The sequence below is a fragment of the Electrophorus electricus genome, chromosome 11 (genome assembly GCF_013358815.1).
Source record: "Electrophorus electricus isolate fEleEle1 chromosome 11, fEleEle1.pri, whole genome shotgun sequence".
Classification (NCBI taxonomy): domain Eukaryota; kingdom Metazoa; phylum Chordata; class Actinopteri; order Gymnotiformes; family Gymnotidae; genus Electrophorus; species Electrophorus electricus.
Genome location: NC_049545.1, coordinates 17,569,969 through 17,641,664, shown reverse-complemented (window position 1 = coordinate 17,641,664; position 71,696 = coordinate 17,569,969). Strand labels below are relative to the sequence as shown.

The following is a 71,696-nucleotide window of genomic DNA, read 5'->3' as shown; positions in this document are numbered from 1 at the left end:
CCCTTTGAGACTCTGGACTTAAAATGAAAAGGATCACAAAGATTACTATTATTATTAGAATTGTATTAATAGTAGTAGTAGTGAAAGTATTATTGTTATTATTATTATTATTATTATTATTTATTTTTGTTGTTGTTGTTATACACATACTCACTTGAGCTGGGGTTTGGGGGTACTGAGTACACTGTCGTCATCATCCAGGTCCGGCCCACTGTCACTGGGGTTCTCAAAGTCTACACTCTCCAGATCCAAATCCTCCTCCACTTCTGGAGGAGGCTCAGCTGGATCCTGCTCTGAATCTAACACCTTTAGTGCACACACACACACACACACACACACACACACACACACACACACACACACACACACATGACAGCACAAAATCAAGAGACACGAGGACAAATGATGAAGAGGTTCCCTCCTAAACTCAGGAGGCAGTAAAGAGTCTTACCTCGTCTGAGACGCGAAAGCGTTTGAGCAGAGCGACCACCCTCTGTTTAAAGTTCTGCTGCTAAGGAGGAGAGAGAGATGTCACCTACTAGAACATGCACATACGCGCACACACACACACACACACACACACACACACAAACACACACGCACGCGCGCACACACACGCGCGCGCACACACACGCACGCACACGAAGCTAATGGTTGTAATATAGTGGCGGCGAGTATGTGTGAGTGTATGTATAAGTGCATGCACACACACTTTTGTGAACATGTCTGTATGTGTGTTGCTGTTAATTTTGTGGTCGATGTTTCACTTACCCTTGTGATTGACGCTGTCCTTACGATTGATCTTCGCTGCTTTTTAGGTTTCCTTACATCAAACTCATCATCTTCAAGATCCTGATGAGGGAACACACACACACACAGATATACCCATCATGTGATATGAGCAGGAGCACAGTTGTCCCATTTGATTAGCTGTGTCAATCTGACACGGGGTTGTGAGCCTCACCTGACCATGCACTGCGTCGTCGCTGGCCTCCTGCTCTGATGAGAAGCTCTCATACTCCTCTTCTGAGTAGTTGTCTGCCAACAGACAAATAGGTGTGCTGTGTTTTGACATTTTCATGGTATAACAACCTAGTAAAAAAATAGTAGTTTCCAGGTACCACTGTGTTAATGGTCCAATTTAAAAACACCAAAACCAATGGTGAAAATAAAAGGAAAATTTCTCTTTGGACATCTTTGGATAGATAACAAACAAAACCCAAAGTGAAACTAAAAGATAAAATCCCCTAATTGTTCTCTCCTGAATCTTAAGAAAGGTGGAAAAACATTGAAGATGTTAACATTTTCCATGCTTAATCGGGACATATAGGCAGAGAGAATACAGCCACTTGAGCGAGAAACCCTTCCCAAGAGCACACTAGTGGCTAGAATGATTTAATGATTTAAAGAGTGAAACGGTCTGAAGTGTGCCCAGGTTTAAAGCGAGAAACCCTTCCCAAGAGCACACTAGTGGCTAGTATGCAGTCTTTTGTGTGCCACACTGGCTGGGAGTGACACCAGTAAAAGCGGCATTTGTGTAAGTCCTCCATGTGTAAGACGGATCGCGTCAAGTGTCGCATGCTCACATAACACTTATTCTTGTCACCAGACATGTCCCTGTTGCTCTTCGTAAAAACAAAGGGCATCGGAACAGTTGGCCTTGTAGGAGAAACTTACATTCGTCAGAATGAAGTGCTGAAGGAATGTTTTACCACACTGCTACGCAACATAGAAATGGTCGTTTCAGGGTCTCGGCCAACGTAGAAGAGGGTGTGAGATTTTTAGCAGACTGTTTGCACTGCACTGTTGGTTAAAAAAACTGGTGCAACAGTCACAGTATGGGTTTTATAGATATCCGGGATGATTTTTGGGAAAGATACACATTTTCCAGCAGAGATATACGCAATCCAAGTGGCAGTGGCTTGCTGATTTTTTCCAAGGTGTTTTAAATCAAATATGACACAAAAAGAGGTTGTAAATACTACCAAAAAAGAGTGTTACTCTTCTCTGCCTGCGTGCATTCCGCTTATATAGAACTGTTGCTTTAAACTTTAAAGGTAGAACAATGTCCAACTTGATTAATATTAATGTTGAATCAAAGTGTTCGAGTACAGAAAGAGGACATTATCAGACAGATCCTTTTAATCCTTAGAACTATGACCAAAAAGAACATCCTCCCTAATTGAAACTGCCCTACAGAACTACAACTTATACCACACCATGTGAAAAAGTGGGTGGATTAGCAGCTGTTTTTAATGACTCTTTTAGCTGCAAAACTATACCTGCCAGTATTTTTCCATCTTTCGAATATGTAGCTCTTTAAAGGTCAAGAGCCAGTACTGATGTTGATGGTACACCATCCACCAAAACACACACTCTCCTTCATGCCTGCATTCTTTGAACTATGATCTATTTGTGCTACTTACCAAGAAAAGATTTCTCTTAGTGATCATTTTAATTTCTATATTGATAATGCATTAGACAGAAAATCCTTGGATTTTATACATTCCATTTTAACTTGCATATTATCCCACCCATAACCAAGGACATACACTAGACCTTGTTATGTATATATCTGTATTTTATTTTATATTTTTACGATATTAATTAATACAAATAAAAATAATCTGAATGGTAAAAAGAAACTGTATTTTAATGCATTAACCTCGGATAATTTCATGAATGTTTTAACAATATACATCTTTTCCTTGAAAACGTAACTGTGCATGGCATGGTTGACATGTTGAACTCAAAGATGAGTTCAATTCTAGACTTATTTGCACCAGAAAAGGGAAAAAAAAATACTATGGAACCAAGCAGCTGCAAGAACCCAAAAGGAACTGTCATAAGGCTTAAAGGGTCTGGAGAAAACCAAAATTAATAATATATTGTTATTTATTATCAATAATAATTATTATTTATTATTATTTTTCAAAGATAATAAATGAAAATAGTAACAACCCATATCTTTAATTTTTATCTATAAACCTTCTTTTAAATCCCACTCCAAACAAACACAATTTGAATCTTTTGTACTATTTTTCAATGATATTCAATGATATTCATTGAAGCTTGATATACTCAAGACCTGAAGTTCTGACATTTATTTTAGATCCAATTCCAACCTAATTTTTAAAAAACAAATGTTAGCCATTTTATTTTTAGCTTTATTTTTAGTTTTAGATATTATATACTATTCCTTAGAAACAAGCACTTTTCCGGATGCTCCCAAGTTTGCTGTGGTCAAGTGCCTATCAAAGAAACACAATCTAGAGTTATCAGTTTTTGGTCATTTAGACCAATTTCATTAGTAAGTAAAATACTAGAAAAGTAGTCTTTGCACAGATAAATGAAAAATAGCAGTAAGGCATCAGATGAAACAGCATTGCTAAAGATAAAGATGATCTCAGAGTCAAAAAAAGCATCACTAATGCTTATGATGATATACAATTATATATTTCTGTAGAGGAAGCATGATATACATTTTCTAAATAACTTAACAACTTGTTTGTCCATTATAACAAATTGTTTGTCCAGTGTCATTACCTGGAGCAATACTAATACTTGTAATTAATTAACAAATTTTCTAAATTTTAAATGAAGCAGAAAAAACAAACATTTTTAATAAGTTAGTAAATTTAGCCCCAAAATCAAAACATTTTAAGCCCCACAATTACTTTTAAATCACACTCACACACAATATTACACGAGTTAACACGCACAACAAAAAGAGAACGTATAACACCTTTTAGCTTCATTACAGTGGCTGCCTGTCTGATTTAGAATTGATGTTGAAATTCTTTTACTGGTATATAAATCTCTTAATGGATTAGAACCTACAGTCATCTCAGATATTGTGACAAAAAATCTATCTGTTTATTATTATTAATATTATTATTATTAAACAAACTAGTCTGAATTGTTTTATTTTCCTAATATTTTACATACATTTTTCAAATTATGGCAGGAGTCACTATGAAGTGGCCTATCAGTGACGCATGAAATATTTGGTCTAAGCTTACTTAAAATACCTCACGCTGCCGTAATAACATTACAGTGCGTGCCAGAAGAGGCGCTGACCACACTACAGATTTGCAGATTTGTTTTGCCAAAGAGCTAACCTCACCAACTCTAGGCCAAAAACAGACAGCTAGCTGTTTCATTTAGTTATGGGCATCATTGCTTTTCTGTGCATGTAATAGTCATCATGTATGATAAAGTTATGAACATGCTAGAAGAGGCAGCAAAATGGTAGCAAAGTACCATGTTTACAGCAGTGCTGTATTAACAGCATTAGTACCATGTTTATAGCAGTGGCATTTTTACAGCTGTACTGTATTTTTCTTAACTAGACTACTGAAGTGCGTCACTGGATTACCCAAAGCCACAACTGTGGGTAGTGTATAAAGCACTAGCGCGTTTACAGCTGTACCGGGCTTACAGCAGTAGCAAATTACAGAGCCAGGATTTATTCCAGTGCATTCTGCGCTCCTGGCACGGGAAAACAGAGCTTCCCCGGCATGATTTAGGAGTCCAGAAGCAAACTCCAGCCTACAGTTTGGCGAGTCACATTACACAAAATGAAGGATAATCAATGGTTAAGGAAACTGAATATAGAAAAATGAACAGGTAGGCTGTAATCGGTGGAAGTGCGATCAGCAGTCCGAAAAACACAACTGTGGGGTAACCGTCTAATCATGCAGTTTGATGCATAACCGCGAGGCCGTGACACCGTAACCACCCTACGGACAAGCGTGGGCAATAACGACCCATTACAAAACAACGGCGACATTGCTGACATATTAATGTGTAGAAGCTGACTGGCACATGGGTGTGTGGAAGATTGGAGATGTATGTGCAGGGCTGGTGATCGAGGTCAAAGCTCTTGTTATTGTGTGTGTGTGTGTGTGTGTGGTACCGGAGCATTTGATTTTCTGGCCCAGTATGGCTGCTTCTTCATGGTCAATGGGCTGGCTGGAGAGAGAGTAGATCCAGATCTCAGCAACCTTCCCCAGGAGCTCCTTCTGGTGGCTGCAGAGAGCCAACACTTGCCCTCCTTCTGCTGGGTGTTGCAGAACCTACACACACACACACACACACACACACACATATATGTGCACACACGTGCACACACACATGCAAACACAGACTCAAACACACATACACACGCATACAGACGGCACACGCTCTCACTGCAGCGTACATGCTAACACTGTATTCTATCTGAGCTCTGAGAGTATGGGAAAGAGTGGGAATTCTGGGAAATGTATCGTCGTGGTATGTGGAGCACCTCTGCCATGTCGACTGAGCCAGCTGCAAGGGTCTTGTAGCCCAGAATGGTGCGGTTCTTATAGCGCTTCCTCCTCTGTAAAAGAATCTGTAGCTTATTCCCCTCTCTCTTCAAGAAGTGGGGGTACTACACACACACACACACACACACACACACACACACACACACACACACACACACCTGTTAATTTGAGTCTTGCCTTTATATCCTCATAAGTCTGTACTGGGATCTAAGATAATCAGTGTCGTTTATCTGTGTTTAAAAGAGAGACACCCTCAGGAACTGTTCTGGGCCTCCAGTAATGGGGGACTATTATCATTTGTGTACTAAGATGTGTATGTGTTTCCATATTATTGTGTTGCTGTGTATATGTGATTCTATATTAGTGTGTTGGTGTGTATGTATTTCGACACTGGTGTGTTTGTCAATATCTTTCTATATTTGCATCGTTGTGTATCTGCATTTCTATATTAAAGTATCGGTGTGCATGCATTTCTGTATTTGTGTATTTGCGTATTGGTTTCTTGTGCCCTCTACACTCTCCCCCTCCTGCCGAGCTTACCTGTAGAGAGAAAGTGAGAGCCAAGTCAGTCTCCACCACACCAGAAGGGGGCAGCACGATCTCATGGGATCGCAAGATCCGCTTGGAGCCCTGAGGGCACAGAGGTGGTGTGAGCCACAGGCATGCCTCTTTGTCAGCTCAGACCGAACGCACTGGCCTGGGCTAAACGTCTCATCACAGACAACACCAAAACTGGGTCACAGCGTGGACATGATCATGGACCTTCCACGACCACCCCACCTCCAACAGTGAAGAGCGTTTTCTTTACGGCAAGTGACGTTATTTAACTGGTGTAAAAAGAATTCACCCCTCCTCACTGTCAGGTATGCTAGAACTTTGGATGAATGGATGAATTTCATGGTCTGCCTACCTGGATTTTGACAGCGATGACCACAGAGATGAGCTCTTTGTCCAACTCCCTCAACACCACAAGCTTCTTCAGAGTAAGACTGCAGAGCCTGGGAGGGGAGGGGGTGTGGCTGAGTGAGATCGGTGCCATTACTGATAGACGTATTTATATTTACCACATGTTTATCGTAAACGCTGCTGAAACATAACATGTCATTTGTAAACATTTTGTGTCTCATTGCAGTGGTGTCAGTAATCAAATGAGTCATTTGTTAAGTAAACTGAGCTCATGCTTAGCCAGAGCTCACGGCACTGGAATGCCAGGTCACACCCAGGAGGCTCCTCCTCCTTCCTGTCTGTTTGGAGAGGGGTGGGGCGAGGGGGCGAAGCATCTCACTGACCCAAAGCCTGGTAGCAGCCAGGTGCAGGCTGCGAATGGTACCAGGCAGAAGGCCCAACAGGCCACCATTTGTGAGCTCTTCACATCTGAGCTCTTTTGCCTACAGAAGAATTGCCTAGAGAATTCCACAGAACTGTATAGGAGGAGAGAAACTCCTAAAATAAAAGCTAACAGGACATGCTAAACTGCAGTTAGAGGGCTAAGTGGACTTCATCCAGAGAAGAGAACGTGCTCCCCTAGAAACAAACTGTACATAACAAGCTCCATCAAAAACACTGCGATCCAGCCAATAGAAGCTGAAGTCATATCTCAACAACACACACACACACACACACACACACACACACACACACACACACACACACACACACACACACACACACACACACACACACAGAGTCACTGCCCAATTCATGTCTTGTACACACAGTGAGCTTCTGCCTCAGGGAATCAAAGATGAGAAACAAGGTAAGAGAAGGATCTTGGAGGAGTGATGCTTTTGGTGAGTGGGGGTGGGGTGGGGTACTTTGGGTGAAGCGAGTAAGGTGTTGGAGATGGAGGTGGATATAGCCCAAACTCCTGTTTCCAAACTGGTTGTTAAAGAAGCTGGAAGCTACGAGAGAATGGGAGACATAGACGAGAGAATGGCAGGCACAGACGAGACATGAAAGAGAGAGAAAGAAAAGCGAGAGAAAGGGAGTCATGTAATTTGTGTTTAAGTGGAGAGGTGGATCACTGAATCCCACTTCTCGGCTTCTTCCTGCAGGTTATTGTGTTCGTGGGACGGGACCTGCTCTTGGAACAAGCAGTTCCTCCTGAAGGGCGATTTCAGTGCCATCCTGCTAATTTCAGGCTTGTGCAGCCGGTCTGGCACTCTGACACGACCTCTGCCTTCTTCTTTCCACTGAGCACAGTGTGGCATTTCCGATTTCAGTTACACTTCCAGCAGGATCAGTTCTTGGAAGTGAATGATATGGGCTGAAATCCACCAGAATTGTTATTGTTGTCATTGAGGAATTCCTTCTTCGTGCTCCTCAGCAGAGACACACAGTGCCAGTGGGAAGGTGGGCGAGATTCTTGCTCTGCACATATCTCCACAAAATTGAGTGTGTGCATTTTCTTAATGCATTTATGTGCAACATTTTACCATTTATGTATGACAGAGCTGTTTCGCTGAGGTCAGTAAGGGTTTTACTGGTCGGAGACCTTTTTTGGCTTCTGGAAAGCTAATCCCAAACTCGAGCCAGCACATACAGTGGAAAGATAATCCCAAACTCGAGCCAGCACATACAGTGGAAACAAATACATGGCATAAAATGCATCTGAACGGCAGCAGCTGGCAGGAGAGAGTCCCTGAGAACTTTTGAGGTCAGGGCAGGGGTGGGTCACCTACCAGACCAATGAGGACAGTGCCCAGGGGCCTCTGACTTGCAGGGGCTTCGGGGGGCCTTAGACTAGAGGGCCTGAGGTGGCTCAAAGACTGTGGAAGCACAACTGCAGGTGTAAAAGTTAGATCCTTAGATTCTGTACAAATCACTAAATCAATAAGGCAAGTAAGAAACCTATGTAAGGTAGGAAATACAGGATTCATTTGTTATTGTTGTTTCTGCTTTGGACAAGGCAGAAATGGACTAAGTTGTGCATTTCATTGAGATGTTGAATGGTAGAGTTAATGCATCATTATCATCTATCATTGACTCGTGGAATACTACTGTTGACATTCCAGAAGGATATTCTGGACAGTGTGTGGTCAAGGTGTTAGTGATGACCATGTATGGAGCTACATTTGGGCTTTGTGAATAATATGTCATTATGCATTTTACACATAATGTGTACGTGCATGCATGTGAGTCTGTGTGTGTGTGTCAGGAGGCAGGGAAGGTGCTTATGTGTGTGAGAGAAACAGAGAGACTTAGAGAGGAGGTGAGACAGAGCGAGAGAGAGAGAGAGAGAGAGAGAGAGAGAGAGAGAGAGAGAGAGAGAGATTACTGAAAGGTGGCTATACAATGTAGTCAGAGATTGCCATTGTTCAGACCCCTTCCTCTTTCTCTCTCTCTCTCTCTCTCTCTCTCACTCACACACGCACTCACACACACACACACACACACACACACACACACACACACACACACACACACACACACACACACACACACACACACACACACACACACACACACACACACACACACACTCCATTATCCTCTGTGGGCAGATTAACATTTGGCTAATGCTAACCCTGACCACAGCAATGAAGACTCCAAACCATTTTCAACAGCAGCCTGTACAAAGGCATCCAGCTTCCAAAACTAATATGATCAATCCAAACATTGACTCCTTACTCCACAAATCCACTCCAGCGAACCACGTCAGCGAGTCAAAGCCATTAGTGAACAATCTGCATTATCCGGCCCTGTCAGGTACCTCCTGTCCAGATTCCTGTCCAGAATACTTAGTAGGCTGTCAGCTGGAAATATTGGTATAAATGCTGCTTTTATGTCCAGCTATTGGACCAGAACCACCAACAGAGCAAGAACAGAGGACAATAGGTTACACATGCACGTGTGCGCACACACTCTGTCTCTTCACCCATCAGTACAAAGGGATTATTTCAGCCGGCGTTACTGATGCAGAGAGATCAGCAGCTGGTCTCTCTCCCTCGCTCACACGAGCACAAACAGAGACAAAGGACATGCAATTACAACTGCTGTTTCCTGGCAATCAGTAAACACATGTGTACACGTATGTAGGCACACGTTCATGCAAAAAGAGACACCCTCAGGAACTGTTCTGGGCCTCCAGTAATGGGGGACTATTATCATTTGTGTACTAAGATGAGCAATTGGCAACCCAAACCTGCTCTTTCTATGTCTGTGGATCTGGCAACCTGACCCACTCAGCATCTGGGAGAGGTGAGAGGTTCACACTCATTCCTTTCATCTGATCACACGCCTCACGAGATCTCACATACTCTCCAAATTCAATCATCGCCCATTACCAGCACTCAGAACTAGAGCCTCTTTGTGTATATGAGCATGTGTGTATGTGAGACATGGAGACTTCTGCATACATTTATTTAGTGTTGTTCATGCCCTCCTAGTTGGCTCCCTGCTGCTTCCTCCCAGTGTATTGCACCACACCATTAACACTACTAAAGAAAGTGTGTGTAGTCTCTTATATGTGGTTGTGTAGTCTCTTATATGGGGTTGTGTAGTCTCTTATATGGGGTTGTGTAGTCTCTTATATGGGGTTGTATAATCTCTTATATGTGGTTATGTAGTCTCTTATGTGATTGTATAATCTCTTATATGTGGTTATGTAGTCTCTTATATGTGATTGTATAATCTCTTATATGGGGTTGTGTAGTCTCTTATATGTGGTTGTGTAGTCTCTTATATGGGGTTGTGTAGTCTCTTATATGTGGTTGTGTAGTCTCTTATATGGGGTTGTGTAGTCTCTTATATGGGGTTGTGTAGTCTCTTATATGTGGTTGTGTAGTCTCTTATATGGGGTTGTGTAGTCTCTTATATGGGGTTATGTAGTCTCTTATATGGGGTTATGTAGTCTCTTATATGGGGTTGTGTAGTCTCTTATATGGGGTTGTGTAGTCTCTTATATGGGGTTATGTAGTCTCTTATATGGGGTTATGTAGTCTCTTATATGGGGTTGTGTAGTCTCTTATATGGGGTTGTGTAGTCTCTTATATGGGGTTGTGTAGTCTCTTATATGGGGTTGTGTAGTCTCTTATGTGCGGTTATGTAGATCTTTCTGTAACTGAGGATGACTCCTCTTCTGTCCTTTACTAACTGCGTTCATCATTTCAGTGATTCCTTGACAGTTCTGCAGTTACACAAAGCTATGCCAGTAAAGCTCACTGAACTGAATTAACAGAACTGAATACGAGTCAAAAAGGCCTCATTTCATTTTGTGAACATGTTATTTATTTATTTTTGTACTATCCATGGTAGTCACGTAATGTCCTGAATGGAGCACTGGCAAGCGCGTATAGTTTGTAATTTGATGCTGAGGATGTGCCGAGCTGCTGTGCGTTACAGAGAATGAGCGATGGTTAGTTGCTGGAGTAAAAGATCCGCAACAAAACACACATCATTTATGGCTCCTCCACCTCCCTCCCCAACAACCCCACACAGCAAACCATTAACTCCTGCTGTCACCATAGCAATACACAGCCATGTGTGCGCATGGGACTATTGCTGTGTGTGTGTGTGGGTGCACACGTGTTTGACTAAGAGTGTGTATTTCGGTTTAAATGGATGTAATTACTAAGCAATCAAACCGGTCATTTTTACTTCATGTTTACCGTATGAGCGTGTGTGTTTGTGTGTGTCCTTTTCCAAGTGCCTGAGTCCCTAAGTACCCGTGAGAGCTGACCCACATTTATTTGCACGGGTCTCCGCGGAGCTGCTCGGGTGGGGTAACACTGGTGCCAAGGATCAGCTGGGATCGAACCCAGAAACATTCTTAGTCATGGAGTCATGGAGAACTTAGCTATCTCTCTCCTTTTACACACACACACACACACACACACACACACACACACACGAACATGAAATTCATATTTGGAACTTATTTTAGAAACTGAATTCATTTTCTATTTTGGACATATCCAAGTATGTGAGTGTGTGAGAGAGAGAAAGAGAGAGAACTAGAAAGTGTGTAAAAGAGAAGAAAGAAAGTGTGTGTTGGAGGAAAAAAAGAGAGAGAACGAGAAACAAACGAGAGAGAGAGGGAGGGAGGGAGAGAGAGAGAGAGAGAGAGCGCGCTGAGTCATTCTAGGTCTAGCCTCATTTTTGAGACATCAGTGTCCCTGTAGACCTAAACGCTTCTGGAATAAATGCAAGCCAGTCATTGCCTTCTAATGAATCAAACAAGTCCAAAGACAGGCAGTGTGTGTGTGTGTGAGTGAGGTTCCTGCATCTTGATTGTTTGGATATGATGTGTCTTGCTGTCCTGCAAAGCCACTCAAAGTTGAAGAGAAGGCCATAGCATGTAAGCAGAGTCAAATGAGATGTGAACTAAGGGCTGTGTATGTGTGTGCGTGCCATCATTATTCTGCTTTTCATGTAAATCAGTTAAACACTGCCTTTATGGGTGTGTGTGTATGTATGTGTGTGTGCGCGTGCATGCATGCGTTCTCTTAAAATCTCTGAAGTCTGAAGCCAGTCGACAAACATATTTAAATGAAATTCTAAATACTGCATGTACAGACAGGCTAACATAACAGAAAAAGGCAATGGTGTCTCTGGGGGAAATGTGTGTGTGTGTGTGTGTGTGTGTGTGTGTCTCAAGGGCCTAAAGATTCATGTGAATGTGTGCAAGATTAAGGGAGTCAGAGAAATAAAGAGAGCAAGAGAGAGAGAGAGAGAGAGAGAGAGAGAGAGAGAGGGTGATATGGAAGGAGAGCGAGGTAGTGGGAAAGAGATGTCAGTGTGTCTCCTCAGCCATTCACTGTTTATCATTTATTTATACACATCCATTAAACTCTGCAGGCCCATATGGTCTCATCTGCCTGTGAGTGCGTGTAGAAGAGAAAGACGTCTATCTCACTGTCTCGAATTCAGTCTGCAACTACGAGCTGAGGCCCAATGCAGTCTGGAACTGTGACCAAAGACTCACTGCAGTCTGGAACTGTGACCAAAGACCCACTGCAGTCTGGAACTGTGACCAAAGACCCACTGCAGTCTGGAACTGTGAGCAAAGACCCACTGCAGTCTGGAACTGTGAGCAAAGACCCACTGCAGTCTGGAACTGTGAGCAAAGACCCACTGCAGTCTGGAACTGTGACCAAAGACCCACTGCAGTCTGGAACTGTGAGCAAAGACCCACTGCAGTCTGGAACTGTGACCAAAGACCTACTGCAGTCTGGAACTGTGAGCAAAGACCCACTGCAGTCTGGAACTGTGACCAAAGACCTACTGCAGTCTGGAACTGTGAGCAAAGACCCACTGCAGTCTGGAACTGTGACCAAAGACCCACTGCAGTCTGGAACTGTGACCAAAGACCCACTGCAGTCTGGAACTGTGACCAAAGACCCACTGCAGTCTGGAACTGTGAACACTGCAGTGTGTATCTGTGAGCAGAGACCCATCAGTTTGTAACTATAACCACACTGTTGTAGTTTGTAACTGTGACCAAAGACCCACTGCAGTCTGGAACTGTGAGCAAAGACACACTGCAGTTTGGAAATGCGAACAGTGCAGTCTGTAACTTTGAGGAGAGACTTATTACTGTTTGTAACTATAACCAGATTGTTGCAGTCCATCTGTGAGAAAAGATCCTTTGAAGTTTGTAACTGTGACCAAAGACTCAGTGAGCAGAGACACGTTGCAGTCTCTAACTACGAGCAGAGCCACTGACGTCTGCGACTGTGAGCACAGACCCAATACAATTCTCTAAGCTCAGAGGACCATTAATAAACCTTATTAATGCAACAAACAAATCAAATGACTTTTAGCCACATTTACTCATGACAAGTTTTTTACCAGCAGAAGGGCTGATAAGTTCAACTGCTGGAAGGCTCGTGCAAAATCACAACTCAGAACCGTGCAGAACTGACATCATTAGTTAACAGTAAGCGGACAGAGATTTTCAGATACCGCAAGTTCTTGTCAAATGGTTTCCCTGCAGTGACTCAGCATAATCCAGTGGAATGCACTCGTAAATGTACCATTCATTTACAACAAAATCACACTTTTACAAAGTTATTAGAAAACACTATGAGAAATATTAGTATCTGTTCAAAACATGGTTTAGGACAAAATGGTGGCTAATATTATCATCCCATACACGAGCAGAAAGACCACTCATACCGGGAACTTAATATTTCACGTTAATACTTCAGAGACAACGGATATGTAAGCAACAGAACGACGTTTTTTCAGTTAATAAAAAACAAATAAATAAATAAACAAGCCCTCTCTCAGATACTGCACATCATTAAGTCTATCCTTGCACATTACACACTTTAGTATTTGGATATGCCTATCACGTATCATCTTTTTTTGCTGAGGTACGTCTATTCCAGGTGTCCCAGCTGCTGTGGTTCCTCCCATCACCCACCTAATGCCCCCCTACTCTGGCTCCTCCTACCACCCCCTAATGCCCCCCTGCTCTGGCTCCTCCTACCACCCCCTAATGCCCCCCTGCTCTGGCTCCTCCTACCACCCCCTAATGCCCCTGCTGTGGCCCATCACCCTCTCCCACTCAGCTACCCACTTCTCCTTCGCCCTGGGCAGACGTTCTTGTGACAGATGGGTTTTGGACACACATACACTCTAGACTAGGACTTCTAGGAACCTGAAATAGACTTGTATTGATTATTTGTTCTCATTACCTATTTTGTTCTTTATTGATAATATTGTTGACATTGTGGTGACCAATGGAGGATGCCATCAAGCCCCCCAACCCACCCCCCAGTCTTGGTTCCTCTCAAGGTTAATTAAGGCTAATTATGGTAATTAGCAGTGGGCGTAGCAAATATTGCGGAACTGACCCTGAAATGGCGTCTTGTTGCTCAATGAAATATTATTAGCAACCCATGAATCCTTTGCGTGTAAATTTACTTTTAGCTTGGGGAACCTCTGGTGGGATCTTACAAACATGTGTAACAGAGCAGACACTGGAAATGCCAACTGACAAAACCACAATCTCGGATCACGGAGGCGCCATAAATTGTGTGATTTGTGAGTGTGTGTGTGTGTGTGTGTGTGTGTGTCTGCACCTAATGAAGTTAGGAATAAGCTCACCATGATCCTCTTTTCATAGAACTCCCACTGACACCCCCCCCACCCAACACACACACACACACATGCACACACACACATGCACAGACAGGAAGGAGGAGAATCTTCTTTCATCTATTAATATAATCAATTAAATATGCAGGTCTGAGGGGGAGAATACAGCAACTGCTGGATGACCTACATACGCCATCCTTCCATTTCATTTATGTGTGTTTGAGAGAGAGAGAGAGAGAGAGAGAGAGGGAGAGGGAGACCGCAGGGGAAAGACGGGGGGAGACCGACAGAGAATGACAGAGAGGGAGGGGGAGGTGGAGAGAGAGAAGAAGCGAGGAAGAGAGAAAGTGACAAGAAGAGTGAAAAAATATTTATTTATTCTCTCCAGCTCAATTTTCAAAGGAAACTTATAGAAGACCTTACACACAAACACACACACACACACACAAACACACACACAGAAATTATTTTAAAGATAATTTATATGACGTACATAATTTAGTTTCATGACAACAGTGATATTTTGCCATGTGATTTACATACAGAAGATAAGAACTGGAACTGAGATCATTGTAAGATGGTTCACCATACGTTTACCAAAGTTTAGTTTCCTGTTTTCAGTGTCATTTTTACACTTATTAGGCTCATCTGACTGTAGTGATCTCATACACACATTTTAACCACAAGTGTGCACTGTATTTAGCTTCCAGCAAGGAGCAGGTACACAACTAAACTAGTTCAGATCTTCCTAACAGGCACTAAGGTAAACCCACTTGGGAGACTGAAGTAGTGTTTCTCAGAAGCCACATAGTGTCACAGTACAACTCTCCTGCCGGCTGTACCACTTAGTACTTTAAAATCCACCGAGCATTCCCGCTAATAACTCCAGCATGGGGAAAGCTGTCTTGCACACACACACACACACACACACACACACACACACACATTTCTCCCTCTTTCCAAAAAAAGCTCTGACCTACATTTTCTATCCCTCTTTCTTGGTAAGAAACCATCAGTCCTGCCCAGCTTTACTGACATGGCCATATTTAGTTACCTCACTGCCAAACCCCTGACAAAATTATAACAACAGATGTAAAGGCGTTAAAAATGTTTGAACTGAAAAAAAGAAGGTCTGAACAAACTTTACGTGGCTTTGACAATTTATCGCAGCACAAAAATATCAAGCGGTCCCAAAGGCACAAGCTATTAAAAAGAAGTTTAAATAAATAACGTGATAGTTTGGTGAATGTAGCTCGAAAAATGTAGCAGATTTCTAGAACTTCTGAAAGGAAGAACAGAAAGTTTGCATTACTAATTCATCATACATGCATCATACATCACACAGCTAGAACAACAGGGGTACTGGTGAAACTGTAACAGTACAGTTGGGCGGAGAGAGTGAGCAGGTGAGGTTTGAAGAACCTGGCCAAGTTTGGGGCTTCTAATAGTAAAATTAAATTACATTTTTTGCATAATTGTATGAATTTTTCACTCAGTCATCTGTGTATGTGTGTGTGAAACAAACGCATTCCAGACATTATTGAGATCTCAAGCAAACTACATAACAACACCCGCACAATGAAGAGCAAACACCTACACACAAACACGCACAAACATCTGCAGACACTGGAAGAGCTTTGGCAGAGCACTATGATCTCAGTTTAACGCTCAGATTAAATTACAGACTGCATCTGCGGATTAAAATCAGAGCTGTTTCACTGTCAGGAGAACAGCTGAGTCATACCAGAGACATCAACTCTGGTGGGGGGGGTTGGGGGGCTTGTAAGAGCATCAGGTTATGTGATTGGCAGGTCTGGAGGGTACCGCCCTAACCCGTTACACAAACGGAAAACCAGACTCATATCTGTCTCTCTCTTCCTCTGTCTTTCTCTGTTCTCTTTTGATATTTTTGTTTCCCTCTGTTTCTGTCAAATTTTGAGTTCTTACTGCCGATGAAGTCCAAAGACAACCATAAAAAGCTTTTGCTTGCTCATATATATTTGTCTTGCTGAACAGAGTGAAACATTTCTGATTCACACTTTATTGGGAATAGTCCTTCCTCCGTTACCCTAGCAACCAGCAGCAGTAAGATACAGGGCGAGTCACACGGTGGCCAGGTGGTATCCAATCACAGAGCTCCCTTCACGAGCCCAGTCGCTGAGCGACACCAACGCAAGCCCCTGTCACCGAACATAACCCAAGCAGAAACAAGGCAGGAGAGGGGTTTTAGACACTTAGACATTTTGACACTCATCTGCAGCATTTTTCTTCCTTCCATTTCTCTATCTATCCCTCCATCTATCCATCCATCCATGCAACCACACACACACACACACACACACACACACGCACACGTCAGTATAGTGAGAAAACAGAAACAGAAATGTACAATTTTACCAAGATGGAGTCACCACCCATATCAATCTTGACAGTCCCCTACTCAATCAAACCCATATCATTCTTTAGATAATCCCATTGCAGATTATCTAATCTTCTCATTTTAGGAAGTTCATGATTATAATCCCTGAAAATAATCTCCACCTAAGGGCACTGCAGCCTTTTTAATTCACTACAAACCTGGATGCTTATACCCCCCAGAGAACATCACCCACCTCTGACTATTTTCAAAATAAAATAGTCCATGGACAACACTGGAGATATAACAGTAGCAGTATTTGCCAAGCCCAGTCTGAAGAAGAGCATGCATTCCACATCGTTCAGCGTGTGCCCTGTTCTAACATACCTGCTCAGCTCACGAGGGACTTCATAAACAATCGACGTGCAGGACCAGATATGTTAGCGCATGGAAAACCTCGGGATGGGGTCCTGAGATCGAAGCCTGTAAACCCATGCTGGAGAACAAATAAAAGCAGTAATTTACATATGTGTGTGTGTGTTCCTAGTGGAAAGAAAATGTTTCATACAATCTTTCAATCTTGCCTCTCTGCCTGTCTCTGTCTCTCTCTCTCGCCCCCATGTCTCTCTGCCTGTCTCTCTCCATGTCTCTCTGCCTGTCTCTCTCCATATCTCTCTGCCTGTCTCTCTCCATGTCACTCTGCCTGTCTCTCCCTGTCTCTGTCCATTCATGGACTGAATTTAGAGGCAAGAACATGACACTCCTCTAACAAAAGATTTCAACAGACCACCTAAGAGAACCAACTATCAGAACTTTAAAGGAACCTGAAAGGACTTTACACATGAGTCTGACCACAACACCCTACAAATGTCCAGATTTCAATGAATTAACGTTCCTGAGAACATTGAAAAAGTTTCATTGGAGTGGGGTGGGACAGAAAAAGTCATTTAAAGCAGAAGGAATTATTAAGTGATAAAAGCCTTTGCTCACGTCAACAGATATTTATATCCTGACATTGCAGGCACGTTTCCGCTTATCAATCCAGAGAAGTTAAACACATCTGAAGGGCAGCAGGAGCTGCACTGTGAGTGTGTGTGTGTGTGTGTGAGAGAGAGAGAGAGAGTGACACACACAGAATGAGACTAAACACTGATATCTACACGGGTAAAGAGTGGGGTACACTACCAATGCTGATGTGAGCGAGAGATAGTGGCAGAAAGCCGAAGGCTGTCCATAATTTACACACACACACACACACACACACACACGCACGCACACACAAACATACACATACACACACATACACCCACGCACACATACACCCACGCACACATACACACACATACACCCACGCACACACACACACATACACACCCACACACACATACACACCCACACACCCACACATACACACACACTCACACACACACACATACACACACACTCACATACACGCATACTCACACGCACACACACTCACACGCACACACACATTTATATAGGCACGCTGGGAAAGCAACCTTTCACTCTTTGAAATCTATATATTCGGTATTCAGATTCACATGAAATGACACGTGGGACGCCTCCTTCATGACAAATGTTACATGTTTATCTGTTTTTTTCATTATCAAGTAATAAAATTATACAATTCATGTTATAATAGTTCTATTCACATTTAAAGATTTGCATCAGTGTTTGCTCTTAATGCCTCCACCCCATTGAGTATAGTGTTAATGTAATTGGTGTGCTGCTATCCTGGGCTCACTTGTAAAAGAGATGATAATCTCAAAGTGATTACCCTGAACAAAGAAAATAAAAAAAGTAAGCACACACACACACACACACACAAACCAAAAAGATCTCCAAAGGAAAATAACAATATTTGAAATACACTGTGAGTATTCATTCTGCCTCAAGTGTGTGTGTGTGTATGTGTGTGTGTGTGTGTGTGTGTGTGTGTATGTTTCACTCGCTCAAAGAGAGAATGGTAGTGGGATTGTGAGAAACAAAGACCGAGTGTTTTCACTCTCTCCCTCCGAGTGATATCTCAGCACACACACCACCAACACGCACAAATATGACAGGCTCCCCGAACCCACCACCTCAATCAACACTTTGTTCACCCTGAGTCAGTCTGTGTGTGTATGTGTGTGTGTGTGTGCATGCGTGTGTGCGTGCGTATATGTGCATATGTGTGTGTGTGTGTATGCCATTGTTCTGCAGAGAGGTTGCCAATACCCACTTGAGAGAATGCTGCAGCAAAGCAGAAAGAAATCCTCCGGAATCACACACACATTTTCTGTGATGAAAGCCTGAGTTTCAGAAAACAAATGGATTGTACAATTACCAAGGCGAGAAAGAACGAGAGAGAGAACGGTAGAGAGACTTGTGCATAAGACAGCACGGGGACAGTCCTCCGGGACCTGCTGGTACTTTTATGGCTACTCTCAGCTAAACTAAGGCCCAGACAGGACTAGAGGTGCCTGTTAGGGTGGGGAGTCTACTAAACTGGCATATGACAATGTCTAGAGACAATGGTCTATGATGGTGGGGTCTCCTTAACCATGGGGGGTTAGAGGTAGTCTTACAAAGGTACTATACAATGTTCTATACTTTCATTTACATGTTTTTCAGTCCCATTAATTATATTAATATGTGTAATTAATTACACACACATAATAATTAACTGAACTCTTACAACAAAAAAAACATATATGTCACTTAAACTGGTATGACATTGTTTGGTGGCCTTTATTTGAAGTGGTCAAATATGGCCAAAGCCATTCTTCTGTTTATTCAGCAATATATTTTTATTTAAATATATGCTCACGAGGGAAAACCATTTATCCCCACCGCTGGCTCAGCATCGTCATGTCTGTCAGCCATCAATGACAGATGATGGCATCGTCTATGGGCCTAACCTTACAGCCGATTCTAGACACGTAGGTGAAAGGAGTCTGGGGATGGAGGTGGAGCAGATGGAAGTTGAGTAGATGGAGATTAACACCTGGTTTACCTCACTCCTAGCTGGAAGTTTAATGTCAGCTATGGATGAGTTGCATTAAATCACCAATAACACAGGATACACACACACACACACACACACACACACACACACACGTGCGCACACATATGCCTATACACAGTCGGACATGTCTACAATCACACAAGTTGCTGTTTGGGTAAGTGGAGTAGTAAGGCTGTGTGTGTGTGTGTGTGTGTGGGGGTGTGCTTGTGTGTGTGTGTGTATATGTTCGTGTGTGTGTGTGTGTGTATGTGTGAGAGAGAGAGAGAGAGAGAGAGAGAGAGAGAGAGAGAGAGAGAGAGAGAGGGGTAATGACTGCAAGCATTGCAGACTACTGCTTCTCTGTGTGTGCTGACTCACACACTGCAGAGAGCACTGCTGCCAAAAAATTATAAAGCATATTCTGTGACTCATGGAAATGTAACACCAGTGTGTTTAATGTTTAAAAGAAAATATAGCTACACTATATTCACCTGCACAAAAACAGCTTTAAAGTAAAGAATCTTTTGTTTGGGTGAGCGGTCACTGTCAAAATTACCTTCAGACCTGAACTTTGACCTAAGAAGTGCACTAGGGACAGTGAAAGCTTTCGACCCTTATAACACTGGCCTGTATATGTGTGTGTGTGTGTGTGTGTCTTAGATTGAACAAGGTCCTTTGTATTTGCATTTGAATGCATATGCGCACACTTCTGTAATTTGAGATCCTGACAAATGTGTTTACTTCAAGTTCTGGGTAACTATAAAACAGAACACTACTTCTCTCTCTCTCACAAACACACACACTCACACACACACACACACACACACACACACACACACACACACACACACACACACACACAAAACAGTGAGGTGACACTGATGAAAGGTAGGTGACATTCACGAACTTTGTCTCTGAGAGGTGGAATAAAATGTCTGCACAGGAAAAGTGGGAAACCCATGTGACCCTGCGAGATCACATCTCCTGACACCCAGTATACAAGGCTTAAGACATCCTCTCACCATCTCAGCCTCTCATTCTCTCACCACCTCACCATCACGCCATTTCACCCTGTAATGGACCTGCTGACTCCTCAGGACCAGAAACACGTCCAACTGCTGCCATCCATAAGTCAAGTCAAGTCAAATTTATTTATATAGCACTTTTCACAACAGATGTTGTCACAAGCCCCCAGAGAGCAAGCCATGGCCGACAGTGGCAGGAAAAAACTCCCTAGAGCACGAGTAAGAAACCTTAAGGAAGACTCAAAGGGGGGCCCTTTGACAACAGTCACCACAATAATAACAATATAGACAATAAGGGGCAGAATAAATGGCGAAAGAAAACAATATGACCCACTGTTCACTCTCTCTCATATTCACACATGCAGAGACACACAAACATGCAGACACACACAGACACACACACACACACACACACACAGTGATGTACAGAGCAAAGGGATACAGCTAGGACAAAAAGTCCAGCCAACAGCTAAATGTAGAACATAGATACAAGAACAGCTGAAAGTTCAGTACAAAAAAATGTATACATTCTGTGACATGTGCCTCTGTAACCCCAAACTCACAATACATCTTGGAGGATGTAGAAAACAATGTAAAGTTGTTTGTACATTGCTTACATTGTACTGAGTAATAGCAGAATATTAATATAGATGGAATTGATTGACTAACAGAAACATCCTCTATACATACACACACATGCACACACACACAGTGATAGATAGATAGATAGATAGATAGATAGATAGATAGATAGATAGATAGATAGATAGATAGATAGATAGATAGATAGATAGATAGATAGATAGATAGATAGATAGATAGATAGATAGATAGATAGATAGATGTAGCAATCCCAAGTGGTAGCAATATCAGGAACAAGGAACACAAAAAGCTCGAGATATAAGAGCAGGAAAAGACGTAAAGATGTCGAAGGTGAAGGCAACAGTGCTTCCCATGGAAATTGGAGCCCAAGGGGCTGTAACACCCAAAGTGGAAGAATGGCTCCAGCAGATCCCAAGAACAATATCCAAGATCTCCGTCCAATAGAGTACAGTCCTGGGAACAGGTAAGATACTATGCAGGACTCTCAAAAACTTTGAATTTTGTAGCTTTAATATATATTAAAGCTAATATATTAAATATATTATAATATATATGCTAATTAAATTTTATATATATATATATATATATATATATATATATATATATATATATATATATATATATATATATATATATATATATATATATAAAAAACATCAAAACAAAATATAAAGCTCTTTTTTAATATTACATTTAATATTCAGAGTACCAAGGATAAAAAGTCAATCAATGAGTCACTCATTGGCAGCTCAGAAAGTGGGTCAAATACAACCAGCCAAGCCAATCACTACCCATGTCCTCTGTAGACAAATGCACAAAGACCAGTCCAGCCAATCATTGTCCAGTACAGACATGCCCGTTATGGTTAGTCCAAAGGCCTATCCCTGATTTTATCCTCTAAGACATGCAACTGTAAAACCCTTATGCATTCAAAACAGCTAATCATATACCCGGACCCAAACAGACATGGCCAGAATAACCAAACCAGCCAATCCCTAACCAGTATTTGGGTGGGGCCTTTGCACACTGCAGCTACAACAAAAAAATAAGATGGAGAAGGTTCTCTGCACCATTTCCAGAGTTAGCCATGAGCTCATCTAAGGCAGGTGTGTGTACATGACCATTAGACATACATGTGAGCAGGAAGCTGTGCCCTGTAGGATGATGTGGGTGTCGGTGCAGGAGAGTATGGGAGCACTGTGTGGGTGTCGCGGAGTATCGGTACAGGGTGTGGGTGTAGAAGGGTGTGGGTGGAGGGTGGAGGTTAAGAGGATTGTGGGTAGGAGGGTGTGGCTGCAGGGTGTGTGTAGGGGGTATAGGATCAGGTGTGAGTGTAAGAGGCTGTGGGTGTATGAGGGCATGGGTGTAGGAGGGTGTGAGTGTAAGAGCGCATGGGTGTAGGAGGGTGTGAGTGTAGGAGGGTGTAGGTGTAGGAAGGTGTGAGTGTAAGAAGGTGTGGGAGTATGAGGGCATGGGTGTAGGAGGGTGTGAGTGTAGGAGGGTGTGGGTGTAGGAGGGTGTGGGTGTAGGATGATGTGGGTGGAGCTGAACTCAGACACAGTCTGCGTTGTCCTGGAATCAGCACCGTCAGCAGAACCACGCCTGTGGATGCCTCAGCAGTGAAACAGGATACAACTCTCACTCACCAAAATGGCTAACATAAAGTAACTCTTGGCACAGCCTTCAGTGGAAAGCCTGGACAGGATTTATTGCTAGAGTTCAATTTCACTGTCAAAGGAAATTGCTTGCTCAATTTTTTATATGTACTATATTAATATAGTATACAGAATAAAACAGTGTATTTGATAAATGTTATAAGTAATATTTTGCTAATAACTACATGGCCATCCATGGCAGAGACAGGAAGTAACAGCCAGTGCTGAAGGGTTTGCTCTGTTGGGATACCATTTACTTCTCTCTGCCATGTATCCCTCATTACTCTACTGCTATAGGAAGCATATGCACTGGGCTGTGAGTCACATTTTCTGCGATTAGGGAAGATTACAGCTTTTATTGCCACCGACCAATCTTTGTCTACAGCTACAAAAAGAAGCTCAATGTGATAATAAGCTCTGAAGACATGCTGTGGACGAAAACCTTGAGAATACTGTTACTGGCCAAAGCTGTGGTTCTACATATAAATACACTCTGATAACAACTTTGGATGTCATTTAGTTCCTCTCTGTTTCTCTCTTGCAGTTTTGATTAACCACAAGCACATTATTCGTCATTCAGGAAACTCAGCACCAAGAATGTCTCTTAAGCTTTGTGTAATAATAAGGTAATTATAATAAGATAATTTTTTTTTAAATAATATTTCATTTCAGTAGGATCTGAGGTACTGCTGTGTCTGTGTATACTCCTGTTCCTGGAGGTCAGCCATGACCTCCCAGCCTATCCAGTTTGGTTCCAACTGCAGTCTGACTCTCGAACACGTCTGACTCTAAGACACTCCTGAAGAGCTTTAATAGCTGGGTCAGCTGTGTTAGAATATGTTTGGAATTAAACTCTGCAGGGTAGTGCACCTCCAGGAGCAGGGTAGCCCCTGCCTCTGAAATAGACATTAGCCTACATTTGAAGTCTGTGCTTAACACACGCTCACATGCACACCCACACACAATGCAAGACAAAGGGTGGGAGCCTGAGGGAACAACAGAGTCTCTGTGGTGCATTGGTTAATATTTTATTCTAATCAAGAATTCATAAGACATATCTGTCTTATATCCCTGCATTTCCTGCACTTTGATTTATGAGTGTTTGATTTATGAGTGTGATTTATGAGCAGTCCTCCTCTCATCTGCCTCTGTCTGGCGAAATAACAGAAATAAGACGATGACTTCAATAGTAAAGGTGAGAACCTGCTCAGTTCAATCCCATGAAGTTAGTGTCATCATCGGTGATTGCTGCTCACGCCATATACCCACGTGTACTTTTAATTGTGTGCTACTGCATTAGCAAGACAACTGCCAGGGGTTCAACTTGTTATAGAAATTACATATCGTACCATTAAAAAAACAAACAAACATATTACTGAGGGAAAATATACACCTGATGTTCTATATGCCTGCGCTCTTTTATCTGTTTGTTGTTTATGTACAATCAAAGGGATCAAAACTGGTTCATGGCCCACAGGTATCAAGTGTCTCAAATTGAGGATGCTTATCTCGGATCTGTGCCGCCTGTATGGAGTTTATTATTCATTGGGATATGAAAGTTAAAGCCTCCCATCACCACTGTTCCTGCTGAGGATTTGATATATGAACCAGGGTATGAGATAATGAGATAATGTTCCATGGTCTGACTCTATTCCTGTACTGCCTGGAAAAACTATACTCTCTTTACCCTGTCAGAAAAAAAAAAAGCAAGACCCACTATTGTGCACAAAATTGGTAGGATATATTCTATGTCAGAGAACATCATAAATCCACGTTAACATACAATTAAAGCCATGAAGGTTGTCTGTCTTTTCTAGCATGAGGCTAGGATGCCACTATTTTCTGCTTAATGTGCTTTTGTTTTACTGTAAATACTAAATGAGAGAGTGGGAGTGATTATAGCAGACACGGCGCCCTTGCATCGGGTCAGGTGTCTGAGTCCTGTTCTGCACGGATGTTTTAGCATGCAGATGCTCCCCGATACGTTCGCCGCTCGAGATATTACTTCAAAAAAAGTTGCGCGTGCCAATTATGCAGCATAACCCCTCAATTCAAACTGAAACACGAGTCACGAGTCGAGTATGTTAACGCAAGTGGTCGGAGGATAGTTTGTGTGCTCTCACAGTGCTGCCCGTGACTGTATTCTGGACGTCGGGAACAGTTTAACGAGCGTGGCAGGATGAACGAGACACCTTTAAACTCTCGCCTGCGAGTGCATAACGTTGAGGTCAGTAATCCCCAGAGTAACTGACTGCACTGAGCTTTTAAGTTTGCGGTTCTCTCCCTTCGACTGCAGCTACAATATTCGTCACAGGCGGACCGCGAAACTAAATGGAGAAACAAGCGTACACACGCGCACACGTCTTTACCATTCCCTGCGTGCCACAGAGGCTACAGGACCCAACCTCACTAACAGCACTTTCAAAGGCCTTACCTAGGAATGCAGTTAGGAGAAGAACCATCTATCTCCCAGGTAGCGAAGAGGTTCATAGGCACCGGTCTGTTTAGTGCCCCGCTCCCCGGAAAGCTAAGGCGGCCACTTCTCTCCGCCATGCCTCCTGGTATTGTCCGGTGCACCTCCACCCGACAAAAGCAAAGTTCTGCCTCACAAACGTGTTGGGAGTTAAATTCGCCTTTAAAAATAATCGCCTGTATCCACAGAGCTGCGGAGTCAGGTTAACGCTCATGCGTTGTGCACTGGAGTGCGTGCGGTATCTGCGCGCAGGTTCATGTCGTCGCCGGTCTCCCCGTGACAGAAATTTCTCACCGTTCACCGAGCGATCGCGGCACGAACTGCAGCACCACTCGCTCACCGCCGCCCGCAGGAAGTCACGTGACCAGCATTAGCCCATCGACTGGCACCCCTGCGCGCTCGCGTGTTCATTCACCAGCGTGAGGGACAGTGCCGTCTATCCTGCTGTTTTAGCTGTTTTAGGACGGAACCCAGCCCGGGACATGCGGAGTCAGATGCACGCAGGCAGACATCGCCTCTTGGGACGACAGACGAACGTTCCGACACAAAAACTTGCTTGGATTTTTTCCTGTTTAGATTTCCAGAACTGCTCTAACTAGAACACTAGAACACTCGTTAATACAGAATAATAGAAGAGACAGTTCTCTCTCTCTGTGTGTGTGTGTGTGTGTGTGTGTGTGTTAGTTAAACTTAAATCCTGTACACTATGAAAGCAAGCCCTGCACAGTCACCACCAACAAGCGTATTTTATGTGGGTCCAAAACACAAGTGGTCAGGAAAAGTGAAAACAGTGCAGAAGAGCGAACTAACAGAAAAGAATGCAAATAGAACAGAAGAGTACTAGCAAAAGAGTGCTAACGGAACCGAAGAGCACTAACATAGACAAGTACTAAGAGAAGCGTCTGAACTGGAGTACTAACGGAAGACCAGCAGTCTTCTCCAACAGCTAAGCAGCTACTGGAACGAGACTGGCTGTCCAGGAGGGTGAGACACATGCACACAGAGCACTTTCTGTGCACGTGTGTGTTGGGGAGGTTGTATGTGACATTTTTTAATGACCTTTTTTTGTTTGTTTGTTTTCACCGGTGTGAGAACTTTGTATTGTTTTCTTGTGTGGGATACGATGCAAATATCCCCGTTATGACAGTACATGAAATGTCAGTAATAAGTGGGTAAAAAGTGGGTCACCTCTAATGAAACAGAGAAATCCACGTCCACTTGTCAGTCTTGGAGGGGGTGCGCTGTTCTGCACCCCTGCAGGAGAAACGGGAGAGGCAGGAGGATGTTCTTTGACATGGCAGACTGTAGCGCGTCTACGGTCGTATCCACGGAGCTCAGCTGGCTCATCGCTCATGGCAACAGACGGCATTTTACATGCAACTTACTGAACTGTCTGCAGTCATTTCCGGCATTTCAGATCGACTCTTCCGCGCCAGTGTTCGCCACGATCATTTTGGATTCATCACCATTGTTGACCGAGGGAGGTGCTTCGATATGAGGGAAATATGTATGTGTAAATAAATGCACATACAAAAATAAATGCAACAATGACCAAGTGTCATACATTTTAATTTCCATAATTATCTTTGCAACTGATAAATTGCGTTATCAGCATAAGAGCATGCGTTAATCACATGCAGAGGAAATTTGGGGTAAATAATCAGAACCGCTCATGCAACTAATGCCGCGTTTAGTTTAAGTCTGTGTGGGGTCAGTGCTCTATCACCCTCTAGTGGCAATGTTTCCATAACCCCAAAAAGCCTTATTTATTGTACAGCAATCATGAAACATTTATGGTACGTCATGAACATTATTAGGTAGCTATAAACCTTAGACCTTTACAATATGATTGAACTTTGATGCAAGGCAATGATTTGACAGCTGGTCCTTTTTTAAATGTTACTATGTAATGCAACACGATGCTTCTCGGTAACAAACGACTGATGCCTCAAATGTTTCAGAAGCTGAGACCGGCAAAAGGAAATTGCTGCTGAACATGTCTGTCTATCTTTGACTACAAAATAGTGTGTGGGGGGGGGGTTACAGGACAAAACGAATCACAACAAAAACGAATGGATTTAGTTTATTTCTATAACAAACCAGTATTCACAGTTATAGAACCTGTAGAACACCCCTAAAAATTCAGACAGCACATATGAAGCTGATACAGCAGCTCCAAACTAAAGCAAAAGAACAGCCCACATGTAAGGAACATTATCCCCAACTACAGTTGAGCAGAACAGTTCACATCCCCACCTTTCTGCACAGACTGCAGAGCTTTGTGGATAGTGTTGGTGTTTCACTACAGACCTGAAAAACAAAGAACTCATGCAGTTTTACTGGGGTGTTAAAGAAAAACAATAAATGGGCTTGCAGAATGTAAAACGATGCACTGGTTAAACAAAATCAATTAAGAGGGGAAGACCGACTCTCCATAAACATACAAACAGTCAAAAATGTACACAAATGTGATTTTTAGTCATTTTTACATTTGCACACATACTTGGCCCCATACACACCCCCCCCCCCCCCCCCCCCCCCACACACACACACCCCAACCACCCCCCACCCCCCACACACCCCCCTCAATGCTGGCTTTCGGTGGACGCAGAGCGAGAGCGAGACTGCTTCTTCGGGGCGGAGGGTGACGGCGATCTGGAGCGGGAGGGTGACTGCGCTTCGGAGCGTCCGGCTGATGGCTTCTTCTCTGGCGAGCGGCTGGCAGAGCGCGAGCGGCTCCTGGACCGCTTGCTGTCACGCTCCCTGTCACGGCTCCGGCTGCGGCTGGCTGACTTGGAGCGGGATCGGGATCGGGATCGGGAGGAGCTACGGGACCGGCTTCTGCTATGGCTGGGAAAGGACAATTCAGATTAATTAACATGCTTGACTTCCAACGTGGCGTCAGCCAGAGAGAAATGGTGCCATGAGCAGCACGTGTTAAAACCATAAATGTCTCCCAAGGCTCAGGGCCCAGCAGGCAGGCCACCTGTTCCAGCTCCCAGCACATTAACAATGAAGAGCTCTCTGGTGCTTGATTACACGGGTGCAGGTGACGAGAAGGAGGAACAGGAAAAACCTGCTCTGACGGAGCCTATGAAGCCTGTGGGACCCTCCAGAACAGCCATTTCAAGGTTCAACATTGCCTACTGCTACCACTGCCAGTCATGCACAGGGGCTGACGGAAGGAAAGAGGGGCCCTGAAGGAAGCTTGGTGAGCATGTTCAGAGAATTATTTCCGTCGCTGGTGGTAAATTTGTCTGGAATTTAATGTACTTCATTTCTTTACTTGTAAATTTGTATACAGCCAAGCTGGTTTATATCCTATTTATTAAGCCATTTATTTGATGCATGTTTGTGATATTTACAGTTCTGGTCCACTGTGTGCACGTGCACATGCAAGAACGCTACACACCTCCTCTTCCGGTCCTCGTACAGCTTCAGCTTGCGGCCGTTCAGGTCTGTGCCGTCCAGCTTCTCGATGGCGTTTTTCATATCACTGCGGGTGGCAAACTCAACTACCCTAAACACAAACACACCAGCAACATTCAGGAACATTTAGCAGCACCTCACTATAAATGCTGTAGGAAACTTACCCCTCGTTCTTGTTGGTTCTATGGGCATCCACAAATGTCACATCTCCCACCTTTCTCATCAGGTCTTTCAGGTCCTACAGCAAAGCAGGTGAACACTCAGTGATGCGCACCACACCCCAGCCACACACACTCCGACACAAACAGTGTAAACACACAGCCTTTTAAACACACTGCTTCCCGCAGCCACACCTGACTGATCACTAACAGGCCTAAAGTGTGCACTCGTGGTATAGTGTGCACTTCTAGCAATCTCCCTTCACAAGTACCTTGATCAAGTGCCCATTAAACATAGCTCACCCACAAAGCAAGATGGTAATTTGATAATTTGCTCCAGCCACTGCTGATATTCAGTGCAATGGTGGAGGTTATGCTTGAACTCTTAAATTTGTAACAAGAGCCTAATGAAAGCAAGACAAAATTGCCTTACTGTTTTAGAACCAAATTTACACTTCCAGGGTTGGGCAAACAATTTGAAAGTAGTAATGACGGCTAACCACTAAATACACTGTCCTAAATACAGCAACAAAGTTGGTTAAAATACATGAGAAAGTAACCAATTCACAATAGATTTAGAAAACATTTTGAAAAGGCACATGTGAAACAGCTATGCTAGCTACTGCCAATAACAGTCGCCCTGTTACAGTATTACAGGTTGGTGATGTTCTTCACACGAAATTGCCCTTCAGGGAGGCAAGGTAAATGCTAAGCATTTGAACAAAATGGCCAACTATTACTGTTGGACCATGCTGAGTTCTTGTAACCCCCCACACCCCGATTCAATATTTTGTTTTTTTCTAGATTCAATATCTACACAATTTGCTTCTGACTAGAACAGGAACAAGATAAATAGCTATCTTGGTAGTCAGCCCTAGCTAGCAACCCAAATATAGCAGTCTCCTACCTAGATAAGATAGTGGGATTTTTATTTTTATATGGTGCACTTTGAGAGCTAGCGATTGAATGATTTGAAGAAAGTTGATACTTCGATATCGCTGTTTATTCCATTGTCCGTGCAAGACTTGCCCAATAGCTGTGCTTTCAGGGTCCGATATCAAACAAAGTCAACTTGCATTTGAATGCCATTAAACTTGTACTTTGCTTCAAGATTAAGCGTTAAAACAACCCACAACAATTGTGTGTCTTAAAATTCAGACCAACCCAACCCCACCCCCGCCCCCAAAACAAAACCACAAACTATTTAATTGTGCCTTTTCAAAATGTCAAGTGGACTGAAAACGGACAGCTAGCAAACGTTCGTTGCTACTGTCCTTACATGTATATCAGTTACAACCCAACCCTGTTTATGTCATTACTGACTGGTTTAAAATATACTTTCATGGCCTTTAACGCATTTCCATTTGTTTTGAACAGAGAAATCACGCACTACTTAATGACCGCACCAAAAAGATGGATGTTTAACTAAATGCCAGTGCGGCTTAGTTTTGGCGTTTTTCTCCAGAACGAGTCATTAACCCACCCAATAACATTGCACCTACATTAAGGCTCCCAAACCCTCATCCATGTAATCTATCAGTGTGTTGAGCTACTTACCGTTCCAAACCACAGAAGCCATTAGCAAAGAGCCACGTGTCCAAATAGCAAACGGAACCAATGCAGTTTAAACGACCTCAGCCTCGAGCCCTCCAGCCTCCACACGCACGGACCCACCAGAGACAGCGAGAGGAGTGTGCGCCCCTCCCCCCGCTTCTGCACCAGCAGAACATGACCCAAACGGGGGGCGGCGAGGGGGGGCGTGGGGCGGATTTGAGACCACAGACCCTCCAGAGTGGCTACCCATGTCCTCTAAGGCTATCCTGCGCTACAGCTCTTTCGCCCGCTACGGGGCCCAGCCAAGAATTAGACCAGCCGCAACTGCGTGTAGGGAGAGGCACCACATGGACACTATTCAGAACACAACCAGAAGAGGGCGCTATGCACCTCGGGGGCTGTGCATGCAACTCCATTTAAAGAATAGCAGAGCACAGCTGTTAAAGAAAAGGTTTGGGGAAAAAAATTTGTCTCAGTTAGATGACCTTTCAGCATTTGGAAAATCATCATAAATAAGTTCAATTAAGGCAAAGAGATATAGGAATTTATATTAATTATCAGTTATATAAAAAGAATGATTACTGGTTACAAAGTTTTGTGATGAAAAATTCTAATTTCACCTTATTGTAGTGGAGTGAGTACATAAGAGGCTTTCTAAAAAAAAAAGTGGTGGTTAAAAAAAAAAGAAAAAAGCAGAGAGTTTGAAAGGGGGCTGCAACAGCACGTTCGCATGTCGTACCTGCCAACTGATCCGGGACGACAGATTCTCTACGATGATTCTGTGTTCCGTCCTAACAGGAGGCCCATACCTGGGGCAGAAATTGTAGTGAGTTCTAGGGGCAAACGGTACCATCAACGCCTCCCTTGTAACAGCCATTCTCTTGCTTCACCAGCTGGGCATCCTCACCTGGAGCCCCCACTGCGGGACTGGCGGTATCCTCCAAACCGCGGGGAGAAGCGCCCGCCCATGCCTGGGCCTCCCCCTCTGCCTCGGCGGGACCGAGCGTGCTCAATGGTCACCCTGGGTGTCGCAGACGAGAAAAGTCAGTGAGGTCTAAAAATGCAGCTACATGGCCACTCGTCAGCGCAAAGAGAATGCCCTCGGGCCTGGTAACGCCAACCCACCTCTCACTACACAGCTCTTTTCCGTTAAGTTCGTACACTGCGTCATCCGCATCCCTGTGGTCATCAAACTCCTGCAAACAACATGGTCAAGTCCAGTGCTTATTTTGAGATTGTAAACATCTTAGGAATGTGTGTGTGACTGCCTACGCTCATGTCACAAGGTTGCAGTGGTAAAGACCTGGGGTTTTTTTTTTTTTTCGGCCGAACACGCTACAGATGTCTTCAAAGGTGAATGAACAGAAGGCCCATCAGATATTATGCCTAATCAGCACCCTGACTCGTCATATCACAGATGTGCCAACTGAAGATCTGACATTTTTTGATAAATCAAACAGCCTACCAGAAGACATAACCTTTGTAATGAAGGCAAGCGGAGTAAATCAAAAATGTTTAATAAAAACATGACAAACCAGACACCTGGTGATCTGTACAGTTAGCTTGCTCGTTAGCTTGCTAATGCCACTTTTTCTCTAGTATAGGGGGCACTGTCAGTCGTTACACCAAAGCATGACTATGGTATGCAAATGAACACAAGTATTCTACAGCATACAAGAACTTATGCTACCTGTACCAAAAAAGGTGAGACCAAAGCATGAGCTCTGTAGTTCATTAATTTTATTGCTACTGAATGTCTTGCAAATGCATGTGCCTCCTGCAAACTTTACTGACTTCAAAAACATGTCTAAGGGCAAAGGTCCGACCAAATTTGGATCAATTGCAGATGCAAACAAACACCGTCTACACAGATCTGCTTGGACCTGAGGTGGGGAAATCACATTTGGTGCCGTGTTGTAATGTGAATGGTCTTGCGGTGCCTACCACAAAGCCAAAGCCATTTTTCAGGTTGATCTCCCGGATGCGTCCGTAGCCCTTGAAGAACTTCTCGACGTCTCTCTCCCGAGCGTGCGGGCTTAGACGACCAATGAACACACGACATCCGCTCATGTTGTAACCTTAGTCAAACTAACGGAGAGATTCTGCTTAAAGATCAGTATATCCGTGGGTGCGTGGCCTGCCATTAGCAAATACAGTTCAGCCATCTTTTCCCAGACCAAGTTAGGTGTTCACAAACAGGTCAAAGTCAAAAGCGTGCAAAAGCCTAATCTCCCAAAGAGCACGTGTTTAATATTTAACTTTAGAACTTTTAACCTAGCTGTGTTGGCTAGTTAGCTAGCGTTACAACTAACCAAATGTTAGGGTTAGGAATCGGAATCGTTATAAGCTGACGCTAGTTAGCCAGCCTGCCCATTACATTGTAGGCCGGATGATAACGGACCTCATATTTATTTTAAAAATACATTTTAAGTTACCTAGTTAATAAATCTTAGCTTGTTAGCTTACCATCCGTCAACAACAGAACGCCATGTCATCAAGAGTAGGTTAGGCCTACTAGCGTTAGCTAACTCGCATGCGTTTTTTTCGATTTGCGAAAATGTCCATTAGCTAACTAGGTAGCCATTACACTTAAACAAACTACAAACTAACAACCATAACTAACGAGTTAGAGCTAAACAAACGCTGACCGTATTTGCTGGCTAACTTAACCTATATATTAGCTTAGCTAGCTCATTCGAGGCTAGCCAGTATAAATGGTGTCCAATTCATGATACCAAGACAGCAAACATTTAATCACAAGACGACCCTAAAACCAGCTAGGTTTATTCTAACGGAAATGTTTTGGATCATTCTAATAATTGGTTTTTCATATTAACAGCCGATTACAGGCATTTTTCTCACCTCTGCGTCTTCTCGCAATGACAAAATGGCGTCTTCGAGTGAAGCTGCAAGCAAGTCTGGATGGTTTTATGCCTTCTGGCGAGGGGGATGGGCAAGTGTAGGAGGTGCAGAGTCTATATTACCATATTTACCCAATAAACCACAACTTTTATATATATATATATATATATATATATATATATATATATATATATATATATATATATATATATATATATATATATATAAAAACACACACACACACACACACACACTTTTTTTGGGGGGGGGTTGTTTGGTTTTTTTTGTTTTTTGCGCGCGCATGATTCCACTGTTAACAGACCGGATATTCGTTCGTGTTTAAAAGTGGGAGGATTCGGATCCCGAAATGCCCTGGGTGTGTAGAGCTTATTTCATATGTAAGTTTTTAGAATGTATAAAAGAAAGCCGTAGCTATTAGCCAAATCCTGGTGGAGTACGACACACAACTGTGGCAGTCACTAATGTCCAATTTTAAATCAAGGTGCAGCTTCATTGCACATGGAGAAAGGTGCACACATTCTCTGCTTAAATCTAAGACATTTCTGCTTGGTAGACATAGGGCAATAAGGCTTGAACAGCGTCTTTGTTCTAACTAAATGAAACATTAAAAACTAAATGAAACATTTCTCTTTTCAAAGGAAGTATTATTTGTGTGTTGGCTAGGCTAAAGATTTTCAAGGAAATAAAAAGTAACAATTTGAGCAGGTAAAATGTTACTTTCAGTCATTTATTCTGCTCGGAATTCATAAAATTTTGTGATATTATCATCTGGTTCATAAAAGTAAATACCAGTCAAGGTTAAAACTGACAGTAATACAAAAGGATGTCTCAAATGAACTAGAAGAATGTTAGAGAATCAATATCCAATCCAAACAAAAAGCATTCCCAAAGGGATGAAATAGGAATAAAATAACAGAAACCCAAAGGTGTGAGCATACTTATTAATGAATAGAAAGTATATATACTGACATACAAATGTATAAATCAGTAATAGTGGCTCATAAGTCTTTGGTGGCCAGGTGATTAGCAGTTTAACACCTATAGCCACCTTTAAATCCATATCAGTCTCTTTTATATGTAAGAGATTGGAGGGAAAGTGAATGCAGGGCTTGATTTATATATATCCTGTATCAATAGGAGAGAGGACCACAGCACTTGGTCTGCCATTAAAACATATCAGCGATTGCATGAGCCAGACAACTTTCTAATACTGCACAGTGGGTGAAAAACAAATTCAAAAGTTAAGGATTCACAAGTCTTCTGTGCCTCAGTTACCCAAAGTAAGACAAATTAACAAAGCAATAAATAAATAATACCACTTTGAGTAATGGGCTAAAACCATATCAGCATTACATTCTGGGACATGCCACCTTTTTTCTACTTTCATACATTGTAACCCCAACCCTGGCCCCACACCACTCCACCCCTGCCCCAACTCAATAAGCCTCTCTGCCTTTGTGTGTTGGATCACCAGAGAACAGGAGGTCATTGTTCCTGCTGAACACTTGGTCATCAGCTCATAGTTATATGGTTGCATTTCCATACCAGTTGTGTGTGTTTGTGTGTTTACACCATACTCTTAGTCACACTCATCATTTTCACACATGGTCAAAGAGTTCTTCAGTTCTCTTTAGATGAGGAAAATTAGCACAGCTCTTTGTTAATTAATGCCACTATATTTAACAACATAATCAAGCTCTCTGGATTGAAATGGAAAAATACACACAAATTAAAGTAATAATTCTAAATATAAAAAGATGCTATTTGAAATCATATTATCACATTAAAACATCTTTAGAAAATCAAAACCATTTATCATAACCAAAAGAGAATTTTAAATATCATTCTGAGAGGAAATCCATACAAGTTCACCCCTCCATTACTGGCACATAGTCATGTGAACTGGCTATTAACAGCAAATGTAACTGCCTGTATGTAGTCTCATCTTTAAAATATTTACAAAGTAGAAAAGTGTCCAAATACAACTAATTCTGCTATTTTGAGGTGTGACTTTGCCTAGAAAAATCATTTTTAAAAACAACTACAACAGTTTAGTCTAAAAGTATTGAAGGTTCACAGCAAACCAAACTCCTGTCAGAACCAATCAGTTTACAGTACTATGGAGAAAGGAGGGACAACACTGCAAAAAAGAGACCCATCAGTGGTCAGTCTGAGCTGTCCGTCATTTATGCCTGTGCCCCCGTTAACTGGAAGGAGGGAGGGTCATAAGAAAAGGACAATGCACAATGGTAAATACTGTTGTCCATTCAAGGGAATAACAAAGGCTTAGGGATATTTAGCAGGAGGAATAGGAGGCTTTTAAATCCCTGTTGGCTTCAGTTAATGGGGCGTGACCTTCATCCTCAAGGACAGAGTTTTGAGCTCTGGTGGTCTTCCCAGCTGGTAGGGTGTGCTGTGAACGGCACGGCCTGAAGCATTAGTAGGATGAGAGGTTCAGAATTTGTCTCTGTGTGCACGCATTCACGGGTTGCGCGGGCAAGCTCAGACGCGAGTGTGTCGGCAGCTGTGCGACGTTCCGGACGGTCCCCCGACGGAGGGCTCCTCGTCGCTGGACTCGTGTGTGTGCACGTCGTCTTTGTGCAGGCCCATGCTGATATGGCTCTGCAGGGCGGCAGGCGTGAGCCACTCTTTAGGCAAGCAACTCTGCAAAAATGGAATACAGGAACTGAAATAGGCCAAGCGGTTTACCCAGCGTGGAATCTCCCGCCCACACAGCAACTATAGAGAGAGAGAGAGAGAGAGAGAGAGAGAGAGAGAGAGAGTGAGTGCAATGTCACCATACAGAAAAACTACAACTAACTTTAGTATGCGACAAGCTAAGTGAATGCAGTGGTTAAGTGTTTAAGCTTGTGTCTCAGAAAAAAAAAAACCTGGGTTAGGCAGTGAAGGTGATAGAAAGGGTAGAGCATCAGAGAGAGAAAAGAGGAGCGTGGAAGAAGGGAAGAGGGAGCTGACCTCAGAGAGTGCAGAGGAAAAGTGGTTGCAGTTCTTGTGCATTAGGTGATATGAATTTCCTTTAAACTCCTTGCCCAGTTCCTCCATGATCTTATCTATGTCCTCTTCTGTGAAGTCCGTCGTGCCCAGAGCTACAGCTTCTCTGCGACAGAGAGGGGTGGAGTTAAAGTGTGCTAGCATTTGGGGATTGTGCGCTTTGCAGCTCAAAAGGTTGAGCATGCACATATACATTCGTAGCCAAATGTTTTGGCTGACACAGAGTTTATTGCCTCAGCGTTTTTTGCCAGATATTTATATGGTATAGTGAAATACAATCATAAGCATTTCATAAGTATTTATTTATTTATTTACATTTTATTGAAAAATACATCCAGTATAAGCAAAGACTCAATATTTACAGTTTTGACCCTTCTTTTTTAAGACCTCTGCAATTCGCCTTGGCATGCTGGATATCAGCTTCTGGGCAAAATCTTGACTGATGGGAACCCATTCTTGCCTAATCAGTGCTTGGAATTGATCACAGTTTCTGTGTTTTTGTTTGTCTACCCTACTTTTGAAGACTGATCACAGGTTCTCAATGGGATTGGGATCTGGGGAGTGAATCTATATGCACAGTGAGGCAAAGGTTTTTGGAGGATGGCTTAGTGTCAAGAAGGGCAGCAAAGAAGTCACATCTCTCCATAAAAAAACATCAGTTCCAGACTGACATTCTGCAGAAAGTATAGGGATTGGACTGCAGCGGCCAGGAGTAAAGCGGTTTTCTCTGATGAAGCCCCCTTTAAACTGTTTGGGACATCTGGACAAATGATTGTCCAGAGACGAAAAGGTGAGTGCTACCATGAGTCCTGTGTCATGCCAACAGTAAGGCATCTTGAGACCATTCATGTGTGGGGTTGCTTCTCATCCAAGGGAGTGGGTTTGCTCAAAACTTTACCTAAGAACACTGCCATGAATAAGGAATGGTATCAAAACATCCTCCAAGAGCAACTTCTCCCAATGATCCAGGAGCAATTTGGTGATGAACAATGCTTTTTACTGCATGATGGAGCACCATGTCACAAGGCAAAAGTGATAACCAATTGGCTCGAAGAATAAAACATTGAAATTATGGGTCCATGGCCAGGAAACTCCCCAGATCTTAATGTGGGGGTTAACCTGTGGTTAATCCTCAAAAAGAGGGTGGACAAACAAAAACACAGAAACTGTGATCAACTCCAAGCACTGAGGAAAGAATGGCTTGCCATCTGTCAAGATTTTTTTTTGAGCATGCCAAGGCAAATTGCAGAGGTCTTAAAAAAGAAGGGTCAAAACTGTAAATATTGAGTCTTTGCTTAAACTGGATGTATTTGTCAGTAAAATGTTTTTTAAAAACTTATAAAATGCTTATAATTGTACTTCACTATACCATATAAACACCTGACAATAAAACCTAGGGAGTAAACTTTGTGAAAACCAAAATGTGTGTTAGCGTCAAAGCTTTGGGCCATGTATCTAAGTTTGAATGTATATGCTCATGCATGTTGTGGGGCTGGGTTTGCGTGAGTGTGAGGTTGTGTGTTCAAATCCTAACTTGAATTTGAAGGTCTCCCCAAGCTCAGAGGCATTTCCTGGGTTGATCTCAAAGATGCCACTAAAGGGGTAAGGATGACCACCATATGCAAATTCTAAACAAACAAACAAGGAAAACAGTAGGTAACAGCAAATCACATTTAATTCCACTTTCAATCTCTTACCACTTTCTTTACCTCATTAATAATGATGCCATTGTCTCTGGGGCCCACTCCCTAGGTAGTTACATCTGTGAGACTCAGAAATGTGTGTGACTGTGAATGAGTGAAAGCATGAAATGATTTTTGTATGAATCCAGGATGGAGAGGAGCAGAAGGCCCTGCACGTGTTATGTTCCTGTATGATTGGACCACTCAGTCCGGAGCATGCACACAAACACACGTGCGTGTTCCTGCTCGCAGACACCCACACATACACACATACCTGTAAAATTCTGAAAAAGCTGGCTAATAAAAACACTCAGTCCTCTCTGGTGCAAACATGTTCACAAAAATATTTTTTCATCATTTCAGTGCATTCATTTAAGTTTAGAAATATTTATACCTCTAGTTAAATTAAGTCATTAGATACAATAATCCAATCCGTTTAGATCTGATTTAGGAATAGGCAGTTTAAAGGAGTTAATTTTTTTTACATATTAAACATTTGTTTATACAAGTCATTTTTCAATACAAAACCAAAAAACCTGCCCTGCACAGAGTCATAGTTACTGACCAGCTAGGTTTGGTGTGCGGGACAGGAAAGTGCATGAAAATATGATGAAAGTAGGGTGAAAGGGCAGGGGATGTTCTGGAAGTTAAATAATGGTTGTCCCAGTGTTGACCACACAGTACCTCGGCCATAGATCTCTATTCCTGAGTGGAAGACCCCAATCCCCAGAGTGGAGGTATATTCATTAATCCAGTACTGAGAGAGAGAGAGAGAGAGAGAGAGAGAGAGAGAGAGAGAGAGATATATATTATTAGATGTAATCATTTTTCTACCAAAAAAAAAAAAAAGACCAGTATGTTGCACAGAAAAGCAAAATATTCTAAATTATTTCTCATAATTTACGCATGCATTCGTGCATACAAACACAAGGCTGAATAGTGGAGACAAATTATTTTTGGAGTGTCTGTATAACTCACCACTGTAAGATCCATTACCATCATTGGATGGTGACCAGTTAATAAGAAATTGATGCCTTCTCTTTATTCACTGTTTATCCTTAAAACGTGAAACCACACACCAGTTGCTATACGGCCATTTTAATAATAAACATTAACAGCAAAAACTAACTTAAAAATGTAATTTATTCTGCATGAAGCACAGGTTGTCATACCATTAACTAACAGAGCAGAATATAAACAAGAAAAAACAAACAAACACAAACTTAACAAAACAAGAAATTCTATGATTATGTTTAAAGTTGTAATCAACACTGCCTGTCATCCGACTGCATAACACAGACATGCCGGTTAAGCTTCTTGGGTCTATATCCCACTCAGTCACACTAACTGGTGTATACACAGCAACAGGAGCCAACAGAATTCTGTCAGTGCTACAAGTTCTATACGTTGCTGACCCAAGCAAAACACCAAAGACCCAGCAAAAAGAGAAATTAGTTACACCAATCTCTGTAGTGCGCAATATGACACACTGGTCTCTGAGGATGATGCTATTTGAGTCTTTACAGACAGTTGGAGAAGAGTACAGCCAAGCTTTATACTGACAAATATGGATGTGAAATCAAGATTTGAGCATACCAGCTATTTGAGTACATCCAGAGAGAACTCTCCTTGAATGCATTTGGTTTTCTATTATTCAGGGGGGGGGGGGGGGGCAGCTAGTGCTAGGTGCTTTTACCCCCATCCAACCCCAACACACACACACAAAATATTTTCTGCTTTCTCCCTGTGACACATGGTGCACAAAGAGAAACAGGAGCAGCTGTTTTCCCTGATCCTCTGGGACAGGCAAAACCTCAACACACACACTTGCCTGTGTGTGTGTGTGTGTGTGTCTGGCGGGGGACTTGCTTGTCTTGGTCCCTTGTTCTGCCCTGTGTATATTGGTCACAGTGATTCCCTGCTAAGTGTTGAGTGTGTATGAGATGACTCTCTAGCGTGTATGAGAACCCTTTTCTCAGCCACTTCTGCTCTTTCTGCAGGTACAGCATTACAGTAGCCCTTAGTTGACCCACAAGAACATGAGAGCTGCCACAGATTTTCAGTAAAGCTACTACTGATACAGACTACTTCACAAGCTTACGCAGCACTCTATCACCATCATACCTTATGACAAAGGTATTCCAATCCAGTCCAGGATTTTGTAATCACCGGTAGGTAATTTAACAGTTAATGTAACTAGTTGGCCACTTCATCAGCACATCAGGCTCCTGGGCAGAGGGAGAGGAGAGACTTTGAATTGAGCTACTCCTGTAAGATCTTGTGTGTCCTCCTTCAGCACCTCCACCTCCTCCGCATTCACCTTCTGTTGACCCTCCTCAGCTCCGACCATGACCTCTGACCTCATGCTAGAACAAACCCCACTGCCTGGCTTGACTTTGGAGCACCATCTTATTTGGGCAGCGCCAATCTGAGCCAACCAATGAGCTGAGTTAGTGGGTCCATGAGCCACGTGATAACGCTGCTGCCAGCTCCTTTGAAACATTCTGTTATGATGCGCAAGTCACCAGAGCAAAGAAGAAATACTCTCCCGTGAATGAACCATGGAGGTTCAGGGTCTATATCGCTAAGGGTAGAGACATTTCCCGCTCACCTGTTGCAGTGTGCACCAAACCTAGAATTCCTCAGGACCATCTCAAGGCCTGGGTATCTGGCTTCCTATCCCCAACACCCTCTCACACACAGAGCGCTTTCCCAGAGCGCCACAGTTTGGCATATAAGAAGAAGGACAGATGATATATGCACAGGTTGGTGGCTACACTGCCCTCTGCTGGATAGGAGGGAAAACTAACGTGCACTTATTTACTCATCGATGCGCAATCACTCAGACGTGCTTTTTTTTACCAATGCTGCATTGCATTAGAGATATAAGACTCGAATTATCTGGCAAATGACAACAAACAAGGGGCTACCACATATACAATTTGTTTCAGAACATGTTTTGAAAAGTGTGAGATATTGGTCTTACCATGTCATACACGTTAAGGATAACGGGTTCATTGGCCATTCTTTGATCCTGAGAAAGATATGGAGGCGAGTGCAGTCCTTTTAAAAACGGCGTTATTGCTCTCGAGACAGCAGCACCTCGCGCCACGGTGCACAAGCAGCGTGCGAAGTGGGAGCTTTTGATCAAACAAGGCAAAAGGGAAATATGGCCAACCCGACCTTAATGCGCTACTCCTCCCGGCCAAGACCAAAGTGCCGTTTGCCCAGTTATTTATTTGCTCATTATTTACCAGACTTCGTGCATGTTGGGGATTTGGGCTTAGTCGTATTCTAAAGGGAGAACTGCGGTCAATTTCTAGAGGTAGCTACAGGCAGGGAAAAGAAGAGGGACGACAGCCTTGCTCATTGGTTATCTAGCGTATCTACGGGCACTTGTGGCCTCCCGCCTGCTTACGCGCTGAAGAAGATTTTGGATTCCGGTAACGGGCAAAGGAAGAGTGTGAATCCGCGCGGAAAGTGCGGTGTGAGCAGGCACTGCGTGAGACCGGCGTACGGTCTGTTCACTGTATTACTAGCGTAGACATGGTCCGTATGATCAGCACTGCAGAGATAAAACCTTGATGCCAAAACAGCAGCTTTATCCGTTCCGATCTCGGTTTCAGGTAGCGCGACTGCAGCTGGATACTCTCGTAGCGCGCTCAAATTTCACTTCGAATACTCCCAACAGTAAGATGCCATGTGAAATGAAACTACAAGTACAATTCTGTATATTTCTGTGGGTAAAACGGACTTGGTCGGACGTAGGGGTAGCAGCCGTGAGGGGTGCCTGCGCCGCGGATGTAACTTGGTGCAGTCCGGATTGCAGCATCCATCAGCAGGGTGTGTCCTCATAGAGGCCGCGCTAAGGAAGTCCCGCTCAGATGTCCTCGAGAATCTCCTTCGCGGACTCACCGCTGACGGGTTTAAATTGCAAAACGCGGATCAGAGAAGAGATGACATCACTGAACGAGATATGTCATGAGTGTGGTCCTGCCAAAGGAACGTCTGTACAACAGCATCCACAGAGCGAGTCTTGATTACCTCATCATCGTTACGCAGCGCAATATCCTCATCCCTCGTCTCATCCGCTCTTGATGGCATCGCGGAGGGGAGAGATTATTCGTAATTCCCAGGGGCGTGTCCACATGGGTGGCAGTTGCCATTTCAGAAAAAAAATGTTTTGTCACCCACTCCAATTCATATCCTAAAGTTAAATAATATATCAAATAAAACGAACCATTTTGTCATAATTTTCGTTTCCACGTAAAAATACACATTCCCAATATCGTTCAGCGCACTGTGAATAGACCCGTGTAGCTAGATAAACATGTAAACATTTATCGTTCTTGAAATCAAGAAATGTACGTGGACCTCTTCTATTTTTATTCAACTTTGCACGTTTTTGACGTAGGCCAAACTTTAGATATTTTATTTATCTTTTTATAGAGGCTTTGTCATTGTACACATTCGGTAATAGTAAAAACAAACATACATTACTTAATTTACAAATAAATGCATTTTCTGCTGCTTATTCCTGCATTAGGCTAATACTTTGAACAAGGTTCTTGTAGCTGGTTATTTCTACATGGCCTCTGCAGATTTTAAAGCCTATTTTACAGGTATATTACTCCAATACAATTCTACTAGATTTGATACATCACATTTAGTTCTTCATGTTGATTTAAATAATTATAGTAGCACTATATGTACTGTAACCAGATCCTACAGCACAAATATGAAGTCAATGCAGTATTCATTATATACCCATTCATTTTATAGGTAAAAATCATATATTCCTCAATGCGGTATTGCCTTAAAATAATTAGGTGGTGCCACACTTTAGTGTACTCTTGCTACCCCATGTATAAAATCCTGGACATTGCTAGGTAGTGAACTTTTGTGATTACCTTTCAAAGCAGTCTGTCACAGTTCCTGATAGCTATCACAGTGCAAAAGTGCAAGATAAACTGCTGAACTTTATTAGACCAATCAGTGAATGTCATTATAACAGACCAGGTTTCCCGCCTCTTAATGCAGCCAACTAAACCGCTTCCAGGGCTTTTTTTTGGGAGCATTCTGGTTGATATTGTGTAGTCTAAACACCAGTTTAAACTTTAAGAGTAAAGGACAAAACAAAGAAACACAAATAAATGCTTCATGTTTTTTGGGAATATGTTAAAATTCATGTATTTGGCAGTTAAAACTTAAAGCACTTATGGGAAGCAATGTCTAGTGGATAGTAGCCAGCTGCACATGCAGTTTGTTCTATCAGAAAACAAAGCTTTATTCTGTGTGCATGTGTGTGTGCTGCCAAGGGCCCTGGCGGTCCTTTTACTGAGCAAGCGAAAGAGGTTTTGGTCCCAGGTCTGTTATCAGTTTTTGTGCATGTATGTGTGTGGTCGAGTGTAGTGATCTCTGACTCCTGTCTTGGGACATTCAACTCAGTTGATCTGCTGAGGCCTGTATCGACTTTGCTCTTGACCGATTGATTTCTCATCAGCTAAAGCGTGTGCTGCTTATTTCCTGTGCAGTAACCACACAGACAGGAAAACAGCACAAATCATTCATACACCATTGCATGGCAGAACCCCAAAATCATATGGGTTTGTGAAGGAATCTAGGACATAAAAACACACAATGTTACAAAACAATCTGGGGTTTATTGATAATTGGACCACCTTTGAAGGCAAGCCTGGCCTTTTAAGGTGGGATGGTATCCATCCTATCAGGGAGGGTGCTGCTCTCCTTTCCAGTAACAAGCCATAGTCTTATGACAGACCTAGCTAATCTATGACAGTCCAGAGCAGAGGCCAGGCAGCAGACAAAGGGGCTAATCTAACCATCTGCTGGTTGCTACATGACTTCACATGAGGTTCATCATACTGACACTGTGTTCCCAGAGCTAAGCAGAAATACAGAAAACAAAGAAAAACATGTCTTAATAACCTAATTAGTACTAAAGTTACTGATTCACAGAACACTGCCTGCATCTTTCATCTAAAGTTGGGTTTACTAAATGTTAGATCCCTAACATCTAAAGCGCCAATGATAAATGAAATCTTAACAGAGCATAGATTTAATGTACTTTGTCTAACAGAAACCTGGATCAAGCCAAATGAGTTCATAGCTTTAAAAACAGTGTGTCCTTCTGGCTACAGCTATGTATACCGCGCTTGTCTAACTGGCTGTGGAGGCAGCAATGCAGTTGTTTATACTGACACATTAGGCATAAACCAGAAAGCTGGTTATAATTTTGAATCCTCTGAAATTATTTTTACATTTTGCATAAAGGATGTAGTCAGCGATAAGCCCACCCAGCCTCTTCCACTAAATGGCATCTACAGGCCACCAGGACCCTATTCAGAATTTATTAATGAGTTTGCAGATTTCCTCTCTAATCTAGTTACTTTAGCAGAAAGAGCCATTATTGTTGGTGATTTCAATATTCACTTTGATAGTGCATATACCCCAATCATACAGTCATACTATCCCAGTTTGATGCCAACTCAGACCATTCTTTCATTTCATTTGAACTACATATAAGACACAATATAGTGACCTCGCCTCACTACCACACCAGACGCACGATCACGTCAGCCACTGCACCTACAGTGACTAACACAAAGTGGTTTTCACAAAGTTTGCTGTTTCAGTTTTTATGGTGGCAATTTGCATTATCTCTAGATTGTGAAGTGTAATCAGATGAATTACAATTAATAGCAAAGTCATTCCTTGCCATGAAATTGAACTTATTTATAAAAATTACTGCATTTCAGCCACCGCGTTTCAGCTCAGCCACAAAATGGCCTAATAACATCATTTCAGTGATCTTCTTTTTAGCTCAGGAGAAAGTGTTAACAAGGACAAGGCAGCTGCTATCACTCTGTCATGCTGATTAGAAGAACAGACTGGTTGCTTTAAAAGGGTGGTGGTGCTCGACATTTACTTCTGTTAACCATGGCTACCTCCAAGGAAACACATGCAGTTATCGGTGCATTACAACAAAAGGGCTTTATATGCAAGGACATTGCTGCTTGTAAGATGGCACCTAAATCAACCATCTATCAAATCACCAAGAACTTCAAGGAGAGAGGTTCAATTACACTGAAGAAGGCTTCAGGGCACCCAAGAAAGTCAAGAAACCTTCTCCTAAAGAGGATGCAACTACAGGATCGGGTCACCACCAGTGCAGAGCTTGCTCAGGAATGGCAGAAGGCAGGTGTGAGTGCATCTGCATGGACTTTTTTGGTGAGGGATTTTGGAGGATGCCTTGGTGTCAAGAAGGGCAGCAAAGAAACCACTTCTTCCAAGGAAAAGCATCAAGGACAGGCTGACATTCTGCAGGAAGTAAAGGGATTGGACTACAGAGGACTGGGGTAAAGATTATTTATTTATTTATTTATTTATTTATTATGAAGCTCCCTTCAGACTGTTTGGGACATGTGGACAAATGATTGTGTGGAGAAGAAAAGGTGAGTGCTACCATGAGCCCTGCGTCATGCCAACAGAGAGGCATCCTGAGACTGTGCATGTGTGTGTCCTCCACAAGCAACTTCTCCTTCCACTGTGCTCAATCTTCAAAAAGAGGGTGGACAAACACAAAAACTGTGATCAACTCCAAGCACTGATTAGGCAAGAATGGGTTGCCCTCAGTCAAGATTTTGCCCAGAAGCTGATATCCAGCATGCCAAGGTGAATTGCAGAATGTCAATACTGTAAATGTCTTCACTTAAACTGGATGTATTAAGTTTTAAAAATTATGAAATGCTTATAATTGTATTTCACTATACCATATAAACCTCTGCCAAACAGATCTTAAAACTGAGGCAGTAAACTTTGTAAAAAACAATTTCAGTCTCAACTTTTGGCCATGAATGTAAATTTATTGCAATTCTTCCAGACTTCTTTGCGACTAGGATACCCTCAAACCCCATGGAACTTCATCAAATGACTGAATGAGTATTCTGCTGCACACAAATTAGGGACAAAATTTGTGCCTTAGTATAATGATCATATTTGCAATTTAAAACAAGTCATTAGAAAAATAGAATGTAAATAGTGCCACACTAAACTTGTAGTCTTCCAGCTTGCATGGAAGGAGGGCCTTCTCAAGTATAGAAAAGCACTTATTACAGCTCGGATATCTTATCTCCCAACCCTTAAAAAATAACAAAAATAATCCTAGATTTCTATTTAGTACAATTGCATATCTAACTAGGAAAAAAAATCAACACAAATGCTGAGATTACAACATCACATAGTAATGAGTTCATGAATTTCCTCAATGAGACATTGGGCAGCGACTTAGAAATCAGAACAACCAAGTCAAAAGAGAATCTAGAATCCTTAACCCTATCCAAGAGCCAGAACTTGCATCTCTGATTTCATGCTCAAAATCCTCCACTTGCTTACTAGATTCACTGCCCACACACTTTCTGAAGGAAATCATACCTGAATCCTACCTAACTGAACATTTACTAAATTTAATGAACTCCTCCTTGAACCTTTGCTACATTCCTAAATCATTCAAATTAGCAGTAATCAGACTACTTATCACAAAATCTAACCTCCATCCATGTCAGCTGTCAAACTACAGGCCGATCTCAAACCTTCCATGTATTTCCAAGATCCTAGAAAAACTGTAGCTCAGCAGCTAAGCTCATACCTGAATCAGAACCAGATACATGAAGTCTTTCAGTCAGGATTTAGGCCTCATCGTAATACAGAGACATCACTTATTAAAGTAGTTAATGAGCTGTTGTTGGTTTCTGACCAGGGTTATGTCTCTTTGCTTATATTGCTTGATCTGAGTGCAGCATTTGACACTATTGATCACAACATTTTACTAGACTCAAAAATATTGCTGGGATTAGCCATTTTACATTACAGCATTTAGCTGATGCTTTTATCCAAAGCAACTTACAATTATGACTGAAAACATTGTGAGCAAGTGAGGGTTAAGAGTCTTGCTAAGGACCTAACAGTGGCTACTTGGCAGTGGTGAAGCTTGAACAGGCAATCTTCTGATTACTAGTCAGGTACCTTAATCACTGAGCTACCACTGCCCCATTCCTGATGTAAAGCTTATCTATCTGGTCACTACCAGTTTGTTAAAATAAATGGAGTCTTCTCAACATACAAGGTTAGCTATGGTGTTCTACAAGGATCTGTTCTAGGGCCTCTGCTTTTTTCTTTATATATGCTACCTTTAGGTGACATACGTAAACACTGTGCTAGATCCTACTGCTATCCTGATGGTACTCAGCTATATGTCTCAGCCAAACCAGAGGACATATATCATCTTAGTATTATTGAGGAATGCATAAAGGATGTCAGAAACTGGATGGTATGGTGAGAAACTTTCACTTAATCCTGACAAAACAGAGGTGCTTTTATTAGGCCCAGAGACAGCTAGGTCCTCAGTCTAGAATTATTCAATGAACCTCAATGGTCTCCCAATCAAATCTCCTCTCACAGTTAAAGATTTTGGAGTTATTATGGATCCTAGTCTGTCATTCAAAGCTCATATCAATATTTCTAGGACCACCTTTCTCCACCTCAGGAACATTTCATAGATTAGGAACATACTGTCCTCACATGATGCAGAAAAGCTAGTCCATGTATTTATCACTTCAAGAGTGGACTAGTGTAATGCCATACTGTCTGGCTGTACCATTAATTGCCTAAAAAACCTCCAGATAGTTAAAAGTGCAGCAGTCAGAGTTCTTACTTGAACTAGAAAATTTGATCACATCACTCCTATCTTAGCTACTTTAGTAGTGCTTAGCTATTCCTAGTGCATTACGACCCACCACGTATGCTTAGATCAAAAGGTGCAGGCCCTTTACTAGTACCAAGAATAAGAAAATCTATTGCAGGGGGCAGAGCCTTTTCCTATAAAGGTCTCACGCTATGGAATAACCTTCTTGTAAATGTTTGAGACTAGACACTCAATGTTTAAGGCTAGGCTGAAAATCTGAACAGTCTGTAAAAAATCTGTACTGTCAGGCAGTTTTTTAACTACTTCCCATCTTGGGTACAGGTGTAGATTTGGAGGTCCATGGGCACTGAGAGTTCTGGTAAACTGGGATGTTATGATGCTGTCACTTCACCTCTTTTGTCACTCAAGTTTCTTGACTGAGAGTGGAGGAGTGCTGATGTTCCAGGGTGCCTTCATGCCTGTGGTTCCTTCTGGCTCTTTCCTTTTAACTATGCTGCTATAGCTAGATCTGCTGGAGTCCATCTTTGCACATTATTGTTCACCAATTTACACATCCTTGTATCTGGACATGCCTAATAATCTATTCTCTCTTTCAGCTGAGGTACACCCACCACTGATATTATATTACTGAGCCTCAACCCATCTCAGCTGCCATGGCTACTCCCACCAACCCAGCCCAGCCCAGCACTTCTTCGTTGCCCTTGATGGACGTTCTCATGCGGGATGGGTTTCAGACATGCGCACACCATCGGGACCAGACTAGGACTTCTAGAAAATTGCACTAGACATTAATTGCTTATTTTTTCATTTTATTATTTATTCTGCTCCTTATTGTCTATATTTTTATTATTGTGGTGACTGTTGTCAAAGGGTCTTTGAGTCTTGGTTCTTCTCAAGGTTTCCTGCTCAGGCTCTAGGGAGTTTTTTTCTTGCCACAGTCATCCTTGGCTTGCTCACTGGGGGCTTGGACTGGGACATGTGTGAAGCTGCTTTGTGACATCTGTTGTAAAAGGTGCTATATAAATACATTTGACTTGACATCTGTGAAAAGACAAATGGTAGTAGTGCTGAAGATCTCAGAGTGAGAAAAGACAAGGTGCAAATTATACCTAAATCCAGTTGGCTGTAGAATGAAAAGTCAATTTGGTACACTAAATTTTTAATGTGCATAGGACTGTTGAATATTCATATGCAAGCTGATTTTGAACAGTACACTGTTACGATGTAGGTAACTACACCTCTACTCAAGCTTATCTTGTCTCCCAAGATGCTTAACATGCCTAAGAAGCTCACTCACTCACTTACACACACACACCTGAGACTGAAGATTCTTCTTTGCTTTTACCCCCTGCAAGATTTAGAGTGCATGTGCACTATTGATTTCTGCAAGACACTCACTGGAATACACACACAGATCCATTTACTTGTCTTTCCCTCAGTCTCTCAAAAAGAGATTGCATTAGTTCTCCCAGAAATGGCATGAGAAATGATAGTGAGAGAGCTAGAAGAGGAGAAAGACAGCCCGAGATCCAGCTGTCGTAATGCCGTCTAGGGACTATTAAATCTGGCTGTGGAATCTAATGGAGCTGAATCCACTAGGGATTTAGTTTAGATGCAGAAAGCCTGAGAAGCAGGGGAACTCATTGATTTTGTCCAGGGTATGCACTATGTGTCCACTAGGTGTCATTTGTAAGCCTGCATGTTTTGCTGCACTGGGACCAGCTCCCACTCAGTACCAGGACAGCCTTGCAAATCCAAGCTCTGGATGAACTAAGGATCAGTCTACCAGTGGTTTATGATTCATTCACTGCTGTTCTTATCTAAAAGTGCACAGTTCACTTGAGATGAACGGTTGTCTCACTAGCCCTAGTTTTCCGTGATTTATAATAATTCGAGTAAAAATGCTCAGTAACGCCATGGCTCGTGGGTGGATCTTATCCCAAACCTATGGCCAAGAGTGTGCTGTATTGGTCTGTTCCTGTTAGGCCAGCTGCCTCCCTCATGAGGACTCTGGTTCTGTCTGGGCCAGAGTTACTCACACATGATGTCCCCAGCATGGCTTCCACCAATCCAACACCCCTACCTTGGTCTGTACACATCTCTTCAGAACCAATCAGTCCTCATGAGGAGTAATTTCCCCATTCACTCTAGTGTGCATGGTAGCTGATAGCACACACTCATGGTAAGGCCAAAATCAACAGGATTTATTTACAAGGTCAAAACCAGAGTGCATTTTGACAGATTTATTCTAAAAATAAATTCCATCCCAAACTCATCCAGCAAAGCCTATCCAATGAAACAAAGTGTGGCAAGTGATATTGCAGGCTCCATTTAATGCAAAAGTTTCTTCAGGAGAGCACATAGGACAGTGGCAGAAAGGAACACTATAAGGGATATTTGTCACTGTTAGTCACACATTCTACTTTTTCTGTGGGTACCAGTGCTGGCTAACACTGCCCTGAATACATGAACAGAACAGACAACACTGTTCTAAAGACAGAATTATATGGCAAGGTTGCAGCATACAAATTGTAGCAATTTATTCAAAGAATGATAGACACATTAATTCAACACTCACTTGATGGTGAAAATGTGAAATGAGAGAAGGGCATTCCAGTCAGGATGACATGGCTTTCAGAATCCCCACCCATTTTTCCCCCCAAATTGCTGAACCTCCAAAGCCCCCCCCCCCCCCCCCACACACACACAGAGTGGAGGGAAACTTGGCTACAAGGTCCCCAAAAATATTCCTGCATTTGCACACCAACAAGCAGGGGGCAGTACTGAGTCATAGTAGTTACAATAAAAATCATAAATGCAAATAAAGTATAATTAGACTAGTTAGCTTTACAGGTGAAGGAAAATATCTGTGCAAAGAGTCTCATTATTTTCCCCCTCAGTATAAAGGCACCTCTTCAACAAAAAGGAACTAAGACGTCTGACTTGGATAAGAAACGCTAGCAAGTGTCGATGCAAACCATTTGAGAAAGTGCCCATCCCTTGCCCCCCTTTTGTATCCCCACCAAGTGCCAGATTAGAGCTTGTTGTGATACTGAACTAGCACAAAGTGCAGAAACATGACAGATACGCACTTCGTTCCACCAGGACCAAAAAAAAAAAAACCCAAGTCATCTCCACCGAGACACGATATACACACATCATCAGTTCCGACATCGGAGTCCACCTTCAGTACAGCCAGTGAGAGGAACCTGACCTGGAAAGAAGTGAACATAGGTGTGCACGCGCGTGCATGCGCACACACACACACAAACGCACGCACACGTGGAGCCCTTCCACAGCACTGCTCTGGTCAACAAAGGGCTACTGGGTCATTAAGAATGACTGGCTTCAGCAACCCAGCAGCCAGACAAAAGAGTTTGTCACCATCCAGCTAGTCACAGCATGGCATGCCATGTTTTCATTGCAGCATTAGATTTCGAGAATATGGCCCAGCTCACAGGCATAGCTCAGAGCTAGGAGGTCAACCAGGGGTTCCGCAGGCCAGCCGAAGAGGCGAAGGGTAGAGGGCGGTTCGTGTCCAAGAGGTGGGACCCCTCCCTGGGGCATCTGTGCCTATCTGCAGGGCTTGATCTCTGGATGTCTATCAATACTGTTCATCTCTTTAAAATCAAAACAACTCCCATATCAGCTAACAGCTGCCCCCAGGCTATGACAGGTGTGTCAGAGGTTTGATTATCCATCCATGATTATTTAAATGGTGCTGAGAGAATGATATTAATTTCATTTTTAGGAAACTATGTACTCTTTTAGCTCATTTCCATTTTTATTCCACTGCTATTTTTGGCCCTCAGCAAAATCAGTTTATTTTGCTCATCTTTAAAACTTGTGCATTTGGAAGGTGCTAAAATTATCGCCGGAGCACCCCGTACAGTAAGAATGCTATTCCTCCCACTAGCACTAAGGAAACAAGTGCTGTAGCCATGAAAGGTGAGGACGATTCTCCGTCGGAGCGCGAGCTTGCAGGGCCGTTTGCAGAGAGCCGGGGCTGCAGAGCAGATTACACACACACACACACACACACACACACACACACACAAAAATATTCCCACTATCTCAAGCAATAAACTAGAATGTGGCTGCAAGCCTGGGAGACAGAGGCAGGTAGAGTGAAAGAGTAGGGTAGATGCTGAGAGAGGGACTGGGCATGCAGGAGAGAGGTGGCTGGGGGCCAGGATTCAGCGGCACTCACGCTCTGCAGCACACGCAGATGGACGTCCTCTCCTGCTGACCGGAACAGATCCACTGCAGCACTGTGAGGCAGGTTCTCCAGCTTATACCCATTTATCTAACAAACAAACAAAAACAAACGTCAACAAAACTCCTGTTAGCCAGCCTCAGTCTCTCTCTGCTATCAGTATTGTGCATACAGCAGTGAGACAGGTGTCTACACATCTCCGCACAGCAGAAAGCTTCCAGTTCGCCACAAGTACATTTACCACATCGCAGTTTAGCCAGTACTGAAGTATAATGTTGTCTACTGAACAGTAGTGTTAGTTATTCTTCAGCAGTAAGAGCGACAGGTGTACCGCCAGGATCTTGTCACCCTCCTGCAGTCTGCCATCCAGAGCTGCTGCACCATTCTCTTTGATCTTGGCCACGTAGATGCCACCATCATTGATCACGTACTGCTGATCAGTGCCACCCACAATATTAAAGCCCAGCCCTGGTACACAAAACAAGGTCAGCACGATCACTTAATGTGACTGACTCCAACACAATCACTTTATACAAGTAACTCCTTAAAAGGTTAGTGATGCTCAGGTATTGATGTAGCGCACAAAAACTATTGAAACAGTACACAGTTTTCATAATGAATGAGCAAAACACTTACGAAGAACTACTCAGTTAAAATGGAAGATATTTTGAGACTGATAAATTATAAATCACAAGATATCATCCATGCTTGTTTTTTCTTCTCATGGATTAAAGTACACTTTAATATACTGAAGATGTTTTAAAAAATAAGACTAGAAAAAGATTAAACGAGGAGAATATAAAACAAATAATTATCATACAGAAATATTACAATCAATATAAAAGGACAAAGCACGGACATTTTACATTTAATGTTTCTGCGGTGTCCTGCAAATCCCTCATTTATACAATAGCAGATCAACAAAAAAAGCAACGAGAACTTTACTCTTCTATGCACTTTCGATTTCGATTATCGTTCAAGAGGGCCATATTAATCCAATATTAATCCAAATGTCGGCATCAAACTGACCACTCTTACAAACCTCGTTATAAATACACGATAATTTCATAATAATAAGAGTAGTTTCAAATCTTAACCAGTTAATTTCTGCGAGTGAGCTTGCTAACGTTAGCATAACTATCCATGTGTTCCAGGGAGATTTTTTGCTAGCTTTAGCACAGATTTAATAAGTAGCTAACACTATTGGAACCTTCGTCCTTAGTCTGATTGTTATTAAATCACCGTATTAATTCTTATTATAGCTAGTTGGTAATATAAAGTGACATCCTACTGGCAATTTTAGCACGGACACTATGAATGTAGATACCTAGATAAACGCTAACAATGTTGTTAGCTAACCTAACTAACGTAACTTAGCGACGTCGCCAGGCTATCATAAATTACAGAAATCCTAGCTAACTTCATTAAATCTGGTCAAAGCGCAATAACTAAATAGGTCAACAAGGCAACTAAGGAACTACATGTCCAGTTACCAACCTATATAGCTAACCAACTATCAAATATTTCCCATAATTTCCGAAGCCACTGGCAAAGACTACATTTACCAATGTAGCTATGGTTAGTTGTCTTACTAGCTTGTCCTTTTTTGATGCAATTTAGCTATCGTTAACAGCCTATCTACTAGGTTAGATGCGCTTACATCTGCCTTATTTTACCCCACCTGGAAGAAAAGTACTCACCCGCTGGTCCTCTTCTCAGCTGAATATCTAACGCTGTTGATGTTCTATGAGCAGATCCGTTCATGTTTTATCTAAAAGATTTATTAAACTTACATGAGCTAACGTTACAGAACTTGAATTACAGAACTCTTCCTGCTTACTCCCAGATACTGCTGGGTAAAGTGCGTTTTTACTGCCCTCTAGCGGAGCGGACTATAGGAAATCTCCCGAAATATCCACTGGGCTAACTTTACTTTACAGAACATGGCGGAAAAACTCACCTCAGCCTGTAACGTTTGGGCAAGCCAAAGGCAAAAACGCAATCTTAAAACAGGTGGAAAGATTTATATCGGTTTCAGAAGATGTGGGTCTGATCCGAAGCAATAAAGTCGAGTATGTTTTTCAAACGCCTGACAAAAGGCCACTTACAGGCTCCAGTTTTTTTACTTACTGATGAAAACAACTGCGATTTTACAGAAAGAGCTAACCGATTTACAAGTTCTCCTACGTTGTATAATTGGTACGTTCAACAATTCCATTCAACGTTCCAGTCATTCACCACAAGGGGGCGTGTAAACTATCTTCACTTGCGTAAAAACAGCAGCTTAAAAGAAAGTTAAATGTGAAGATCCAACTTCTCAAAACCGACGAGTACACAAAAAGACTGACCAAGCAATTAAACGAATTAATAAGTAAATAAAATATAGTACGTATATTTCAATCGTTTACTGTAAATTTAGATGTGGCAAGAATTTGTTGACATATGACAGTGCACATATTTTTGTGACATACCCCAAGAAATTGTATTTTAAATATATGTAAGGTTTTCTTGCTGTGCACTTAAAATATTTGTTTATAAACTCCAAAGTAAGTGGTAGAGGAATATAATGGAGTTAAAAGAAGGGCTATGTCTTCTAATTGTAAAAAAACCCCCAAAACATTACTGAATTAATAAGAAATACTACTACAATAGTATTCAAATATAGGAATACCTGTGCAAGATCATAAATCAGACTACACTCTTTCAAAAAGGGTGTTAAATATTTTACTCCAAACTCTCAGTAAATCCTACTGTAATATCTTTGGCAAGAATTTCATTCTTTAACATTCACTGAAATATATACGCGCACGTGCGTGCGTGTGTGTATATATATATATATATTTTCTCTTTTCCATAAAAAAAGACTTCAACTTATGACATTTCATAACAGACTGAGCTATCGCAGTCTCAAAAATCCAGAAACCAGAGCTGTACATACAGCTGTACATGATTTCATACAGTGGGTCAAAGATATGACATTTCCAGCATAGTCTACCTCTAGTGCTGTGCTATGAAAGTAAATATATAAACCCACTTCACTGATCTTGTTGGTAAAGCAGAAAACTTCTACTACGTTGCTGACATTCCAAATATATTCTGAAATATAAACAGTCATATTTTAGTATGCATGCTATATATTTGTGCCTAGAAAGCTTGAAATGGGGACCAACAGTGAATTCAGAACAAAAACACAAGCATCTCCAGAGGAGTTTATCTGAAACACAGGGGAAGCATTCAGCAGCGCTGCCTTGTTTGTTTACTTTAATGGACCAATATCACACGGAAAGATGAGAATTTTCTGAGTTCAGGTGCCTCCTTATTTCAACGGTTCAGTCAGACGCTGAGGGATTAGCACAAGAACACTAACATGCTTTCTCTGCACAATGTGAACATTTCACTAGAGTGTCACAGTATGGCTCAAGACACCAGGGCTCGATACATTTAGCTTAGTAAACTGCAGAGTGGTCTGCTAAGAGGCAGGATTTGCACAAAGGCCCAGAACACTGGGAATTTTCCACAATTACTACTGAACATTATTTACAAGTGCATCTCCCCATGGTGTGATTAAAACATACATAGACATCTCCTCGGCAGAAAAGATGGAACAGCAAAGGTCTTTTTGAGGGGCTGTTGAGGGCTTTTTCGGGGATTGTTGTGCGAGTTCACTCTTTCACGCCCAATACGCCTGTCAGCAAAGGACACGGGATATGAGTGTTTTGTCACAAAAACACACTCGTAGTGGGGGTACAGACACGCGTCTGGGTTAGATCATGGTGGGGGCCACGCTGTAGAGGGTGATGTCCCCTGTAACCTGCAGTAGTGTCACCTCCTCCATCCCCCCAACCCGGTGCTCGTACTCCAGGAGATGCACTCCATCCACCGCCACCTTAAACACGTCTGGCTCCACCAGAATCTTCAGCTGGGGAGATGTGTGTATGCAAAGAGAAGCCTGTCAGAGTGTGTGCCCGTACACATAAACAACTCACACTTTCAGACTCAGCATAACATCAGAGAGCAGTGATTTGTACCTCAAACTGTCTCCCCTGCACAAAAGGGAAACCCCCATCCCTCTCCTCTGGGCCCCAGTAGCCTCCAAGGTTGGAGTTCCTGACGACTCTCTGCTCGGTGAAGCGGGGGTTAAAATGGAACACCACGTCAGGGCCTTTCACAAAGTCCACATGGAACCTGAAAGGAAAGAGAGCAGTTGATTCCAAAAGGGAGCCCTCAGGACTGCACTGAAGGGTGGGGCTGTGGTGGAAAATTAGTGCAGCCAATGACAGAGCATGTTGTTGAGGAATGTGTCCATACACAGAAGAGCATGCAGGTATGTGACATATGTGGTATACACAGAAAGCATGCAGTATGTACACACCTACATGCTTTTTACAGGGTATGGGGGTTTGTTGTCTGATTTTACATGATTACCAACCCCCCCACAAAAAGAAGAAGAGAAGAATGGGCTGCGTCATCTCCAAACAAACCAACACAGGTGTGTGTGTGCGTGCAGGCATGTTACCTGTCTCCTCCCAGAACAGGCTCTCCTACTATAGTGATGAGAAGGCGGGGCAATATACCTGCGTGGAGGGGTAGGTCATAAGGCACCAGCTGAAACAAACGCAGGACATATTCGCTTACTGTACTGCAGTAGCCTACCTCTGCAGCCAATGAAACATCAACACACGAGGCAGGAAAACATTTACAACTGCAATAGCCCATGGTGTGTTTATGACATCTCCTCCCACATACCCGTCAGCGTACACATTGCATATTTTGTAGCTTGACAGGTTCCTAGTGCTTTTCATTTCATCTGCTTTCCAACATCATCTTTTCTATTCTTTTTTTTCCTCCATAAACCTACATTAGGGAATTGTTCAAGGAGTTGCACCCTCCAGACTGGCCGGAGGACTGTCTTATGGGATTCTCCACTACCCAACTGGATTCTTTTTGTCTAAAAAGAATTTGTGGGGTCTTCCCAATAATTTTAATCATCATCATCATAATAAATATGATACCCCAATAAGGTCTTCAGAAGCCTGTCTCTTTAGCTATAACTGTAGTTATAACTGAACATACATATTAGCATCGGTCCTATCCTGCTAAGCATATATACATCATAACGGCTTTGTCTGATTACGACCAAACTCTGTAAATGTGATTCTGTGCTTCTGAAGTGGCATGGAATCAATTGAGGACTTTGGCAATGTGCTGGCAGTTAGCAGAACACTTCATCTGATTATAACTACTTTGTAGATTTGCTCCCACCAACAGCATGAATAATAGAACTCAGTCATTTTCAAAGTCTACTAAGGAAATGAATAAAAAATGCTCTCTATACTGTTACCATTTTCTAAAAACTCTCCCTCCATTACAAGTATAACCCTGCCATCAGCATGTAGTAACACAGTTAGAATACAATGCTGATGTCCTCCTGAATTACTTAATCAGCCCGAAGTAAGGAGGAATATCCATAAACAAAAACACAAGCGATGAAGTGTTTTTTTTTTTTATCAATCTCGTTAAAAATGGAAATACCATATTACGTCATTTTACTAGTACCTGAAGCATTACTAGTTTTACAGAAACACAGCCCATAGTGACACATTACACTATGCAGCTGCACCATTTATCATTCACGCCAATGATATACACACAAAAATCGATCTTTTCCTAAAACTGCAATTCTACATAACTAGAATACGAGTGGAAAATGTCACATCTACGTGACAGCACCCTGGTTTAAAAAAACAACATAACCATGACAACATTGCTTGGAATCAGGCTGTATGACCCAAAGCCCCACCCCAATTCCAAACTTCACCCAGTGACTCACTACCTCCATTCCACACACTCTCACTCACAAACACATACAAAGAAAAAACACAAAGCAAAAAACTGGACTACAGTAATCATACTGCACTAGTCCTGTAAAAATAAAAAAAGTTTGAAATAAATGTAGTTTTAACATAACCAAAAATTTAATTCAATTACAAGTAATTCAGGGCATAAAATTTGACCTAGTCAAAAACAATGGAAATACATGGGCTGAACTGTGATATTTTCATGATTCTGTATTATTAGAGGACTATATTGTACACATTCTTCCTACACAGCCTAACAAACTTAATTACAAGACATAAACCAGACATCACCACACATACAAGCCTGGAACTCACACCCTACAGCAAAATGGAACTCGGGCATCACAAGTGGCACCTGCACATATGAACAAAAGACTTCTTTCTGACTTGCCACACTGAGGATGTGTGGAAACAAAACATGTCGTTTTTAACTTCAGCTGCTCAGCCATCACACTTGCTCCAGACAGAAGCGTTCAATTATTACACATACTGCAGTCACATTACAGTTTATTCAGATTCTCCTCTACATCATGAACATGACCAGTCAGATTTAGTGCTGTAAAGATTTCACAACTGCCTGTCAGTATCCAGGTTCTATAGAAGGTACGTAAGATAAGAAATCAGGCCTATATAAGTTTCCACAGATATTTACTTCATCTGTTGTAATAAACACTAAGTGTAATACAAAGATTTGTTAAATGATGAAAAAAGTGCAATAAAAATACAAAGGCTACCAGTCTGTGTATTTATAGTAAGAGAATAATTGTTATTTGTGTAACAATAAATCATCTTAAAAATTGGAGGGGTTTATTATAGTTCGTCTATATTCTACCTGTGCAAACTACTTTATCAGAGTTGTACCCAGGCAAGCTTGTAAAAGCAGAGGTGTTTGTGTGTGTTGTAGGGCTTCATTGAGAGGGTATATCAAGGTGGAGACCACAGTGCTGTCCGCCTGCGAAAAGCTGCGATGTTCACTGCGCTCAAAAATACGGAGGTCTTTGTCCAGGCTGGAAGACAAGAAGAGGAGTTTTTCACATCTGCACGCGTTGAATCTCGGCTATCAAGATGGCCAGACCACAGTATACGACTGTGTCCAGTTTGAACACTGTCCCGACCCTGCACCTGCCTTCAGACAACCAAATACAGCACTAGACCGACACCACCAGACCAGCGTGAGTAGTGCCAGTACACCACAAAGCAAGAGTCAGGAGCCCCACTGAACAAGATGCACCTAGACACCCATAGCGTGGTTACACACCACACATCCCACAACAGACGGAAGAACACACACGTTTAGCAGTACTCACCAGGGTGCCTCTAGGCGCACCAGGGCCTCCGTATGGTCCCATGGGCCCAGGGCCGAAGCCCCCTGGAGGGCCAGGCTGTGAAGGGAAGCCCCCTCCAGGCACACCCCAAGACCCGGGAGGTAGAGGGGGGAACGCTCCACCCGCAAAGCCAGGCCCAGGGCCTGGAGCTGGAGGAAAGGCAGGAGGGCCTCCAGGCCCATACATGCCTGAGGCGGGTGGTCCTGGTGGTCCTGCTGGGTAGGGAGCGTTGGGGTACGGTCCCTGTGGAGCCCCAGGGGTGGAGGGGAACTGGCCACCAGAGTATGGCATGGGTGCCCCGCCTGGAGGAAATTGCCCTGGGTTCGAGGGAAACTGTGGAGGCACCCCAGGGCCAGGAGGGTATCCTGCCGGGGCAGAGGGGGCATTGGGATACTGGTGTGGTGCAACGGGCCCATGGGGGAAGGAGCCTGGGGCACCAGGGCCAGAATGGGGGAAACCACCAGGGGCTGAAGGCTGGGCAGGGCCTCCTGAGGCTGGGAAGCTGGGGCCACCTGGAGCTGCACCAGGCCAGCCAGGATTAGTGGGAGGGGGTGCCCCATTAAAGGCGACAGATGCGTTGTCGTTCCTGTTCCTAGACGGCTGATTCGGGGCATCATCTGAGATTGCATCAGCAAGCTGAATAGAAAAAAAAGGAGTACACAGATATACTGTTGAAGGACAAAGTCTTTATGCAACACACATAAAATCAACTGCGAGCTGTACATGGACTTATCCAAGACCTGAGTCCTACATAACGCACACAAACACACACACCCAAGCCCACACGGAAAGTTCTTAACTTTCAACATGCCTATTAAAAAGCCATTTAAAAACAGAACGTGTGAACGTCAATGTATTTTTAATTATACAACAGTTTAAACACCGATTTAATAAGATAGAAAATAACACAAAATTTCTTTTTAAAACTAGTCTACAATCTATTATGCAACATGAACGATATTTTAACTTACCGAAAACTCTTCCATGGCCTGTGGATAAAAGGCAAAGAAACAATTAGGATAGCTAATGTTCTAGGTAAGCTGTCTAGCTAGTTCAAACACTGAATGGAAGCGTATTAGGCAGTTCGTCAAAATGTAGAAAACATAGGCTACATTTAGCTAGCTACCTTATCTGTAATTATGTAAGTCACAAATATAAAATAATTAAAAACTGTCGACAATAAAAAAAAAGAGGATTAGCCAATCAAATAAAAACAAATCTGTAAAGCTAACTACTACAGATATAGCATTGACCAGTATAACTGCTTGACGGCAGTGCATTAACCGAATAATTTAAGTAACATAACATATGTAACCACTCTGCGATATTTATACCTCGCTTGAAAGAGGGCCTTCGATCAGGATCAGTTACAGTAACCCCTTTTAAATACACAAACCGATATCTACAGAAACTAAAAATTCTGAACTCTATACAGGAGGAAGTGAGGTTACGACAAGAATATGGAGTAGTTTCAACGCCATGTTTAAACACAGAGTTATAAATCATATACTAACACAAAGAATGGCTTATGTCGCCAAAATGAGCGCGCGACCGGTTTAGAAATCAGATATGCTCGCGCAGCACGCGCAGATTCCATAGAGAAGGCGGGGCTTAAAGGGATGGGCGAGATTCGTCTGCGCATGCCTCGCCAGTGGAAAGTTAGCGAAAAGCATTGAACTTGAAACAAATAAAACTGATTACAACCTTTTCACATGTAAACATATCATATACTATCGTAATTACGTTGATTCAATTATATTCCGTACCAATGAGCTTTAGTATTTGTGTGCAGATGTATTTTTGGTAACAGAAAGGCCTACTGTAGGCCAGGCTCTTAAAAGGGCATGGTATCTTGGAGCACAGAGGACTTATAAAGTATCACTTACGAATGTAAGCGTTTTAATAGATTTAAAAAGATATCCCAGTATTACCAAAAAAGTTCTAAGTTATAAATATTTTGTGTAAAGACTAGTCTATGCTAATGCATATGACTTCCAGAACAGCAGCTATTGTCTGTTTGTAATAGAAACAGCTGTAAAATGCGGAAGTTATTCATTAATAATTTCACTGAGCATTTCAAAGAATGGTTAATCTGTAGATTGTAGAAGTTCGCATTTCTGGATTGTCAGCGGTCAGGATGACGTGAAATGACGTGACAGCACGAGTGGGAAGCTTTGTGCTTGTGTTGCAACATGTTAATCACTACCCGAAGCAATTTCGTTATCTAAACGGCCTAAAACAAATTAGTCTTTAAACCTTCTGTCTTAAGCGAAGGTTCTTAATAATTATGTTCTAAATGAATTGTGCAATTAATACTGTTTTATCGATTTAAGTTCGATAATAAAACAACGATATTTATTTCATAAATGATCTTTTAAAAATATTTTTAAATTATTTATTTACAACCCGTTTGCATGCTGGACCGGAGATTGCTGCACTCGTTTTACTTTCCATTGTCTGTGAACACGACAAACATCGTCTTGAGTTACCCAATAAAATTGCACATTCTGTGCAAATCGTGGGGATGTTCTTTTAGCTGGTCTAGGATCAGGTTATTGTTACTAATTCTAAACATTTCAGACCTCATAAACGATTGGAGAAACTGATCCAAAATCAGATAGTAGCCCGCGGAGTGGTATTGCGTTTAGGATTTGTGATTGGTCGGAAGACAGTCACAAGACTGGAACGAAAGAAATACTGTACTGTTTAGCTTTTGCAATCTGAGTCTGCGCTCCAGGGAAAATGGTAAGTAGATATTGAGGTGAATTAAAATAACTACAAAGTATGGTCCCCAATACTGTAATGTAACTGAAGTATCTAAATAATATTGTTGATGTTGGTCGGTTGCCATTTTAGTGTGTCGAAAAGTGTTGCTTTCTTGTGTTCTGGTCGCTGTCGCACAGACATAACATGCAGTTCCACCCAATTCATTGTGATATGCTGCAACATGTCATTGTAAGGTGTGGGGGTACCCGCTCCTGCAGTACCGACCGAGTTGATAGAAAGTTACGGTCAGTACGCGAATATGAAGTGGCGCAGTTTAAACTGAAAATGTCATTACTTTGTGTTTGCAGTTGATGCGAGAGGTTTATATAATTGTGGAGGGTTGCTATTCTTCAAGATGTATTGTCCTCGCCAGAGAAATTCACATTTCCTGTTGAACTTTGCTAGCGATTATCAGGAAATTATGGACATACACGCACGTCCTTTACTCGTTTTTGTGTGTGTGGTTCCTAACTGACGACCAGGCGGACCCAGGTTAGTTAAGGTATTGTTTATTATCTCATTGGCCTGTGAACCGACAACCAGACAAAGAAAACGGAAAAAATCTCTGCGTTACAGTTCACAGCATACAGTCAGCATAACAATTCAGAATCAACCTACTTACGAATGATAAAAAGCAAATGATCATATTTGATATGGTCAGTTCCTTTTCACGTTAATAGGATGGACCGGCGCACCATGGGAGAATATCAAAATCAACATTTATTTATATACCGCTTTTTACAACAGATGTTGTCATAAAGCAGCTTTACAAATGTCCAAGTCCAAGCCCCCAGTGAGCAAGCCAAGGACGACAGTGACAAGGAAAAACTCCCTAGAGCATGAGGAAAAAACCATGAGAGGAACCAAGACTCAAAGGGGGGCCAACCTCCTCTGGCCTCTGTTCACCACAATAATAACAAGTTTAAGAGAAAATAAATAAGAATAGTTATTTCCAGTTTGCTAGAGGTCCCAGTCATGTCCCGATGGTGTGCACGTGTCTGAAACCCATCCCTCAAGAGAACGTCCATTTAGGGCATCAGAGAAGTAGCGGGCTGGGGTGGAGATGTGGTGGGCTACAGCAGGGAGCATCGGGGGTGGTGGAAGTAGCCGTGGGTTGAGGCTCATTAACATCATGACATCAGGGGTAGGTGTAGCTCAGCAGAAAGAGAGAATAGGTTATTAGGCATGTCCAGGTACGAGGGTGTGTAAATTAGGGAACTATAATGTGCAATGATGGACTCCGGCAGATCTAGCTATGGCAACACAGTTAAAAGAATACAGCCAAAAGGAAACACAGGCATGAGGGCACCCTGGAACATCAGCACTCTGCTGCTCTCAGTCAACAAACTTGTGACAAAAGAGGTGAAGTGACAGCATCATAACATCTCAGTTTATCATAATTTGCAATGCCCATTGACCCCCAGATCTACACCTTTATCTAAGATGGGAAGTAGTTAATAAAATGCCTGACTGTACAGATAGCCTAGCCTTAAATATTGAGACTGTGTCTGAGTCTCGAACCTTTACAGGAAGGTTTATAGCAAAGGCTCTGCCCCCTGCGGTAGATTTTCTTATTCTTGGTACTAATAAAGAGCCTGCATCTTTTGATCTAAGCAGATGTGGTGGATTGTAATGCAGTAGGAGTTCTCTATGGTACTGTTTGTGCAAGACCATTAAGTGCTTTGCTGGTCATTAGAAGTGTTTTATAATCAATGCAAAATTTTACTGGGAACCAAATTAACGTAGCTAAAATAGGAGTGATGTGATCAAATGTTCCAGTTCTAGTAAGAACTCTGGCTGCTGCATTTTGAACTAGCTGTAGCTTGTTTAGGCAATTAATAGTACAGCCAGACAGTATGGCATTACACTAGTCCAATCTTAAAGTGATAAATGCATAGACTATCTTTTCTACGTCATGTGAGGAAAGCATGTTCCTAATCTTTGATATGTTCCTAAGATGGAGAAAGGTGGTCCTAGAAATATTATTGATATGAGCTTCAAACGAGAGACTGGGATCCATAATAACTCCAAAATCTTTAACTGTGAGAGGAGATGTGATTGGGAGACCATTGAGGTTCATTGAGTAATTACAGAGTGAGGACCTAGCTGTCTCTGAGCCAAATAGTAGCACCTCTGTTTTGTCAGGATTAAGTGAGAGGAAGTTCCTCAACATCCAGTGTCTGACGTTCTTTATGCATTTGTCGATAATATTTTCTGTGCCCCTACATAAAGATTTATGAAATGTAGACTTATAGCCGCTGTAGTTAACAGGGCTATTTGTTTTTGGTGTCCTGTATTATTATTTCTTGTCTCCTGTCCAAACTAAGTCCGTGATGATAGATGCTCCCACCCCCACAGGTTCTCACTAACTTCAGCGTGAACTGGATGCATGAGGGTTAATATTAACCCACAGATTAGTGCCAGTTGAGGGAATTGCATATCGTAGAAATTCTGGCTGCTCTTCCCAGTGTAGGATATTCAAAATGAATGGTAATCCACGATGTTAATGTTAAATATTTTACAAATGGCTGACGTGATCTGTCACCTGCAATATATGCCAATTGTTTTAATCCTTTCGCAATATTTATTTCTTTATGAATGTCCTTCAGACCCACTACAATATAAATACATTTTGAGGATATAAGGTAATATATGTAATATATATTTGTGTGTGTGTGTGTACATACATATATACACGTACATATGCATATACACATAAATATTTCTTTTTCCAGAGTGAGTCCTTAGTAGTGTGTGAGGTGGATGGAGACCTGGTGAAGAAGCTACGAGAGTTTCGCTTTAGAAAGGAAACTAACAATGCAGCCATCATCAGTGAGTAACAGCACTGCAGTCTGGTGTGCTGTGTGTCTACTGTAGTCTCTGTGGCATTACGAAAAAGCTCAACTAATTCCTCCTCTGTTGTGTTCCAGTGAAGATTGACAAAGAAAGGCAGCTGGTTATCTTGGATGAGGAGCATGAGGTGAGTCTGGTTTTAAGTCGTCCTGCCAGAATCCCAGAAGGCTCTGGAGACCTGGGGAGATGTTCAGCGCTGTGTTACACTTGCTGGAAAGCATGTTGAAACAATGACACACATGTGAAGATGACGATGACATGCTGACTGGCTGACTGGCAGCTCCCTTTGTGATTTTTACACTTGTAGGACATTTCCCCTGATGAGCTGAAGGATGAACTGCCTGAAAGACAGCCCAGATATCCTTTACACAAACCCCTTTACACACTGACCAACAACTATACCACTGTGTTAAATCTCCTCCTTTGGTTAGCTGTGATTTCTTAACTTGAAACACATTTGTAGTGTACAGTTATAAATACCAGCATGATGATGGAAGAGTGTCTTATCCTCTTTGCTTTATCTTCTCCAGTCCAGCTGGTAAAAAACACCCAACATTATCACACAAATACACACAGTAGATATGTAAGGTTTTCAGTCACTTTTACATTTTCCAAATTGTGATATGTTTCAGACTCTTAAATTTGATTCAACTTCTCATCACTCTACGCACAGTACATCACAACTATGAAGAAAAAGCAGATTTTTAGATTGTTTTGTATTCAAACTAAAACTGAAATTTCCCATTTACATAAGTATTCAGACCCTTAACTTGGTACTTGGTTAAATATATGACAGATTTGAGTTCTTCTTGGGAATGAACCTACAATCTGGGCACATATTTCTGTTGGAAGTTTCTTTCATTATTCTAGTGTAATCATTCAAGCTCAGTCAGGTTGGATGGGGAGCATCAGTGAGTAGTCATTTTTAGGTCTCTCCAGAGATGCTCTCTTGGTTTCATTTTTAGGTCTCTATACCTGCTGTATTGGTTTCATTTTTAGGTCTCTATAGAGATGGTCTCTTGGTTCATTTTTAGGTCTTTCTAGAGATGCTCTGTTGGGTTCATTTTTAGGTCTCTCTAGAGATGCTCTGTTGGGTTCAGATGTGGACTCTGACTACACCACTCCAGGAGTTTTCTTGAAGCTACTCCTGCATTCTCTTTGTAGATTTTGGGCAACCTGAAAAAAAAATTTCTTCCATGATTGCTTTGCATTTTTTTGCATTTTCTTTCACTTTTCATCCTGACTTGTTTTTCAGTCACTGTCACAGAAAAACATCCTCATAGGGTTGTTCAGGTGACTTTTCGCAAACACCAAGTGTGTTTTAGTGAGGAATAGCTTCTGTTTGGCTGCACTACTGTACTAAGGCCTGATTTGGGGGTGCTGCATTATTTGTTGTACTTTTTTAAGGTTCTCATATCTCCACAGATGAACTCTGGATCTCATTCAGAGTGAACCTTTTCTATGATTTCCTTTCGGGTCGATAAAGTGTTATCTTAGCTTATCTTATTATTTGGTTCTTGGCTACTGGTCTAACCAAGGTCTCCAAATACTCAGGGTGGCCATATCTAAGGAGACTTGTTAGTAGATCCAAACTTCTGACATTTGAGAATTATGGAGGCTACCATGCTTTTGTGCTGAAGACATTTTCTTGTGTCCATCCCTAGATTTGTGCCTTGACACAGTCCTATCTCGTACCTCTATGAACAATTTTCTTGACCTCACTCTGACATGCACCATTAACTGTGAAACCTTATAGGAAGTGCTGAGCCTTTCCTTTTTACAGCTAATCAATGCTCTTAGACACAGTCAGACTCTAATTAAAGCATTTCCAGGACCATTGATACATGTAGGATGTACCAGTGGTCAACTGGAAGTTTTGTAACAAAGGATCTGAATACTTATGTTTGTCTGATATTCATCTTTTATTTTAAATAAATTTACACAACCATTTTTGCTTTGTCATTGTGGAGTATTGTGGGTAATTTGATGAGAATTTTTTAAATCCATATTTAAATTAGTCTGAAACATCAAAATGTGGAAAACTTGAAAGGGTCTGAAAGGTTTTCTCCACTGTCTTCTGCATCCACTATATTAACCTTTCTCATTTTCTCACATGCATACATATAACTACATAAATGCTATACATACACTATATGGACAAAGGTATTGGGCCACACCTTTTAATCACTGAATTCAGCCTTGTAGTCTGCCTTTACATTTGTGAATGGGTCATTCTGAAAAGCTCACTGAATTTGAGTGTGGTACTGTAATAGGATGCTACCGTTGCAACAAATCAGTTTGTGAAATTTCTTCCCTCCTAGATATTTCACATTCAAGTGTGAGTGGTATTATTGAAAAGTGGAAGCGTTTAGGAACCAGAGCAACTCCACAAAGTGGCAAACCACATAAGGTTACATAGCGGGGTCGCTGAGTGCTGAGGCACATAGTGCATAAAAGTTGCAAAAATAAACGCTCTGCTGACTCAATAACTGCATATTCCCTAACCTCCTCTGGCATTAATATCATCACAAAAACTGTTCCAGGAACTTCATGGCATGGCATGAATCACGTTTCTCTATCTGGCAGTCTAATGGACAAGTTTGGGTTTGGCGAATATTTAATGCCTCAGCATACCAAGACATTTTGGACAATTTCATGCTTTAAACTTTGTAGGAACTGTTTGGTAAAGGCTCTCTTCTCTTCCAGACTGTTCCCCAGTGCACAAAACAAGGTCCATAAAGGCATGGTTGGGTGAATTTGGTGTAGAAAAACTTGACTGGTCTGCACAGAGCCCTGACCTGCACCCCATCAAACATCTTTGGGGTAAACTAGAATGGAGATTATAAACCAGGCTCTCTCATCCAACATCAGTGTCTGACCTCACAAATGCTCTTCTTGATGAATGGGCAAAAATTCACACAGACTCACTCCAAAATCTTGTAAAAAAGAGTGGAATCTGTTATAGCTGCAAAGGATGTACCAATGCTATATTAATACCTATGGATTCAGAATGGAATGTGAGAAGGTGTGACGTGTAGGTGTGCCAATACATTTGTCCATATAGTATATGGAGTATGCACCACTACATATCTTGGCAGAGTTTAACTCTTCAGTTGTCATTTCTCACTTCAACTGTAAAACACACAAAGAAGCCCCATATTGCTCAGTTGTGTCTCTAATTAGAAGTAGAGATTCTACCTCTAATTTCTCAGGGTGTAAACCGGAGCAGCAGATGATGTATGCTGGGAGCAAGAATAAACTTGTGCAGACAGTCGAACTGACAAAGGTTAGTCCATGCACACACACATAAGAACACGCATAGTTGTGTGATTCAGAGATGCATGTGTAAGCTGAGGCAACTGTAATGAGTGCTTTGTAGATCCTACAAGACCCGTCTCCTGCACATCTTGTAGGTCTTTGAGATCAGGAACACGGAGGACCTGACTGAAGAGTGGCTGAGGGAGAAACTGGGCTTCTTTCGTTAGGAGCATCTGAAACCCGCTCAACGGAGTTGGGGAAACGATGACCAAGATATCGTACGTCGCCTCCAAGAGGAGATTAAACCATTGTCCATTTAACACTTTGTGTGTGTGTGTGTGCACGTGTGTGTGCGCGTGTGTGTGCGTGTGCACGTTTTTGGAAGACCCTACCCGAGCTAACCAGTTCCAGATTTTCACAGATCACATGAATGCAATGTTCAAAAAATGCAACCATGAATACGAATTCCTTTGCTACATGCATTTTGTAGCTTGAAGCCTTTTATACAGGTGTGCTAAAATGCCCTCCCCTTTACCAGATCTAGAACTCACCATGCAGTGGTCATTTAGCTTGAGACATTGCAGCTCAGCTTGCTAGAATCAGGAGGTGGTACACAAGGGCATGAATAGGGGTAATTATTTTTTAGAGAGATTTGGTTCAGTGTTGTTGCCATTAAATGTTTTACCATCCAAGTCCCTGTGTAGTCACCTGACTTACACCAGGGTGGAACATATTCCTTTTTTGATATGATGCTTTTTCTAGGTCTTTTATTGTGAAGTTCGGATTGTTTCGTATCCTGCGGCTGCAAATCTAAACATGAGGCATGGACACTGTGGCAGAGATGTGGAGGGGTAGTTGTGTATCTAGAAAGAATTCAGATCAGGCTCTGGAATTTGCAACTAATGAAGATCAGTTTGCAAGTTTGTGCAGATCTGTCTGGATTTGGGGAATCTGGATGTCAAGGTGGTTCCTGCATAGAGCTATAAACAAAATTAGTCTGGAGACAATTGTGGTTTTACCTGCCAGCAGTGCTGCTTTAAGTGTGAGCGTGCATGTCTGTGTGTGTATATTAGCTTGGATGAGATTTTGTTCTGAGTCCTAAAGAGTTAAATCTGTTTTATGGGCTATGATGTATCACATTCTTTTTGCTGTGACAAAATAAAAGCAGGTCACAGTCAGTTCTTTGATATTACTTATCTATTGACTTTTATTTCTGCAAAATACTATAACATTCATATACACACACACACAAATCCATAATGAGGACAAATGCTAGCTCCAGTTTCAATCTTGCTGATTCTCTTCAGCGTAGATGGTTATTGGCATTTGGTAATTAGTTTTAATGTAAATATACACGCAGTTATTGGCTTTTATCTCTTAAAACATCTGTCAAACAGTAAGTCCCCTCTGTTAATAGAAGTGCATTGCCTAGTTCTCTAGGACTCTGATCTGATTTTAATATCGTAACTGGTAAATGTGGCCGTGGTTTTTGTTCTTCACCAGGCTTGGTTAAGAAGTGGGAGCACTGGAAGTGATAATGACTAGTGTCTGGTCCTTTTATTAGTTTTCATTTATCAGTGTCATGTAAGCTGTACTTCATGGTGAATTGAATATGCTTGTGTGTGTGTGTGTAAGTAAAATGCAGCACACCAGGATATGTGAGACTGCTTTTCAGATTGGATACACCCTGCTCTTTACTGAATTATTTCAATTGTTGTTTGTCATAAACAGTCCTTGGGACCTGCCAAAATGTGCTCTAACCAAACTCTCAGTACACCTGCACCACAAATTCAGTGTTCTTATTGGCTTGGTTCAGATGTGTTGCATGCTGGGAGTGCATAAAATGGGGGGGGGGGGGGGTGTAAAGTTAGTGGAGTCCTTTTTAGTATGCTTTATTCTAATATGCACACAGATATAAACTGAACAGTTGAAGTTTGTGCCATTATTATTATTATTATTAATTAGTTGAATGAACTCAAGTAATTAACAGTAGATATACTTATAGGATATCAAAATACAGAATGAAATGCTGTACTGCTACATAGTGAAGAGACAGTGCAATAGGGATTGATTGAGGGTATGACTTGTGCTTTGCTTTGTAAGAGGTCAGATGGTGGTTGCTGCAAATAAAATCTGAATCGGGCTTTGTGTGGGCATGTGGATAAAAGATGCACTCTAAATCTGTTGTGTTCCCACAACAGAGCTGTTATCAGTAGATTCCAGCTAAAGTTACCATAGTCTGTTTGAGTAACTATTATGCTGCTAAACTGACATGCAGTCCCAACAGTCTAATATGGAGTTGAGAGTACCTGTATGAAAGCTACATAAATATAGACACACACACACACACATACAGCTTGTTCTACTCACGGTTTTAGAGAGCAAATCAACTGCATTCTGCATCTCTTAACAGTCCGATATTCACTCTTAACCTTATGTCTTTGGAATTTTTGAAACAAATTAAAATGATGAAAATAAGGTGTAAACTAGCGTGGATGAATAAGGGTAATCTTAACCATAATAATTGCTCACTACTAAATACCACGCACTGTTTAAAATGTTAGCATTTCTTGTAATAACTCTTCTTAGCTAGAGGACCACTGAGCAGTTCAGATAGTCAATTAATCTGACAGGTGGCAGGAAGATGAGACAGGGACACTCCACCCATCTGTACCACTGGCTTCTCTCTACAGAGCTTATTTTGGTGTCAGTGTGATGTCACTGCATTCTGAGTAGCTGTTCTTGTTGTAATCAGTCTGTACTCCTGTGTACTCTTCTATTAAAACAAATGTATGTTTTATTTTTCAGTGTTTCTAAGGTTTTTAAAATCAAATGTAATATGTACAATTTTTCATTTTGCCATGTTAAGTATAAGAGTGTTGAATATTTGTAATTTTTCATGGTTTATATGATCTTATCCACTGTTCCCAATAAAACTTCAGTCACCACAGATCAAGACACTCTTTATACTAGTGCTCTAAAGAGAGGATGGTTTTACTATCTGATTTATTAGTTTATCAAATCAGGAGTTTGACAGTCCGATAATGGCCTAAAACTATTCTTTTACATGTTGCAATATGAACAGTGAAGAAAATCTATAAACTGGGGTAGTCAGATATTTTGATACTAGTTCAATTACTAGACATTTCAATTCAGACTAAAAATAATTTTAAAATGGAGAGTTTCAGTTTAAATGAGTAAGACCTGTAAGAATCCTTGTACATTTAAGTGACCCATCACATTCTACACCACCTGTTCCACGATTTGGGGTTGCCTTAAGTGTCTACTTGGTGCAGTATAACACTCATGTGTTATCAAAAATATAAACCTCAGCCATGTATTAGCACAATAGTTCTGTTTAATTTCATGATACTGCGACATGGAGGAAAGACTAATAAGACAGCTAGTCTACAATATAGTTGCTATGTAGTCCTTTATAACGTCTGGACTACATGGATCTCAACAAAATAAACATTAAATCCAAGGCTGCATCTCAACTGCG

The 71,696-nt window shown here is 42.0% G+C and overlaps 5 protein-coding genes across 9 annotated transcripts in view; 1 reads left to right on the top strand and 4 right to left on the bottom strand.

The window, feature by feature from the left end:
• pacs2 (phosphofurin acidic cluster sorting protein 2) overlaps positions 1–25,819 on the bottom strand; it is a 33,967-nt gene extending 8,148 nt beyond the window's left edge. Inside the window, exons 1-9 of one of the 3 annotated variants that reach the window (XM_035531855.1) lie at positions 25,438–25,819; positions 6,223–6,310; positions 5,853–5,942; positions 5,291–5,416; positions 4,919–5,078; positions 965–1,038; positions 772–852; positions 452–511; positions 155–306 (exon numbers count right to left, since the gene is read on the bottom strand). In XM_035531855.1, the coding sequence (XP_035387748.1) occupies positions 155–306; positions 452–511; positions 772–852; positions 965–1,038; positions 4,919–5,078; positions 5,291–5,416; positions 5,853–5,942; positions 6,223–6,310; positions 25,438–25,556 (950 nt within the window). In that variant the 5' untranslated portion in view covers positions 25,557–25,819. The remainder of the gene's footprint in view (positions 1–154; positions 307–451; positions 512–771; positions 853–964; positions 1,039–4,918; positions 5,079–5,290; positions 5,417–5,852; positions 5,943–6,222; positions 6,311–25,437) is intronic. The other 2 variants (XM_035531856.1, XM_035531857.1) reach the window with 2 other exon arrangements.
• Positions 25,820–28,041: 2,222 nt separating this feature from the next.
• On the bottom strand, positions 28,042–33,588 carry srsf5a (serine and arginine rich splicing factor 5a). Of its 2 annotated transcripts, none has more exons than XM_035531859.1 (8): positions 33,480–33,588; positions 32,562–32,705; positions 31,743–31,813; positions 31,525–31,638; positions 31,357–31,408; positions 29,070–29,143; positions 28,889–28,996; positions 28,042–28,326 (listed from the first exon to the last, which is right to left on the bottom strand). In XM_035531859.1, exons 2-8 carry the CDS (start codon positions 32,685–32,687, stop codon positions 28,062–28,064), a joined length of 810 nt encoding a protein of 269 aa, XP_035387752.1. In that variant the 5' UTR covers positions 32,688–32,705; positions 33,480–33,588; the 3' UTR covers positions 28,042–28,061. The 2 variants fall into 2 exon arrangements, with proteins under 2 accessions (XP_035387752.1, XP_035387751.1); XM_035531858.1 differs by having other exon boundaries at positions 31,357–31,426; positions 33,480–33,587.
• Positions 33,589–34,209: 621 nt separating this feature from the next.
• Positions 34,210–54,022, bottom strand: LOC113577743 (deubiquitinase DESI2-like). Of its 2 annotated transcripts, none has more exons than XM_027010583.2 (7): positions 53,835–54,022; positions 52,466–52,602; positions 52,129–52,224; positions 38,879–38,951; positions 38,047–38,140; positions 36,477–36,618; positions 34,210–36,239 (listed from the first exon to the last, which is right to left on the bottom strand). In XM_027010583.2, the coding sequence occupies exons 1-7, from the start codon at positions 53,896–53,898 to the stop codon at positions 36,003–36,005; spliced, it is 843 nt and encodes a 280-aa protein (XP_026866384.1). In that variant the 5' UTR covers positions 53,899–54,022; the 3' UTR covers positions 34,210–36,002. The 2 variants fall into 2 exon arrangements, with proteins under 2 accessions (XP_026866384.1, XP_026866385.1); XM_027010584.2 differs by having other exon boundaries at positions 34,210–36,164; positions 53,835–54,021.
• Positions 54,023–54,835: 813 nt separating this feature from the next.
• Positions 54,836–60,880, bottom strand: lgals3a (lectin, galactoside binding soluble 3a). Its single transcript, XM_027010582.2, has 6 exons — positions 60,652–60,880; positions 60,289–60,306; positions 59,300–59,953; positions 56,651–56,739; positions 56,163–56,319; positions 54,836–56,053 (listed from the first exon to the last, which is right to left on the bottom strand). Exons 2-6 carry the CDS (start codon positions 60,301–60,303, stop codon positions 55,898–55,900), a joined length of 1,071 nt encoding a protein of 356 aa, XP_026866383.2. The 5' UTR covers positions 60,304–60,306; positions 60,652–60,880; the 3' UTR covers positions 54,836–55,897.
• A 1,081-nt stretch (positions 60,881–61,961) lies between these two features.
• On the top strand, positions 61,962–71,144 carry gmfb (glia maturation factor, beta). The gene is made up of 7 exons (XM_027010580.2): positions 61,962–62,062; positions 64,819–64,915; positions 65,014–65,063; positions 65,244–65,293; positions 65,392–65,474; positions 68,149–68,222; positions 68,350–71,144. The coding sequence occupies exons 1-7, from the start codon at positions 62,060–62,062 to the stop codon at positions 68,419–68,421; spliced, it is 429 nt and encodes a 142-aa protein (XP_026866381.1). The 5' UTR covers positions 61,962–62,059; the 3' UTR covers positions 68,422–71,144.
• The last annotated feature ends 552 nt before the right edge of the window (positions 71,145–71,696 follow it).

Coding starts and splice junctions, on each gene's coding strand:
- srsf5a (XM_035531858.1), bottom strand. CDS start 32,687: ATGAGCGGATGTCGTGTGTTCATTGGTCGTCTAAGCCCGCACGCTCGG. Junction 31,814..32,561: donor AAAATGGCTTTGGCTTTGTG/GTAGGCACCGCA, acceptor TGTTGTTTGCAG/GAGTTTGATGACCACAGGGA. Junction 31,427..31,524: donor TCCCGCAGTGGGGGCTCCAG/GTGAGGATGCCC, acceptor TTTCTGCCCCAG/GTATGGGCCTCCTGTTAGGA.
- LOC113577743 (XM_027010583.2), bottom strand. CDS start 53,898: ATGAACGGATCTGCTCATAGAACATCAACAGCGTTAGATATTCAGCTG. Junction 52,225..52,465: donor AGGGTGACAAGATCCTGGCG/GTACACCTGTCG, acceptor TTTGTTTGTTAG/ATAAATGGGTATAAGCTGGA. Junction 36,240..36,476: donor TTTCCTCTGCACTCTCTGAG/GTCAGCTCCCTC, acceptor CTCTCTCTATAG/TTGCTGTGTGGGCGGGAGAT.
- gmfb (XM_027010580.2), top strand. Junction 64,916..65,013: donor TAACAATGCAGCCATCATCA/GTGAGTAACAGC, acceptor GTTGTGTTCCAG/TGAAGATTGACAAAGAAAGG. Junction 68,223..68,349: donor AGACAGTCGAACTGACAAAG/GTTAGTCCATGC, acceptor CACATCTTGTAG/GTCTTTGAGATCAGGAACAC.
- lgals3a (XM_027010582.2), bottom strand. Junction 56,740..59,299: donor GTGCGCCTAGAGGCACCCTG/GTGAGTACTGCT, acceptor CGTTTGTTTCAG/CTGGTGCCTTATGACCTACC. Junction 56,054..56,162: donor TGCAGGGGAGACAGTTTGAG/GTACAAATCACT, acceptor ACATCTCCCCAG/CTGAAGATTCTGGTGGAGCC.